Here is a 72,089-nt window from a genome sequence, read left to right on the forward strand (position 1 = left end):
TTGAAATAAAAGATGCAAAACATTATTATAAATAACATCAAGTAAATCCTAACAAAATAAATTGACGCTCCAAGCAAAACACATATCATGTGATGAATTAAAACATAGCTCCAAGTGAGGTTACCGATAATGTCGGAGACGAAAGAGGGGATGCCTTCCGGGGCATCCCCAAGCTTAGTTGCTTGGATATTCCTTGAATATTTCCTTGGGGATGCCTTGGTCATCCCCAATATTAGGTTCTTGTCACTTCTTATTCTCCTCATATCGATATCTCACCCAAAACTTGAAAACTTCAATCACTTGGTGAGATAGGTTAGTATGATAAAGAGCAAACCATTCCACTTTTGGTATTGTCAAAGAAAAGATTCATAATTGTTCTCACACAATGAATAATGTAGCATATCATTTCCACAATTTATATTGAGCAATATAACCCATAGAAACTAGGAAACAAGCAAACTATGCATTGAAAACAGAATCTGTCCAAAACAGAACAGTATGTAGTAATCTGTACTCAAACCATACTTCTGCTACTCCAAAAATTCTGAAACATTAGTAACACGTGAGAGATTTGTATGTTAATCTTCTGAAAAAAGAATCAACTCAATAGCACTCTTCTGTTAAAAACTAGAATTATTTTCGTGAGCGCAAAAGTTTCTGTTTTTTTAGCAAGATCAAAGCAACTATCACCCAACAAGATCCTAAAGGCTTTACTTGGCACTTTATTGAAACAAAAGCAATAAAACATTATTAATACAGTAGCATAATCATGTGAACACACAAAAACAGTAGGTAAAAGTGTTGGGTTGTCTCCCAACAAGCGCTTTTCTTTTATGCCTTTTAAGTTAGGCATGATGATTCCAATGATGCTCGCATAAAAGATAAGAATTGAAATGTAAAGAGAGCATCATGAAGCATATGACTAGAACATTTAAGCCTAACCCACTTCCTATGCATAGGGATTTTGTGAGCAATCAACTTATGGGAACAAGAATCAACTAGCATAGGAAGGCAAAACAAGCAAAACTTCAAAACTTTCAACACATAGAGAAGAAATTTGATATTATTGCAATTCCTACAAGCATAAGTTCCTCCCTCATAATAATTTTCAGTGGCATCATGAAGAAAATCAACAATATAACTATCACATAAATCATTCTTTTCATGACACAAAAGCATAGAAAACTTATTACTCTCCACATAAGCAAATTTCTTCTCATCAATAGTAGTGGGAGCAAACTCAACAAAATAACTATCATGTGATTGAAAATTAAAATCATGATGACAAGCTTCATGGTTATCATTATTCAATATTGCATACATGTCATCACCATAATCATCATAAATAGCAACTTTGTTCTCATAGTCAATTGAAGCCTCATCCAAAATGGTGGATTCATCACTAAATAAAGTCATGACCTCTCCAAATCCACTTTCATCATTATAATCATCATAAATAGGAGGCATGCAATATTTATAACAAATTTCCACATCAAATCTTGGGGGACTAAAAATATCATCTTCATCAAACATAGCATCCCCAAGCTTATGGCTTTGCATATCGTTAGCATCATGGATATTCAAAGAATTCATACTAACAACATTGCAATCATGCTCATCATTTATACCAAACATTCTATTGAATTCCTCTTCTATTAATTGAGCACAATTTTCCTTTCCATCTTTTTCATCAAATACATTATAAAGACGAATAATATGATGCAACCTCAATTCCATTTTTAGTTTTCTTTTGTAAACCAAACTAGTGATAAAACAAGAAACTAAAAGATTCGATTGCAAGATCTAAAGATATACCTTCAAGCACTCACCTCCCTGGCAACGACGCCAAAAAATAGCTTGATGTCTACTACGCAACTTTATTCCTGTAGACACATGTTGGGCCTCCAAGCGCAGAGTTTTGTAGGACACTACCAATTTTCCCTCAAGTGGATGACCTAAGGTTTATCAATCCATGAGGGGTGTAGGATGAAGATGGTCTATCTCAAATGACCTTACAATCAAATACAAGAAATCTCTTGTGTCCCCAACACACCCAATACAATGGGAAATTGTATAGGTGCAATAGTTCAGCGAAGAGATGGTGATAAAAGTGTAATACGGATGGTAGAAATATGTTTTTATAATCTGAATAAATAAAAAAGCAAGGTAGCAAATAGTAAACGGGCACAAAAAATGGTATTTCAACGCTTAAAAACAAGGCCTAGGGTCCGTACTTTCACTAGTGCAATCTCTCAATAGTGCTAACATAGTTGGATCATATGATTATCCCCCAAAGTGTAATAAAGAATCACTCCCGAGTTCCTATTAGCGGAGAACAAAAGATAGGAATTGTTTGTAGGGTACGAAGCCACCTCAAAGCTATTCTTTCTGATCGATCTATTCAAGAGTTCGTACTAAAATAACACAAAGCTATTGTTTTCGTTCGATCTATCCTAGAGTTCGTACTAGAATAACACCAAAGCATATTCATATTCATAATACTCAATCCACACAAAGAACTATAAAGAGACCCCGAAGTTTCCGTCGAAGAAAAACGTGCATCAACCCCTATGCATAGATTACCCCAATCACCACGGGAATCCATGAGTTGAATGCCATAACATATATCAAGTGAATCAATAAGATACCCCAATTGTCACCTCAAGTATTCATACCACAAGACATATATCATGTGTTCTCATATCTGAATATTCAATCTGACAAGACAAAACTTCAAAGGGTAAAGATTCAATTCATCACAACAAGAGTATAGAGGGGAGAAACATCATATGATTCGACTATATTAACAAAGCCCATGATACAGATCACGAGAGAGAAAGAGAGAGAGATAGAGAACACATAGCTACTGATACAAACCCTCAGCCCCGAGGGTGGACTACTCCCTCCTCATCGTGGTGGCCACCGGGATGATGAAGATGGCCACCAGAGATGATTCCCCTCCAGCAGGGTGTCGGAACGAGTCTAGATTGGTTTTCGGTGGCTACGGAGCCCTGCGGCGGCGGAACTTCTGATCTAGGTTAACCCCGAGGGGTTTCGGAATATTTGGGAATTTATAGTGCAAAGAAGGGGTACAGGAGGCCACCGAGGTGGGCACAACCCACCTGGGTGCGCCAGGGGGCCCTGGCGCGCCCTGGTGGGTTGTGCCCCCCTCGGGGCACCCCCCAGGTGCTGCTCTGGGCCATCGGGAGTCTTCTGGCCCATAAAAAATCCACAAAAGTTTCGCGGTGTTTGGACTCTGTTTGATATTGATTTCTACGATGTAAAAAACAAGCAAAAAACAACAACTGACACTAGGCACTGGGTCAATAGGTTAGTCCCAAAAAATGATATAAAGTTGCTATAAAATGATTGTAAAACACCCAAGAATGATAAAATAACAGCCTGAATACTTCATAAATTATAGATACGTTGGAGGCGTATCAAGGTGCCAGAGCTCAAAGCTTAAATCAGAGATAAATATAATTTTGGGAGGTGCACCCTTCGTGTCAATGTCACGACCAAGAGTTATTAATATCTTCCATGCTAAACACATTAGCGGTGGTTCCCAAGCGATAAAAATAAAAGTTTACTCCCCCACCAATAAACACAAGCCCTGGCTAACCGAATCCACGGGTGCCTTCCATACCAACAACCGTCTTGGGGGAGTTTTGTTTAATTATTTGCAATTTTTCGATTTAGGGACTGCGCATCCCTATTACCAGCCCCTCTCGTGCAAGGACGAGTGAATAAACACTCATCATGAGAATAACCTACTTAGCATGGAACATATTGACCACCCCCTGTCGCTCCATGAGCGGTCCAGGCACACAAACAAATGTTCATTTGAAATTTTAGAGGTGGCACATGCAAATTTACTTGGAACAGTAGGATAATACCGTATATAGGTAGATATAGTGGACTCATCTGGAATAACTTTGGTTTAAGGATTTTTACGCACAAGCATTATTCCCGCTTAATACATGCGAAGACTAGCAAATAGGCTGAGAAGTGGCCAGCTAGAGAGCGAACACAGTCATGAACATGCATTATGAATAATAAACATTGAATACTAGCATGAGTAGGATATAAACACCATGAACATAAATATCGTGGAGGCTATGTTGGTTTTGATTCAACTACATGTGAGAACATGTGGCAGGTCAAGCCACTTGAAATATTCAGAGGAGGATACCATATCATCATACTACATAACAATCATTTTAATGCATGTTGACACTCAAGATAAATCATTATATACTCCTAGCTACTTAAGCATGGCATGAGCAACTATTGTTGGGAGTCGTTGCACGGAAAACAAAAAAATTCTACGCATGCGTAATGTTCTATCCATGGAGATGCATAGCAGCGAGGGGGATACTGTGTCTGTCAGATTTCGGGTTTCGGAAAAACCCTAGAGGTTCGAACACTGGGGTGTGCACGAAGATCTCTCCCCCTCTAGCTCACGCCCTCACCGCAGTCTCAAGTCTTAGCGCGTCGAACCCGTAGAACAAGGGACACAAGATTTATACTGGTTCAGGCCACCAATGTGGTGTAATACCCTACTTCAATGTGGTGTGGTGGATTGCCTCTCGGGCTGAGGATGAACAGTTACAAGGGAAGAACAGCCTCCTGAGGAGAGGTGCTCTTGTGCTTGGTCCGCTGATGCCGTCAAGGATCGTCCCTCTTCTAAGGTGGTGGCTAGTCCTATTTATAGAGGCCTGGGTCCTCTCCCCAAATATTAGGCGGGAAGGGATCCCACAATGGCCAGTTTGAAGGGGGACATCTAGTGCAAGCTATCCTGGCAAAATATGGTCTTCGCCTGCCAAAGGCTCTAGTGGTGACGCCGTCTTGGGATCCACGGTGACCTCCATCCTGCCGTCCTGCTGGTCTTGGTCTTGTTGCACCGATATGGAAACCTTTGCTTGATGCCTCAGGATCCCGCGCCTGTGCTTGCTTCTTTAGCACCAAAGAGGAAACGAGACACAGCGCACACTGGCGCCCGCCTGGCCTTGGTCGTCATGGCTTGCGTCACAGGAACCTCGCAAGGCTCCCCTTGCCTTGATCTCTCCGCCCCTCGCGAGCCAGCCTGGTGAGGCCGCCCCCGAGGAGGTCTTGCATCGTCTGCCTCGTGAGGGTCTTGAGTGTTTGCTGGTGAAGTTGGGCCGTACAGGGCCGCTGGTGGAGCCACGCCACGGGCCGCAGGCAGACAAGTCTGGGGACCCCCGTTCCCAGGACGCCGACAGTAGCCCCCGGGCCCAAGGCGCACTCGGGCTTGGATTCGAGGTGAAGCCAAGGGACAAGTGCGGAGCGTTGCGGGCCCCAACAACCTGCGGCCTTGGTTGACGCGTGGCGGCTGATTGGATGTGGGCGTCTCCGCTTCCCCATGCAACCTTGATATCCGCCTGGCTAGGCGGCCACCCGGACTTACACAGTTATCCCCTCATTGTTGGTGATGCGCCCCTCCAACTCTCCTACCTTTCCGAAACAATAACCTCCTCTTCCAATCTGCCCCGAGCTCGGCCCTCCTCGCTTCCATGGCGCCCCGGCGAACGGAGAAGGGAAAGAAGAAGCCTTAGTCTTCAGCCGGGGCCGCCCCCGACCGTTGAACCCGCTGTTGGCTGGTCACTGGTTCTTAACCAGGAAGCCATGGACAAGGTCCATCCTGTGCTCACTACTGACTTCAACGAATGGGGGAGGATGGCGGCCTGGCCTACATCACGCGCCTCCGTCGACAGGACAACCATCGAGGTTCCGTTCCTCATCGACGCCCTGTGGGCTGGTCTGGTCCCTCCTTTTTCTGCCTTCTTCAACGCCGTGCTCTCCCACTACCAGATCCATATGTTGCACCTAGATCCCCAATCAGTCTTCCTTCTTGCCGTCTTCGCTTTTGTTTGTGAGGCCATGGTGGGCATTCCCCCTTCCTTGGCCCTACTGCGCCATTTCTTCTCGCTGCACCTGACTAGCTCTTGGTAGTGCTCGGGATGCTTGAGTTTCCAGGCCGTGGCTGCGACGGCTGGCTCGGGGATCGATTTTGAGCTTCCATCATCCTCAAGCGGATTTCGGGAAAGGTGGGTGTATGTGGACGTCGGTGTGCTCAGCCCCTTGCTCTCGCTCCCTTCGGCGCCCGCCGTTCCCAGCTCCGGCCGGGGCCACGAGAAGCTCACGGACCCCCGCCTTGCCTTTGTCTGGCTCCGGTTGAAGAGGCTGAAAGATCTCGGCGTGACTGCGCCCATGGTGATGAAGGAGTTCCTCTGACGCCACGTCGCCCCTCTCCAGCACCATTCCCGGCCGATGTGGGCCCTGTCCGGCGGCTAGGATCGCATGGGGCTTCAGGAAGCGGGGCTTCCACTCGAGGCACGAAGAACAGTGCTCAAGGTCTTGACGGGCGATCCCTTGCCAGCTGACATGCCGCAGGAGGGCTGCCTCTTGTACTGCTGCTCAAACAGGGTGGAGTTCGTGGAGCAGATGCCCCCCTTCGATGAATGGGGGCTGCGTCGAGCTGGCCTTGAAGGGCCCCGCGAGAACCCTGTCTCCGTGGCTCCCCTCCCCGCCGCCAGCGCCGAGCTTGCCCCAAGAGTGGATGCAGGGGGACGAGCTCCGCTAGGGGCCGGAGGCACGGGTGCTGAGGCGTCGGCACCGCTCGAGGCTCCCGAGGTACCATCCTCGGGAGCCTGTGACTCTTGCTTGGGGGTGACAGCTGAGGGGGCGACGCAATCCACTGCTCCTGAGGTTGAAGCTCCCGAGGTCTTCGCGGGCCATCATGAGGCGGTGCCCGGGGGCTCTCCTCACCCCAGCACTCCCGAGGCTGTCTCCTCAGGAGCCTCACCACGCGTGCCCCGCTCTGGTTGCCACGTCCAACGCTTCGGCCGGCTCTGTCTGGACTTCGATGCGCTCCGCAAGAGGAGAGGGTCCCCAAGCTGCAGCAGTGATGCCTTCCGATCGTTGAAGCAGAGGAAGTATATCGCCATAGACGAGTGAGTACCTTATCTTTGTAATTTATTGAGTACTACTTCTCCTCCTGACCGTGTCTCCTCAGGGTCTCTTCTGCTAAGGCGGCAAAGTCTCCCAGGAAGCAACCTTCTCCTGCCTCGGACTCCCCGCTGGCCTTGAGTGCCCCAAGCCAGCATGCCGCACCCAGCGCGAGGTTGACTGGAGAGGCAAACAAGTTAGCTTGGCGCTTTGAGCCCGTGCCTTTGCCATCTCTCCTTCTTGGCCTCTCCTGGAGCGCGACAAGTGTGCCAAAGGCTCCTCCTCTGGTTATGGACGGTGGCTAGATGACTTCGATCCTGGCTTATTCTTCGAGCAACGGGCCTCAAGCCATCCGGGCCCCTACTGAAGTCCGAATGGCGACTCGGGAGGCGCCAGCCCCCTGCTGGAGGGGGCGAGCCGCTTCGGATCCTGTCAGCCACCCCCGTTGCGGGGGACAGACCTGGTTGCATGCTTAAGTTTGCGCATGGGCGGGGCGTCGTCCGCCACGAGATCTTCCAAGAGGCTATGGGCGCGATGAACCGACTCGGCGGAGAGCTTGCAGATGTCGATGCTCGCCTTGAAGCCGAAGGCCTCTGGCTGGTGGAGGAGTGGCATCGCTTGAAGGTGGCTATCAACCTCGGGCGCCTCCAGCGCGAGCATGCTGATGTGAAGGCCGAGGAATCCCTGGCAACCTCACGAGAGGCTAGCGCCCGGGCCTTGGAGGAGGCCAGGGAGGCGGACAATTGCTGCACGACCGCCGAGGAGCACATGCGGGAGCTCCAGGCCTTGAATGCCTCCCTGGAGCAGCAGGTGGAGGCGCGTAGAGTTGCCCTGGCGTCGATGAAGGGCGCCTTGGCCGACAAGGAGGAGATCTTGAGGCGTGAGGAAGCACTATTGTTGGAGGCCATGAAGCGCAGCCTCGAGCTCGAGCGGTTGGAGACGAGGGAGCCCCAAGTCACCCGAGCAGAGGATGCTGTCGGCGCACGCGAGGCCAGTGCCCAGGAGGAGGCCGACCGCAGGGTGGACGAGGCTCGCACGGATCTCGCCGGCCGATACGACCTGAAGTTGAAGCTCGTGGAGGCCGAAGGTGTGGGCAGGACCGCTGCCCTTAGGTTAGGGCTGGCTGAGGCAGAACAGTGCGAGAAAGCCGCCGCAGCTGCCCTGGTCTCGGTGCAGGCCGAGCTGGCTTCCGCTCGTGCTGAGCTGCTCTCTCTTCAACAACGAGTTGTCAGGGCCGAGTACTTCATGCAGCAGAGCAGGGAGGAGGCACTTCGCCGGCAGACACTGCTGCGCGAACACGCTCCCATGCTTCGGGACCTCCGGACGAAGGCCAACCGGGCGCTTGGTACCATCTGTGATGAGCACACCCCTCATCCCCACGCCAAGGATTACGCCAGCCATCTTTGCTTCTTCGCTGATGTGGTGACGCGCCTGGAGAGCCGTGCTGAGAGGGCTCGCGAGCTCGTGGATGAAAAGAGCCGAGGCCTTCTCGAGCGCGCATTCTCCCGCGTCTTCAGTCATCTTCTGAACACCAATCCCGACTTTGACTTCGCGGCCGCAATTGCCCCAGTGCCCATGGTCGTCCAAGGCCACCTCACGCATTAGGTGGACGACAATGTGGACGCTCTGGTTAGGGACTTTGCTTCTGATGACGATGCGGTGGTGGTCGCAGCAGATGAGGGCGACGTGGTTGATTGTGGCGTGGCTGATGGTGGTGCGGCTGACGGCGATGGAGACAACGACAGCGACGGCGCCAGCAGCCTGTCCGGGGGTGATTCGGGGGACGAGGCGAGTGATATGTCCGGCTGAGCCCTTGCTCCTGTATTTTGAAACTGCACGCAAAAAGCTTGGGTACGGCCCCTCACGATGTAAGAGCATTTTGAAGAGTGGGAGCCCCTCATGTAAATAGACTACCACTTCATTCCTTAGGCTAGGCTTAAAGCGTGCCTTTGAGTGCTCATGGCTCCCCTTGCGGGCTTGAGGCCGTAACTTACTTTGCTTTAGCCGGGCTTCGAACTGGTTCGGCGGTTGTGGACGTGCATTCCTTCTGAGAGAAGCCCCTCACAAGCTCGCGAGGTTTTGGTTTCCTGAGAGGTTTGCCCATCCACCCGAGAGGGCCTCGCAGGAGCGAGCGCTAGTAATGGTGAGATGTGCGCATAGTGCGCGTGCGCCGCTGCCATCCCCTGCTGGTGAGGTTTTCAAAAGGGGGGAAGATAGCGGTCGTCAATCCCAAACAAAACACGAATCCAGAAACTCATGAAATCAATACGAACAAGAACGGATGTCCCCCGCGATTGCCAATTAAAATGCAACTTCAAATTCAAGATCAAAAGCTGCAAGTCTTAGCTACAGAAAAGAGGTCGAAAGCAAATGGCCACGTCTGACACTTAGCTAGTCTTCTTGCCTTCGAGTCTTCCCACCAGCGCAGAGCTAAGTGCTTTCACAGGCCGTGAGCATAGTCATTGGGGGACAGTGTCGACGGCCAGTGCAGAGCATGGTACTTCCACTAGGACGTGGGCGGGAGCCCCTGAGGCCCGAGGGCGGCACTCCGGAGACTCCGGGGTGTGTATAGCCCCACTCATTATTACGTGAGAGTGTCACGAGCGAAGATCTTCACAGGCGCGAGCCTTACTTCATATCGCCAGGCGAGGGCCCCGCCTTGCACCGCCCTGGACCACCGTTGGGGCGTCCGGAAACCAGGACGACACCAAGGGGCAAAGGGGACACTAGCGGCGCCCTCAGTGACCATGGTCCCTCTGCTGGGGGGAAGGCTCGCCAGCGCCTCCCCGACAGAGGACCTACCTCCGGGCGATGCCTTGATCCAGACGATGCAGGGAGGGGCCTTGCTCCCGGTCCTCCCCCACAGCCCCTAATGCGCTTCCCCTGGTGAGATGGGGGCTGCCGTGCTGGGGCCATCGTCCACCTCTGTGACCTGATTCACTCGCGACCCTTGGTTAGCGTAAGCCTGCTCCTGAGAAATTACTGGTACCCTATAGCTGCTTTCGCCGGCGTGGTCGGCGGGGCTCCTAGGCGGCTCCTAGAAGGCCTCAGCTTCCAGCGTCTCCTCTTCCCAGCCCGGCTCGAGGAACGAACTGGGGTCGTCTTCCGGTGCGTACTCCTGGTCCATCATGCGGGGCACATAGGCCTTCGGAGCCGTCGCCCCGGAAACCTTGCCGAGGTGCCCCACGCTCCATGCTGCCTGGCCCGGCGCGCTAGGGTAGTAGGCCGGCATCCTGCCGGAACCATGGGTGGCGATGCTTACGCCTGCGCCCATTGGGGGAGGCACATGTGTGGTTGGGTGTCCGGCGCCGCTGGTTGCACCGGTGCCGACGAAACCTCCTAGTGCGCCTAGGGGCGCGCGGGCGCGACGAGGACCACCATGCGATCCGACCGCAGCCTGAGGCGTAAGTAAGGAGCAGAAAGGCGGCGCACCCCCAGCTGCGGTGTCCAACAGCTCGACCACACGCTCCAGCAATGCATTTCGGACACTCTCCATCAGTCAGCATCGCAGCAGCTCCCGCACCACTGTGAGCGCGGCCCTCACGTTCGCTTGTGTCGGCGTTCTAGGAACGGGGGTCCCCAGACTTTCCTGCCTGCGGCCCATGGCGTGGATCCACCAGCGGCCCTGTGTGGCCCATCTTCACCAGAAAACATTCAAGACCTTCGCGAGGCGGACGATGCAAGACCTCCTCAGGGGCGGCCTCACCAGGCTGGCTCGCGAGGGGCGGAGAGATCAAGGCAAGGGACACCTCGCGAGGTTCTTGTGATGCAAGCCACGACGATTGGAACCAGGCGGGCGCCAGCACACGCAGTGTCCTCATTTCCTCTTTGGTGCCAAAGTGGCAAGCGCAGGAGAGGAGTCCGAGGCATCAGTCAAAGGTTTCCATATCGATGCAACAAGACCAAGACCAGCAGGGCGGCAAGACGGAGGTCATCGTGGAGTCCAGGACGACGTCACCACCAGAGCCTTTGGCAGGCGAAGACCACTTTTGTCAGGATAGCTTGTACTAGTTGTCTCCCTTCGAATTTGGCCGTTGTGGGATCCCTTCCCGCTCAATATTTGGGAAGAGGACCATGACCTATATAAATAGGACTAGCCACCACCATAGAATAGGGAGAAAGCGGATTCCGAGCTCATCTTGGACTAGATCCATTCCACCAAGGCCACCAGACAAGCTCACCGAGCTCAAGAACACCTCTCCTCACGAGGCTGTTCTTCCTATGTAACTGTTCATCCTCAGCCCCAGAGGCAATCCACCACACCACACTGGAGTAGGGTATTACACCACAATGGTGGCCCGAACCAGTATAAATTTTGTGTCTCATGTTCTTTGGGTTCGTCGAGCTAGGTCGTGAGATCATAGAGTGCGCGAGCTAGAGAGGGGGAGAGATCTTCGTGCGCACCCCAGTGTTCGAACCTCAAAGGTTTTGCCAGAACCCGAAATCCGACATTTGGTGTGCCAGGTAGGGGTGCGCCGAAGCTTTCCTCTTCGGCGATCCGCGCTTCACCGCTTCGCCAAGTTCATGGCCGATGCTCGCCGGGCCGCTCTCGCCACCCGTGTCGCTCAGATCGCCCCTGTCGGTGGACCTCCCCGTCGTTCTCCGTCACCCGCCGCCAACGCCGCCACCCGCTCGGTGGCAAACGAGCAGCAAGCCTCTTCACTGCACCACTCTGTGCGGCGCGATGGTCGCATTGCCACCCTGTCGCTGACTCCGGCCGTCTCATCGTCTCATGCTCGCCGCGCCCCCACGGACGTGCAGGCCGCGCTGCTCATGGCACGCGAGCTCCTGCGCTACCACCCGGTCGATGACCTCTACCAGGACTGGTTGGACCGCATCACCGAGCTCGTCAGCGCCGCGGGGGGCTCTCCAGCACCATCCCTCTCGCTGCCTCGCCCGCCCCTGGCTGCGGGTGACGTGGCTCACTGAGCGCCTCCGCCCCCTCAGCACCAAGATGGCGCCCTCGCGCCGAGGCGCGTGGCTCATGGAGCGCCTCAGCCTCCCCCGCGTCAAGACGACGTCCTCGCTCCAAGATGTGCGGCCCAGCGGCGTGATCCTCCGCGTCGTGTGCCCGCGCACGAAGAAAGAAGTTGCCAGGAGGTTCCTCATCCGCAAGAAGATGCTTCACCGCTTCCAGCACCACCACATCAGGATCACTTGCTGTGGAAGGGCCATGTGCCACTTGCCGTGGCAGCGCAGGGACGCCAAGGTCAAGCTCCACCTCCCCGACAGGCCCCGGTGGCCAAGGTAGGCTGCCGCGCCTTCACTCCCGAGCTGTGTAGCGTCTTCTGGCCAGGCAAGTTCAAGCCGGATCTGCCTCCTTGCTACGACGGCACCCCCGACCCTGTGGAATTTCTGCAGCTCTACGAGCTGAGCATCGAAGCGGCCAATGGCGACGAAAAGGTCATGGTGAACTAGTTTCCCATGGCTCTCAAAAACGGCGCCCGTTCATGGCTCCTGAACCTGCCCCCAGGCTCGATTTCCTCCCGGGATGAGATGCGCAGCCACTTCATCGCCAACTTCCAGGGCACTCGCGATCGCCCCCCAGTCGCGGGTGACCTGCACTGCATCAAGCAACAATCGGGAGAAACCCTGCAGAAATACATCCAGTGCTTCAACAGCACGCGTATCAAGATCCCCAAGGTGACAGACAAGGCCATCATCTCAGCGTTCTCCGACGGCATCCGCAACGTCAAGATAAAGGAGGAGCTCGCCATCCATGAGGAGCTGTGCACGATCTTGGAGCTGTTCAACATAGCAACCAAGTGTGCGAGGGCCGAGGAGGGGCGTCTCTCCCTCCTCGAGCTCCCTGCTGCAGATCCAGAGGAGAAGAAGGCCAAGGTCAAGGACGTGAAGCACAAAGGAGTGGACGTACTCGCGGCAGAACCGGACACCAAGCGTGGCCGAGATCTTCCCGAGTCGTCCAAGGGTGGCCGTACATTCCGCGCCTTCCACAACATGCACACACACAACACCAACGATTGTCAAGAGCTCAGGGCCATTCGAGATGGACGCTTCGGTCGACGCCCCGAGCGCAACTACCGGGGCTACGGCCGAGGAGGTGGACGAGGTGCAGGACGTTGGGATGACCGTGGGCCCCGCCAAGAGTGGCGCGACCAACCTCGCGAGGATCGTTGGCAAGACCAGCCCCGTGAGGGCGCCTGGAGGGACCAACCTTGTGAGGATCGCCCTTAGGGCAACCCTGGTCTCCCTCCGTTGCCGCCGCCAAGAAGGGACGACGACCACCAACAGAACAAAGGGGCGAGGGGCTTCCAGGAGCCGCGCGCCATCGCCTGCATCTTGGGTGGCGCTCAGGCCCCAGACTCCCAGCGAATCTTCAAGCAGTTCTCCCGCGAAGTGAATGCAACCCTCCCCAAGCTCGAAGCTATGCGGCCGCTCAGGTGGTCCAAGTACGCCATGACCTTTAGCTCGGCGGACCAGCTCAAATGCGCGGCAACCGCCGGCGTCCTCCCGATGCTCTGTTCACCTGTCATCAGCAATGCCCAAGTCACCAAGACCCTCATCGACGGTGGCGCAGGACTCAGTGTCCTGTCCGTCGAGACGTTCGACAGCCTCCAAGTGCCATACGATCAGCTCCAGCCCACCAGGCCTTTCCCAGGAGTGACAGACGGCTCCACCACCCCAATAGGGCAAGTCCGCCTCCCTGTCACCTTCGGTCAGCGCAACAACTACACACCGAGCTCATCGACTTCGATGTCGCCCACATCCGCCTGCCATACAATGCCATCCTCGGGTACCCAACACTTGCCAAATTCATGGCAGTCACCCACCATGGCTACAACGTCCTCAAGATGCTGGGAAGCGGCGGAATCATCATGATCCCTTGTGAAGAAAGAGACGTGGTGTGATCCCTCAAGCGCGCCTTCCAAGATGCATCGACCGAAGACCCTGATGGCGCGGGTGCGCAGTACCCTCCTGAGGCCAACCCCAAGAAGAAGAAGCAGCTACTCCGCACTGGGCCTCAAGGGAGCGCCACCTCCAGCGGCTCCACTTCAGGATCCGCGCTAGCGCCTAGGGTGCCTCCTTCCCTCGCATAGGGAGACGCGCCCGGCGCCCTCCTCGGGCAGGGCTCGGGCTCTCTCTTCTGGAGGGCCTCTGTAACACCCCAGATGTAACTTATCATATTTGTACTCCGACTCTTGCCTTTTTCGGCGTTAAGTTATGAGATTTGTGGTTGGGTTCTTTCCTTTTTTTTGCTTTTTTGTTCATGTCATGCATTTCATATCATGTTATCATGTGCATCGCATTTGCATACGTGTTCGTCTCATGCATCCGAGCATTTTCCCCGTTGTCCGTTTTGCAATCCGGCACTCCTACGTCCTCCGGCGCCCCCTTTTGTCTCTTTTCATGTGCGGGTGTTAAACTTTCTCAGAATGGACCGAGATTTGCCAAGCGGCCTTGGTAGACCACCGGTAGACCACCTGCCAAATTTCGTGCCATTTGGAGTCCGTTTGATACTCCAACGGTTAACCGAGGAACCGTAAAGGCCTCATGTGTGTTGCAGCCCAACACCCCTCCAAAGTGGCCCAATAACCAATCCAAAATCCCTCCATCCTCTCGGCCGTTCGATCACGATCGCGTGGCTGAAAACCGCTCTCCATTTGGACACTCCCACCTCCTTCTATGTATAAATAGGTGCTCCCCTCTTTTTTTCGAGTAGACGAAACCCTAGCCCCGCTCCCTCTCCGCCGCCGGACACGTCCGGTCCGCACCAGACAAAACCCGCCGCCGCGCACGCACCAACCAGGCGCCGACACGTGGCACCGCGCCACCCGCCGCCGCCGCGGCTCACGAGCCCACAGCGGGCCTGCCGAGCCCGCGCCGCCCGACCGCTCCCCCGCGCGTCCCCGCGCCCGAGGACAGCGAGCGCCGCCGCCGCATGCCTCCTCCGCCGCCCAGCTAATCACCGAGCCACCGCCGTCGCCCTCTCTGCCGCCTCACCGGTCACCACCGCCCACGCCTCGCCGACGTCGCGCTTCCCCGCCACCGCGCCGCATCGGATCCGGCCGGATCTCGTCGCCCCGAGCTCGCCGGCGTCTTCCTCCGCTACTCCGGTCGCCGTCCCCATCTTCTCCGGCGTCCTCCCCGACGAACCTCGAACCGCGCGTCTCAGATCCGGATCTAGAAAACCCTAGGGTTGACCTTGTTTCATCACTAAGTCATTTTATTTCTGTATTTTGAAGCCCTGTTCTACATGCCATAACTCCTCATCCATAGATCCGATTTGCATGCATGATATATCAAAATGTTCATCATGATGTGCTCTTCATTTTGTTCCATTGTTCCATGCTTGTCTGAGTCCATATTGATGCCCAAATCGTGGGTGCAAGAGTGCTATAAAATGTTAGATGCTAATTCTTAGCAGAGTATGAGCTTTTGTCATTTTTGCTACAATTGTTGTGTGCTGCATATGGACTTGAGCTCTACATGTGTTTTGGGATGCCATGCCATCTTTACAAGGGTGTATGCCATGTATTTTTTTGATCTTTGTGGTGACTAGCACATGCATGCAAAGTAGCTCTCGTAATATTGCTGATTTCAGGGACTTAGAATTTCACTACGTCATTTCCCTGCTGTTATTTTTATGCCATGTATTCATGCTGCTACAGTGAGATCCATGCTTCTTTTGAGTATGTCCAGTAAGGATGATTTGGACATATGGTTGTGCTCTATCCATCCATGCCCCTGTTTGCATTTATGGAGTGCCCTAGCATGACTTAATCTTGCTCTAGTTTTGATATAAAATGTTCCTGGCAGATTGTTTACGTGTTAATCAATTTTGCCAAGGATATTTTAGTTGAGCCAAGCATCCTATAAACTTGTTCTTGCCATGGTTAGCTTCTTGAACATGTCTTCTTGCTGATGCTATGCTTATCTTGTCATGCAATGCCTTGTGTTGAGTGAATCGAGCTCGCAAAGATGCCTTCATAATTCTGTTTTTGCCATGCCCAGTTTTCTGCTAAGTCTGAATCTGTTAATGAAACTTGCTATGTTTACATGGGTGCCATAATATCTTCTGATCCTTTTTGGCTTATGGTCAGTAAGGGACTTTTGTGATATGCTTTGCGTAGATTAATCCATGCATTGTATTGCTATGATCTGATCCTGTAGCATGTTGTTTGCTTGCTCTAAACATGGCTCCCTGATGTTAATTCCTGGCATGTTAGTATTTTCACCAAGTCTGTGATGCTGATATCTTTTGCACTTTTGCCATGCTTATTTGAACCTGCTCTTGTGTGATTTAGCCGTAGCTTAGTGTTCATATTTTGTCAAGCATCTTGAGTAGATCACTGCCATATGCTTTGTTGCTATGTTGGACTGCAGTAGCTTAGTTTCTTGTTGCATTCTAGATGGCATCATGCTGTTAATCGTAGAATTGTGCCATTCTTGTTTTGCTTGCCATTTGCAAACCGTGCATCCGATTCTGGTGATCTTTATATCGATTTCGACCAAAATCAACTCATCTTTCCAGCGGCGCACTTGGTTTGCCAAGTTGATGCCTGGTTCATTATTTCCCTTCCGACGCACGCATATGCATTGCATATCACATCCCGCATATCATGCAATGTTTTGCATCATGTTGCTTGCGCATTGCACCGTGATTGATTGTTGGTCTTTTTCTCGTGTGCTTGCCTTGGGTAGAGCCGGGAGACGAGTTCGTGATCGAGAAACCCGTTGAGTACGCTTACGAGGATCAAGCTTTCGTCAACTTGGAGAACTTTGCAGGCAAGATGACCATACCCTCGAAATCACTTCTATCTTTGCTTGCTAGTTGTTCGCTCTTTTGCTATGCTGCGATACCTACCACTTGCTTTATCATGCCTCCCATATTGCCATGTCAAGCCTCTAATCCACCTTTCCTAGCAAACCTTTGTTTGGCTATGTTACCGCTTTGCTCAGCCCCTCTTATAGCGTTGCTAGTTGCAGGTGAAGATGGAGTTTGTTCCATGTTGGAACATGTTTATTGTTGGGATATCATTATTATATCTTGTTTACTTTAATGCACCTATATACTTGGTAAAGGGTGGAAGGCTCGGCCTTATGCCTGGTGTTTTGTTCCACTCTTGCCGCCCTAGTTTCTGTCATACCGGTGTTATGTTCCTTGTTTTTGCGTTCCTTACGCGGTTGGGTTATAATGGGAACCCCTTGACAGTTCACCTTGAATAAAACTCCTCCAGCAAGGCCCAACCTTGGTTTTACCTTTTGCCACCTAAGCCTTTTTCCCTTGGGTTCCACGGACTCAAGGGTCATCTTTATTTTAAACCCCCCCGGGCCAGTGCTCCTCTGAGTGTTGGTCCGAACCGAGTAGACTACGGGGCCACCTCGTGGCAACTTGAGGTTTGGTTTTACTTGTAGGATGTCTCATCCAGTGTTGCCCTGAGAACGAGATACGTGCGACTCCTATCGGGATTTGTCGGCACATCAGGCGGCTTTGCTGGTCTTGTTTTACCATTGTTGAAATGTCTTGTAACCGGGATTCCAAGTCTGATCGGGTCTTCCTGGGAGAAGGAATATCCTTCGTTGACCATGAGAGCTTGTGATGGGCTAAGTTGGGACACCCCTGCAGGGTTTTGAACTTTCGAAAGCCGTGCCCGTGGTTATGGGCAGATGGGAATTTGTTAATATCCGGCTGTAGAAAACTTGACACTTAACTTAATTAAAATGAATCAACCGCGTGTGTAGCCGTGATGGTCTCTTTTTGGCGGAGTCAGGGAAGAGAACACGGTCTCGTGTTATGCTTGAACGTAAGTAGCTTCAGGATCACTTCTTGATCATTATAGCTTCTCGAACGTGCTTTGCTTCTCTTCTCGCTCTCATTTGCGTAAGTTAGCCACATATATGCTAGTGCTTGCTGCAGCTCCACCTCACTACCCCTTTCCTACCTTAAGCTTAAATAGTCTTGATCGCGAGGGTGTGAGATTGCTGAGTCCCCGTGACTCACAGATTACTTCCAAAACCAGATGCAGGTGCCGATGATGCCAGTGCAGGGGACGCGACCGAACTCAAGTGGGAGTTCGACGAGGATTCGAGACGTTACTATGTTTCCTTTCCGGACGATCAGTAGAGGAGCCCAGTTGGGGCGATCGGGGATCTATGCATTTGGGGTTGTCTTTCTTTATTTGGTTCCATAGTTGGACCTTGGTTGTATTCTGGATGATGTAATGCTATATTTATCTATTGAGTGAAGTGGCGATTGTAAGCCGACTCTTTATCCCTTCCTTATTCAGTACATGAGATGTGTAAAGATTACCCCACTTGCGACATGCCTACCATGCGGTTATGCCTCTAAGTCGTGCGCCGACACATGGGAGATATAGCCGCATCGTGGGTGTTACAGCCTCGGACCTGGCCAACATCATGAGGGAGGCGCTCGGTTACCATGTGGAGGCGTGCTTCGCGGCACTTTTCCCTCAGGAGGACACCGGGCGAGGAGCGCCCAGCACTCAGGAGTTCATCACCAAGGTGTCTCAGGAGCTTCAGGAAGCAAGAGCAATACGCGGCAACCACCGCCTACCTAGAGTTGCTCCCCACCCAGGTGAGGGTGGTGAGTTGCGCATCTGCATCGACATCCCAGGGCTCAACAGGTCCGCATCTCGGGAATGCTTCTGGCCTTCGCGTGCTGGTCGGTGTGAGGGTCCCCCTCACAGCTACATTCGCATGCCGTTCGGCCTGCCAAGCATGGCTTCCGCCTTCCAGCACAATCTGCGGAGCATCTTGGCGGGTTAGGAGGCGAGGCACCACATGGTCCTAGCGGAGATGGAGACGGTCATCCGGAGGCCACCTGAGCCTCTAGAGCCTCCCGAGGCTCAGGGTCTCGGCGGCTCGTGAGCAGCAACTTCTTTGCTACGTGTCTTCAGCTACCCCAACACTCCTTCCACAACCAAACCAGGTGACATTTTTCCAAGTTCATTCAGCTGGGAGCGCCCCTGGGCTGCATCATCCCCAAGCCACATGGGTCTGCCCCTGCGGCATGTATCCGCTTGCATATTTGGTTCACTCTGCTGGGAGCGCCCCTCGGGCTGCATCAACCCCAGGCCGCTTGGGTCCAACCCAGTGGCATGTATCATTCTCGCATTTACCTAAGCTAGTTGCTTTTTATGCATAATCTATCTATGGTTATCACTTGCTTGATTGTCACCCACTATGAGAGCCGTGCGCCAATTGTCTTTCTTCAGGATCCTTCGCATAAGAAGGCTAGGCACGGCTTCTGTGCCCGGGCCCGTCCCTGCAGCGTCGATAAATCCAACGGCTGAGCTCTATCTGGCGGGCCGGCCCTGTTCACATCACCTCTTGGGGTCGTTGGTGCTTGGCCTTCTCGCGCGATAGCCTCAGGAAATCTACTCAGCGCAGGTTGTCTAACCATCTCGCAGGAACGCCACAGCCATCAAGAACCAAGACCAGGCGCAACCCGCCTTGAGGTAGGGCCTCGTGAGTCCCGCGCTGGCTCACGAGTGCCCAGATACACCTCGTCTAGCCCTGCCGTGCAAGCCACGTGCCAGGGCGGGGCTGTACATGCCCCAGGGGCTCTTCGTAGTAGGGAGTCCCCTCCCACGCGCCAGTGACGGACCAGCAATCTCCATGGCGATTTGCGCCCCTCCTCGTGCTAACCTGTAGGAACTTCCTGAGGACTACAGCGGGCGGTACCGCAGACTCTCTCTCTCTTCTCCCATGCAATTCGCTTGTGCGTTAAAAGGGGGGCTCCTGAGCATCGCGACTCAGGAGCTCTTACTGGCTCTCCAGCCCTCACCCCTGGCCTTGACCACGGCATCGCGACCTAGCATACCATCGATGGCTGGGCTCGCTCGAGGGCTGGGACCTGAGGATGTAGAGCACCAGGAAGAGCATGGAGAAGAGGGGGAGGCCCGCATGGTCCTAACCTAGCTACCCAGCAGCGGCCGACGCCCAATTCTGGTGCGACACGAGAAACCGGCTCCGGAACTCCAAAGATAAGTCTTGTACCTGGACCGACCCAGAGCTACGGCATAAGATTCTCGCCTTTTCGCTGCCCCGCTGTGGCAAGGTCGCCTCCCTTTCCCATCCTCAGGTAGCTGCTTGCGCGCTAAAGGGGACCTCTTGAGCATCGCGCCTCAGGAGCTCTTACTGGACCTCGGGCCGCTCACCTCCTGGCCTTGACCACGGCATCGCGACCTGGCATACCAGCGACAGTTGCAGCCTGCCTGGGGACCGGGGCCTGTCAGCGTAGAGCACCAAGCTGCCGCAGGATTGGAAAGGGGAGACCAAGCCTCAGCAGGACATGCACTCGCAAATTTTCACAATACGGATAATATCAACAAAAGGCATTATAGGCTCTTTACACACCCCCGCAGGGTCCGTTTCGATTCCTTGCAGGGAGAAAAAGGAAGGGAATTCCTAGGAGTTCTATCTACACGCGCTGGATGTCGCTGACGCCATCATCAACAGTGGACCACGAGAGGTCGGCGCCAACCCCATCCGGATCAGCGACGGCGGCGGCCGGACACGGTGGCCTTGCTTCGGGCCCGACGGGAGCTTGGGGGCACGTAGCTGTCGTCACTCATCTCTGGAGACTCGGCGAGCTCGGGAGAGTCGCTGGACCACTAGGAGTCACCACTATCGCTGGAGGAGCTGCGGGTGAGGCCAGCGGCAGGCCCGGCGCTAGCCGCTGCACCATCCTGGCGACCCCCTTCGGGACATCACTCAAGCGGTGACCTTCCTCATCGAAGAACTTGAAGAACAGCGTGGAGGCGCCATCATACTCGAAGTGGATGGCGATGGCGCCTTCCACCTGGCAGGCTCGGGCGACCTCACCCCAGCCTCGGGTCATGAAGATCCTCCCGGAGGCAACGGCTTCAACCCCTGCTCCAGTTGTCGGGGCGCCGCAGTTGGCGTGCTGCAGCCAAAGCTCGAGAGGGCCCCTCGGCGGCATCTCGGCGGTGAAGAACTGCGGGAAGTGAATCCAAGTGCTCGGAGGCATTGCCGCCCACAGCACAAACTCGCGCGTGGAGTCCGCGGCATGGACCCCTGGGGCGACGGCGTGCGTCTCCACGGCACGACGTCCACGGCCCTGGCATGGGTGGCAGCGCTCATTGTTCCTCCCCCGGAACCCTCAGCGTGAGCGTACAAGGGAAGCGGGTACCCAGGAGGTGGCCTCTCGTACCACGGCCGCGACACTACCGGCCTCACGACCATCTCGCGACGATGGGACCTCCTCTTCTTCGGCGGGAGTAGCTCGGGCTTGTTGAGGGGAGTCTTGCCCTTCTCCACGGCCGAGAACCTCCTTATCGGCGCCATGACTACACCAGCGAACAGTGGAGCGAGGAAGAAGCAGGAGGATCAAGGAGGAGACGGGTGACTGGGGCTCCGCCCACACTTCCCATTTATAACCAAGGGGAGGCCAACCGCCGGCCTCCACGATCTAAGGTAATAATGATATTTTTTCTGCATTCAGCAAGGACCCGTCAAGTCGGGCAGTTGCCGAGGCTGCGTGGGGAAGCGGAGACACCCACGCCCAATCAGTCGCCACGCGCCAACTGTAGCCGTAGGATGATGGGGCCCGTGGCGCTCCGTCCTTACCCTTTGGCTACGCCTCGAAGCCAAGCCCGAGTGCGCCTTGGGCCCAGGGGCTACTGTCGGTGTTCTGGGAATGGGGGTCCCCAGACTTGCCTGCCTGCGGCCCACGGCGTGGCTCCACCAGCGGCCCTGTACGGCCCATCTTCACTAGCAAACATTCAAGACCCTCGCGAGGGGCCAAGCCTCGCGAGGCGGACGACGCAAAGACCTCCTCAGGGGTAGCCTCACCAGGCTGGCTCGCGAGGGGCAGAGAGATCAAGGCAAGGGACACCTTGCGAGGTTCCTATGACGCAAGCCATGACGACTGGAACCAGGCGGGCGCCAGGCAGGCGCCAGCGCGCGCAGTGTCCTCGTTTCCTCTTTGGTGCTAAAGGGGCAAGCGCAGGCGAGGAGTCACGAGGCACCATGCAAAGGTTTCCATATCGGTGCAACAAGACCAAGACCAGCAGGATGGCAAGATGGAGGTCATCGTGGAGCCTAGGACGATGTCACCACCAGAGCCTTTGGCAGGCGAAGACCACTTTTGTCAGGATAGCGTGTACTAGTTTTCTCCCTTCGAATTTGGCGATTGTGGGATCCCTTCCCGCTCAATATTTGGGAAGAGGACCAGGGCCTCTATAAATAGGACTAGCCACCACCATAGAAAAGGGAGAGAGCGGATTCCGATCTCATCTTGGACTAGATCCATTCCACCAAGGCCACCAGACAAGCTCACCGAGCTCAAGAACACCTCTCCTTGCGAGACTATTCTTCCTCTGTAACTGTTCATCCTCAGCCCAGAGGCAATCCACCACACCACACAGGAGTAGGGTATTACACCACAACGGTGGCCCGAACCAGTATAAATCTTGTGTCTCATGTTCTTTGGGTTCGTCAAGCTAGGCCATGAGATCGTAGAGTGCGCGAGCTAGAGAGGGGGAGAGATCTTCGTGCGCACCCTAGTGTTCGAACCTCAAGGGTTTTGCCGGAACCCGAAATCCGACAGCTTGTTCCCGTCAGGAGTGCGGCGCCGTCGCCGCGGCGTAGCTTGAGGCCCTTGCAGCGGCTCGCACGCGCCGCGTGGTAAGGGTGGAAGGTGTCGGACCACGCCGCCCGCGCCCCTTAGTGCTTGGCGATGCGCATGCCACTTGGAGCATAGAGTTGAGGTCTTCTTGGGCGGATGGTGCCGCCTGGGCTGGCCAGGCTGCCCAGCGATCGGTGTCGGCCCTCGGGTTGCCGGACATCGGCGCTGTAAAGCGCTGGCGGGGCTGCCGATGGAAGAGAGGCTTCGGCGCACCCCTACCTGACGCGCCAAATGTTGGATTTCGGGTTCCGGCAAAACCCTTGAGTTTCGAACACTGGGGTGCGCACGAAGATCTCTCCCCCTCTAGCTCACGCCTCACCACAATCTCAAGTCTTAGCGCGTCGAACCCACAAAACAAGGGACACAAGATTTATACTGGTTCGGGCCACCAATGTGGTGTAATACCATACTCTAGTGTGGTGTGGTGGATTGCCTCTTGGGCTGAGGATGAACAGTTACAAGGGAAGGACAGCCTCCTGAGGAGAGGTGCTCTTGTGCTTGGTCCGCTGATGCCGTCGAGGATCGTCCCTCTTCTAAGGTGGTGGCTAGTCCTATTTATAGATGCCCGGGTCCTCTCCCCAAATATTAGGCGGGAAGGGATCCCACAACGGCCAGTTTGAAGGGGGACAACTAGTACAAGCTATCCTGACAAAAGATGGTCTTCGCCTGCAAAAGGCTCTGGTGGTGACGCCGTCTTGGGCTCCACGATGGCCTCTGTCCCGCCGTCTTGCTAGTCTTGATCTTGTTTCACCGATATGGAAACCTTTGCTTGATGCCTCGGGACTCCGCGCCTGTGCTTGCTTCTTTAGCACCAAAGAGGAAACGAGGACACTGCGCGCTCACGCCCGCCTGGCCTTGGTCGTCATGGCTTGCATCACAGGAACCTTGCGAGGTTACCCTTGTCTTGATCTCTCCACCCCTCGCGAGCCAGCCAAGTGAGGCCGCCCCCGAGGAGGTCTTGCGTCGTCCGCCTCGCGAGGTTTGGCCCCTCGCGAGGGTCTTGAGTGTTTGCTGGTGAAGATGGCCATACAGGGCCGCTGGTGGAGCCACGCCGCGGGCCTCAGGCAGGCAAGTCTGGGGACCCCCGTTCCCTGGATGCCGACAGTGTCTACATACCCTCGTAGACCATAAGCGGAAGTGTTAAACAACGCGGTTGATGTAGTCAAACTTCTTCATGCTCCAACCGATCAAGTACCGAACGCACGTCACCTCCGTGTTCTACACACGTTCAGCTCGACGACGTCCTCCGCCTTCTTGATCCAGTAAGATGGCGAGGTAGTAGATGATTTCTGATAACATGATGGCATGGTGACGGTGATGATGAAGTGATCCCTGCAAGGCTTCGCCTAAGCACTACGAAAATATGACCGAGGGTGTAACCGGTGGATGGGGGGCCACACACGGCTAAGGGATTGATATGATTGTGCTAGGCGCCCCCTCCCACATATATATTGTCGGATCATGGGTTCCGGCACACCCTTGAGGTTCGGACTCTGGGGTGTGCATGAAGTTCTTTCCCTCCTACCGATCTACACCCTAGCTTGCTAAGGTCTCGCGGACGAACTTGACGTACTTGCAACACAAAGACACAAGGTTCATACTGGTTCGGGCCACCGATGTGGTGCAATACCCTACTCCAGTGCAGTGGTGGTGGATTGCCTCTTGGGCTGATGATGAACAGTACAAGGGGAAGAACAGCCTCCTGAGGTTGAGGTGTTCTTGTGCCCGGTGTGCTAAGGGTTGGCCTTCTATTAGATCGGATCTCTCCTCTCTCCTTTTGGTGGTGGCTAGCCCTACTTATATAGACCTTGGTCCTCTCCCCAAATATTGAGAGGGAAGGGAGCCAACAACGGTGGCCAATTTGAAAGGGGACAACTAGTACAAGCTATCCTGAGAAAAGGTGGTCTTCGCCTGCCAAAGGTTCTGGTGGTGACGCTGTCCTGGGCTCCATGGTGACCTCCGTCCTGTCGTCTTTCTGGTCTTAGTCTCGTCGCACCGATATGGAAACCTTTGCCTGATGCCTCGGTACTCTGTGCCTGCACTTGCCTCCTTAGCACCAAAGAGGAAACAAGGACGCTGCGCGCGCTGGCGCCCGCCTGACGCCCGCCTGGTGCCGATCGTCATGGCTCACGTCACGAGAGCCTCGCGAGGTTCGCCTCGCCTTTATATCTCCGCTCCTCGCGAGGCAGCCCGGTGAGGCCGCTCCTGAGGAGGTATTGCGTCGTCCACCTCGCCAGGCTTGGCCCCTCGCGAGGGTCTTGAATGCCTTGTTGATGATGATGGGCCGTACAGACCTGCCAGCACAGCCACGCATGGGCCGCATGCAGGCAAGTCTGGGGACCCCCGTTCCCAGAATGCCGACAGTAGTCCCTGGGCCCAAGGCACGCTCGGGCTTGGCTTCGAGGCGAAGCTAAAGGATCAAGCACGGATCACCGCGGGCCCCAAAATCCTGTGGCCTCGACTGACGCGTGGCAGTTGATTGGCCATGGGCGTCTCCGCTTCCCCACACCGCCTCGGCAACTGCTCGACTTGACAAGTCCCTGTGACATGTAAGGAAAATCATCATTACCTGTGATCGTGGGAGGCGCCGGTTGGCCTTCTTCCGCTATAAATGGGGAGGGGGCGGAGCCCCCATTGCCCATCTCTTCTTGATTCACTTGCTTCTTCCTCCTTGCTCCACCGCTTGCAGCAATGGCGTCGTCGAAGAGGTTCTCTGCCGCGGAGAAGGGCAAGGCCCCTCGGGAGGGACTCGGCTCCCCGATGCCCAAGTGAGGACGTGGCCGTCCCCGCAAGCACGCCGCGACCCCCGCCGTGGCCCCCAGCTCTCAGGGTGGTGCTCCGGTGCGTGGCAGGAGTCGCATTGGTCGTGGCAGTCCTGTCGACGAGAGGAGACACACCGTGGTTGCGCGACCTCCCCGACCGCGGTTCCATGCGTCAGAGGTGCTGCCGAAGTTCGTTGTCTGGTCGGAGGATCCGGCCGATAGCTGGCTCTAGCTCCCCCGCTTCTTTGCCGACGAGATGTCGGCCTCCGGTCCAGGCGGGCTCTGGCTACAAGCAGACGGTTGCTGCAGCCGAGCTTCTTGGGTCGCGGTCGAGGTCTCCGTCATGGGCAACATTGCTCTGGCCCGCGGTTGGCAGACGTTCGCCCGTGCGTGCGGCCTGGGCAGGCGGTGCACCCTCCACTTCAAGTTCGACGGTGACGCGACCCTCTTTGTGCGGGTGTTTGGGGAAGACGGCCGCCGCGCCAGATGCTGCCCCGAGGTGAACGTCGGCGAGGAGGTGCTCGGCCTCAGCGATGGTCGGGACGAGGAGGAGGACGAACCCGCTGGCCGTGACTCGTCTGGCTATGGTAGCTCCTCCCTTGGCGATAGTTCCAGCAGTGGCGGCCTTGATCAGCCGCCATGCCGCCGCGCTCGCTTCGAGGGTGGTAGCGGGTCGTCTCGTCGTCGCGCACTGGTGAAGCGCGAGGAGGGGTCCGACTAGACCTGGGACGTCACCAAGGCCCTGCCCCCGTTGGCTGCTGCAGGGGCGAGCGCCGCTTTTGTTATGTTCCCCTTTCCCTTCCTGTATCAGAATGAAGTTAACATTGGCCCGGAGGGGCATGTATTGAATCATAACTTATTATCCATTATGCTACGCTTGTTGTTTCAGTGCTGTGCGACTGTTTTGCGCAAAGATAACTTAGCCTGGTGCATTCGGGGCGCCCTCCTCCTCATGAGGCGTTTACTTCTTCGTGTCCATCTTGACCTTGTGGTCTGCGACTGCTCAGGAACTGCGAAAAAATTTGTTAGGGAATTTTGCCAGGAGATTGGCAGGAGATTTTCCGTTCACCCAAGCCTTGATCCGGCGCCTTGTATCGCGGTACCCGTGGGGCACGGATTAGGAGAGATGCGCCAGCTTTCGGGCTCGAACGAGGGTGGCTCGTGAGGAGGCAGAGAGAAGAATAACGACCGCGAGGGCATCTTCCTAGCCCCCCCTCGCGAGGTATGCGAGAGAGAGAACACGAGCGGACCAGAGCCGGAAAATGCGGTAAGAGGCGAGGGAATTGAATCAGCAAGGAACACCAAAGGAAAACTTCGATTAAGGAAAAGCGAGCCAACTACGGAAAGCAAATGAAAAGCCGCGTCCGGCACCTAATATAGTCTTCAAGTTTTCTCACCAGCTCGGAGCTAAGTGCTGCCACTAGGCGTGGGAGGGAGCCCCAAGGCCTGAGGCCGACGCTCCTGAGACTCCGGGGCGTGTACAACCCCACTCATTATTACGTGAGAGTTTCACGGGCGGCGATTCTTCACAGGCTCTGGGCCTTGCTTCATGGGTAGAACCTCCGGAGGTGCTGGATGTTCCAGGCGTTCTGGACAGGTATACCGTCCTGCGTCTCCAGGCGCGCGGCGCCAGGCCTGGAGACATGGACGACCCTGAATGGGCCTCCCACACAGGTGAAAGCTTGTGTAGCCCTTCCCTAGAGAGGACCCGCCTCAGGACGAGGTCGGCCACCTCGAGCGTCCCGGAGCGGATGTTGTGGCAGTGGTATCGCCGCAGCGCCTGCTGGTACCTGGTCGCCCTCAGTGCAGCTTCGCGATGACGCTCCTCCCCCAGCACGAGGTCCATCCCCCGCGTGGCATCCTGCTGCGTTTCATCGAACGCCAGGACCCGTGCGAAGCGATGCCTAACCTCGTGAGGAAGGAATGCTTCAGCTCCGTAGACAAGGAAGAATGGGGTCTCGCCCATTGGTTTGGTGGCGGTGGTGCAGATAGACCATAGCACAGACTGGAGCTCATCGTGCCAGCCCCTGCCACAAGCCCCGAGCTTCTTCTTGAAGGTCCTTGTCTTGAGGCCTCTTAGGATCTCCATGTTGGCGCGTTCGGCCTGACCATTGCTCCTGGGGTGCGCCACCGAAGTGTAGCGGATCTGCGTTCCAAGGTTAGCACCGTAGGTTTTGAAAAGGTTACTAGTGAACTGCGAGCCGTTATCAGTGATGATGTGGTTGGGGACCCCGAAGAGGCTCACGAGGCCCTTGATGAACTTGATAGCGGAGCCAGCTGGGATGGTACAGACAACTTCCACTTCCGCCCACTTGGTGAACTTGTCGATGGCGACGTAGAGGTAACGGTAGCTCCCAGGCGCTCGAGGGAACGGGCCCAAGATGTCCAGCCCCTAAACCGCGAATGGCCACGTGAGTGGAATGGTCTGGAGGCCCTGAGCCGGCTGATGAATTTGCTTGGCGTGGAACTGGTAGGCTTCGCAAGACTTCACCAGCTCAGTTGCGTCGTTGAGCGCAGTGGGCCAGTAAAATCCACTGCGGAATACCTTGCCGACGAGGGTCTGTGATGACGAGTGGTGCCCGCAGTCCCCACCATCTATGTCAGTTAGCAGCTCCTTCCCCTGGTCCCTGGAGATGCGGCGTAGGGAAACATCGTTTGGCCGCTTCTTGTACAACTCACAGTACGCCATGGCTTGCCGAACCACACGCTCTGCATCTTCCTCCTTCTCTGGCAGCGCCCCTTGCATCAGATATTCCTTGAATTCCTTGGTCCAGCATCCCTCCTGAGGTTCGAGCGCCAAGAGCAAGCGAGCTCCTGAGGTCGGGCCGCAGGCCGGGTCTCCTGCGGCAGGAGGCTGTGGGAGATCCTCCCGAGGCTAAGCAGTGCTTGAAGGCGGCGGTGTCGCCGATGGCTTGAAGAGCCATTCCTCAAAGACACCAGGCTCTTGTGGTTGCCACTTGGATGCTCTCTTGGCGATGTCGTCGGCTTCCTTGTTGGTGCTCCGGGGCACATGCTGCAGCTCCAGGCCCAAGAACTGCTTCTGCATCTTGCACACCTCCGCGAGGTATGCCTCCATATGCTCATCCTTCGGCTCGTATACTTTGTTGGAGAAGTTGATGAGGAGCTGCGAGTTGCCTCTAATGGTAAGGCGCTTCACCCCTAGAGCCGTCGCGGCCTTCAAACCAGCTATGAGGCCTTCGTATTCCGTGATGTTGTTGGAGACCTTCTCGCCCTGCTGAAAGCAGAGCTGCACGGCGTACTAGAGCTTATCCTTAGTGGGCGAGATGAGTACTGCTCTAGCCCCCGCGCCCTGGTGCACGAAGGCGCCATCGAAGTACATGACCCAACCATCTGGTGCCTCACTTCCTGGCAAGGTGGACCTCTCTTCGCCTACTTCAAGTGTCGGGACGTCCGTCCATTCCGCCACAAAATCAGCGAGCGCGGCTCCCTTGATGACCCTGGTAGTGCTGAACTCTAACTGGAATGCTTGCAGCTCGATGTTCCACTCGGCGACCCTTCCAGCAGAGTTGGGGCTCCTGAGCACCCTCTCTAATGGGTAGGCCGAGACAACCTTGATGGTGTGCCCCTGGAAGTAGTGTGGTAGCTTGCGCGAGGCAACCAAGAGTGCGAGTAGAAGCTTCTGAGGCATGGGATATCGCGCCCTCGCATCTTGCAACACGGTGCTGACGAAATACACCGGGTGTTCGACAAGGGATGGTGTGGTGTCTGGGCTCGCGTCTTGCGGAAGTTGAGATGCTTCGTGAGGTGACGGGGCTCCTGACGCCTGATTGTTTGCGGGAATTTTGGCGGTGGCATCCTGTTGAGCTTGGTCTTTTGTCGATGCTGCCACGGCTCTTGCGTTGCCTTCCTGATCTTGCATTGCCTCAGTTGTAGCCCGGCGCAACACGCCCTTGGTTTGCTGCTCCTCCCGAACCGCCACCAGTGCTGCGCTGATGGAGTACGGGGTAGCAGCGAGGTAGAGTACTAGGGGCTCGAGGGGCCGTGGCGCCACCATCATCGGAGGGCTGGTCAGGTATCTCTTGAGGTCTTGAAAAGCTTGGTCAGCCTCCTGGGTCCACTCGAATGGCCCCTTCTTCGTCATCAGCTTGAAGAAGGGTAGGGCGCGTTCCCCTAGCTTGGAGATGAAGCATCCCAACGCAGTTACCCAGCCAGCTAGCTTCTGCATCTCCCTAAGGGTCTGCGGCGGGCTCATGTCCTTGATGGCCTTGATCTTCTCTGGATTCGCCTCGATCCCTTTGTGGGACACGAGGAAGCCCAGCAGCTTGCCGAAAGGGACGATGAACATGCACTTCTCCGGGTTAAGCCGCAAGTTCACTTGGCGCAGGCTCACGAAGGTCTCCTCCAGGTCTTGAATCAAGGTCCTCGCCTCCCGAGACTTCACCACAATGTCGTCGACGTAGGCCTCTGTGTTTCTCCCGAGCTGCCGCCCTAAGGCGATGTGCATTAGTCGCTAAAAGGTTGTGCCCGCGTTTCGCAATCCAAAAGGCATGCAGGTGTAGCAGTACACCCCACACGGGGTCAGGAAGGCTGTCTTCTCCACATCTTCTACCGCCATCTTGATCTGGTGATATCCTGAGAACGCATCCAGGAAGCACAGCAGGTTACACTCGGCGGTGAAGTCAACGATCTGATCGATGCGCGGGAGTGGGAACGGATCTTGGGGGCAGGCCTTGTTAAGGTTGGTGAAGTCAACGCACATCCTTTCCTTCCCGCCTTTCTTCGGTACTACCACGGGGTTCGCCAGCCATTCGGGATACCGAACCTCGCGAATGGCGCCAGCCGCCTCCAGCTTGCGAGTCTCTTGGATGATGAAGGCCTGCTTCTCAGTGGACTGCCGTCTCGCCCGCTGCTCCATAGGGCGTACTTTGGGGCATACCCATAAGTGATGCTGAATCACTTCCCTCGGAACTCCAACCAGCTGATTGGGATCCCACGCGAATATATTCTTGTTTACGCGCAAGAACTTCACCAATGCTTCCTCTTGACCTTGATCGAGGCTGGCACCTATGGTAAAGGTGGATCCTGAGGGCCCATCCTCATTGATTGGCACCTGCTTGGTTTCCGCCTTGTCTTGTGTGAACAACTGCTTCTTCTTGGTCGGTACGGCTCCCTTGGGCTCGGAGGTGCCTGCGCCGGCAGGCTGCGCCGCCGTGACGGTTTTGAGGGCGAGCCTGAGCGGTGTCAGAGCCTCCTTGGCATCCCCTTTGACCGTGAGGACGCCCTTGCTCCCAAGCATCTTCATGAGGTTGTAGGCCGGATGAGTCGCTGCCGTGAACTGGGCCAGAGCCGGGTACTCGAGAATGGCGTTGTACGGGAGGCTGATGCGGGCGATATTAAAGTCGACCAGCTCGGTGTGGTAGTTGTCGCGCGTGCCGAAGGTGACGGGAAGGCAGATCTGTCCCAGAGAGCAGGCAGTGCCACCACCAACTCCTGAGAAAGGCTTGCTGAGGCTGAGCCACTCGAGTGGCACGTGAAGAAGGCTGAAGGCTTCCACGGAGAGCAAGTTGAGGCCGGCACCGCCGTCGACGTGGGTCTTAGTAACAGCCACGTTGCAGATGGTGGGCGTGCAGAGCATTGGGAGCATGCCCGAGCCGGCGATGGAGTCGGGGTGGTCCTCTAAGCCGAAGGTGAGGTCGGCCTCTGGCACAGCCCAGCCTGGCGGAGCCCTCGGGCGCTTGGAAGCGACACCAATCTGGCGGAGGAACAGCTTGACGTGGCGATCTGAAGGTGGTGCTTGAGATCCGCCTAGCAGGGCCGCAACTGCGTGGTGTGCCGGTACCGCGTAACGAGTAGTGAAGAGGTCGTGGAGTTCCCCCCATGATGCCACCGTGGATCTAGGGAGGTTGAGCAGCCAGGCGCATGGCTCACCGGCGAGGGCCATGGGGAGCCAGTTGGCCATGACCTTGTTGTCGCCCCCGGCCTCGAGGACGGCCTCCTCGTATGCCAACAGGAAAGCAGACGGGTCCGCCGCGCCGTCGTAGCGCGGCAGCATCTCCGGCCTGAACTTGAGTGGCCATCGCACCTGCCGCAGGGCGGGGGCCAGGGCTCGGAGCCCCTGGCCCCGTTGTCAGCACCGGCCGCTGGAGCCAGTGGCGGGGCATCTGCCATGAGGGCGAAGTGCGGTGGTGCGGAGCGCAGGCCGGTGGAGGGGAGCTACAGCACACCCCTACCTGGCGTACCACATGTCGGATCACAGGTTTCGGCAAACCCTTGAGGTTCGAACTCTGGGGTGCGCGTGAAGTTCTTTCCCTCCTACCGATCTACGCCCTAGCTTGCTAAGGTCTCGCGGACGAACTCGACGCACTCGCAACACAAAGACACAAGGTTTATACTGGTTCGGGCAACCGATGTGGTGTAATACCCTACTCCAGTGCGGTGGTGGTGGATTGCCTCTTGGGCTGATGATGAACAGTACAAGGGGAAGAACAACCTCCTGAGGTTGAGGTGTTCTTGTGCTCGGTGTGCTAAGGGTTGGCCTTCTATCAGATCGAATCTCTCCTCTCTCCTTTTGGTGGTGGCTAGTCCTACTTATATAGGCCCTGGTCCTCTCCCAAATATTGAGCGGGAAGGGAGCCAACAACGGTGGCCAATTTGAAAGGGGACAACTAGTACAAGCTATCCTGACAATAGGTGGTCTTCGCCTGCCAAAGGATCTGGTGGTGACGCCGTCCTGGGCTGCATGGTGACCTCCGTCCTGCCGTCCTTCTGGTCTTGGTCTCGTTGCACCCATACGAAAACCTTTGCCTGATGCCTCGGTACTCCGTGCCTGCACTTGCCTCCTTAGCACCTGATAACCCACAAGTATAGGGGATCACAACAGTTTTTGATAAGTAAGAGTGTCGAACCCAACGAGGAGCTAAAGGTAGAACAAATATTCCCTGAAGTTCTATCGACCACCGATACAACTCTACGCACGCTTGACGTTCGCTTTACCTAGAACAAGTATGAAACTAGAAGTACTTTGTAGGTGTTGTTGGATAGGTTTGCAAGATAATAAAGAGTACGTAAATAAAAACTAGGGGCTGTTTAGATAAAGAAACAATAAATTAAATATAGCGAGTGTGGAAAAGTGGTGGTAGGAGTTGCGAAATTGCCCCTAAGCAATTGACTACTTTACTAGACCGATAGCAAGTATTATGTGGGAGAGGCCACTGCTAGCATGTCATCCCTGACTTGGAATTCTATGCACTTATGATTGGAACTATTAGCAAGCATCCGCAACTACTAATGTTCATTAAGGTAAAACCCAACCATAGCATTAAGATATATTGGTCCCCCTTCAATCCCGTATGCATCAATTTCTATGCTAGGTTGAAGCTTCTGTCACTCTTGCCCTCCAATACATAGTCCTATCAACATACAACTAACCCTAGGGTGTGATCCACGTGCGCAATCATATGATGGGCACCAAAGGACAACAACATAACCACAAGCAAATTAAATCAATCATAGCAATTCATCAACCACCGATAGGACAACGAAAATCTACTCAGACATCATAGGATGGCAACACATCATTGGATAATAATATGAAGCATAAAGCACCATGTTCAAGTAGAGGGTACAGAGGGTTGCGGGAGAGTGGACCGCTGTAGATAGAGGGGGGAAGGTGATGGAGATGTTGGTGAAGATGGCGGAGGTATTGGTGTAGAACGCGGTGATGATGATGGCCCCCGGTGGCACTCCAGTGCCACCGGAAGCGAGGGGGAGAGAGCCCCCCTCCTTCTTCTTCTTCTTCCTTGACCTCCTCCCTAGATGGGAGAAGGGTTTCCCCTCTGGTGCATGGCCTCCATGGCACGGGAGGGGTGAGAGCCCCTCCGAGATTGGATCTGTCTCTCTGTCTCTCTCTGTTTCTGCGTTCCCAGATTCTTCCCTTTCACCGTTTCTTATATTCTCGAAGATCTATAACTCCGATTGGGCTGAAATTTTGACACGATCTCTATCCAGAAATTAGCTTTCTTGCGGCGAAAGAAGGGCACCAACCGCCTTACAGGTGGCCCACGAGGGTCAGGGGCGCACCCCCTGCCTCGTGGCCACCTCGTGCACCGTTTCGCGTGGATTTTTCTTCCCAAAAATCATATATATTCCAAAAAATCTCCATCAGTTTTTATTCCGTCTGGACTCCGTTTGATATGGACATTCTGCGAAACAAAAAACATGCAACAAACAGGAACTGGCACTGGGCACTGGATCAATATGTTAGTCCCAAAAATAGTATAAAAAGTTGCCAAAAGTATATGAAAGTTGAATAATATTGGCATGGAACAATCAAAAATTATAGATACGACGGAGACGTGTCAGCACCAAAGAGGAAACAAGGATGCTGCGTGCGTTGGCGCCCGCCTGGCGCCGATCGTCATGGCTCACGTCACGAGAGCCTCGCGAGGTTTGCCCCGCCTTGATATCTCAGCTCCTCGCGAGGCAGCCCGGTGAGGCCACTCCTGAGGAGGTCTTGCGTCGTCCGCCTCGCGAGGCTTGGCCCCTCGCGAGGGTCTTGAATGCCTTGTTGATAATGATGGGCCGTACAGACCTGCCAGCACAGCCACGCCATGGGCCGTAGGCAGGCAAGTCTAGGGACCCCCGTTCCCAGAACACCGACATATATAGGTGGGGGGAGGAGGGAGCAGCTAGGAGGGCGCCCCAAGTAGGCCGAATCCTATTTGGGCTCCTCCCCAAGTGGCGCCTCCTTTCCTTATTTGCCGGAGAAGAAAGGAAAGGGGGAAGAGAGAAGGAGGGGGAGGCTGAATCCTCCCCCTTTCCTTCCCCACTTGGCCGAGTGCCATGGGGGGGGGGGGGGCGAGCCCCTTGTGGGCTGGTGTGCTCCCCTCTTGTGGCCCAATAGGCCCAATACTCTCCCAGGGGTGACCGGTACCCCCTCCGGTACTCCGATGACTATCCGGTTTTCTCCGAAACACTTCTGGTGTCCCAATACCGTTGTCCTATATATCAATCTTTACCTCTCGACCATTTCGAGACTCCTCATGATCATGTCCATGATCTCATCCAGGACTCCGAACAACATCCGGTCACCAAAATCACATAACTCATATAATACTATATCGTCAACAAACGTTAAGCGTGCGGACCCTACGGGTTCGAGAACTATGTAGACATGACCGAGACACCTCTCCAGTCAATAACCAATAGCGGAACCTAGATGCCCATATTGGCTCCTACATATTCTACGAAGATCTTTATCGGTTGAACTGTTATGACAACATACGTAATTCCCTTTGTCCATCGGTATGTTACTTGCCTGAGATTCGATCGTCGGTATCTCTATACCTAGTTCAATCTCGTTACCGGAAAGTCCCTTTACTCGTTTCATAATACATCACCTCATTACTAACTCCTTAGTCATTTGCTTGCAATCTTATGATGTGTATTACCAAGAGGGCCCAGAGATACCTCTCCGATACTCGGTGTGACAAATCCTAATCTCGATCTATGCCAACTCAACAAACACCTTCGGAGATACCTATGGAGCATCTTTATGATCACCCAGTTACGTTGTGATGGTCGATAGAACACAAGGTATTCCTCTAGTATCCGGGACTTGCATAATGTCATAGTTGAAGAAATATGTATTTGACATGAAGAAAGCAATAGCAATAAAATTGAACAATCATTATGATAAGCTAACGGATGGGACTTGTCCATCACATCATTCTCCTAATGATGTGATCTCATTATCAAATGACAACACATGTCCATGGTCAGGAAACTTTAACCATCTTTGATCAACGAGCTAGTCAAGTAGAGCTGTAGAGGCATACTAGGGACACAATATTTGTTTATGTATTCACACATATATTTAAGTTTCCGATCAATACAATTCAAGCATGAATAATAAACCTTTATCATGAATAAGGAAATATAAAATAACAACTTTATTATTGCCTCTAGGGAATATTTCTTCAGTCTCCCACTTGCACTAAAGTCAATAATCTAGATTACATTGTAATGAATCTAACACCCATGGAGTCTTGTGTTGATCATGTATTGCTCACGGAAGAGGCTGTCGGCGTTCTAGGAACGGGGGTCCCCAGACTTGCCTGCCTGCAGCCCACGGCGTGGCTCTGCGAGCGGGCCCGTATGGCCCATCTTCACCAACAAGCATCCAAGACCCTCGCGAGGGGCCAAGCCTCGCGAGCCGGACGACACAAGGCCTCCTCGGGAGCGGCCTCACCAGGCTGGCTCACGAGGGGCGGAGAGACCAAGGCCAGGCAAACCTCGCGAGGTTCCAATGACATGAGCCATGACGATCGAGACCAGGCGGGCGCCAGCGTGCACAGTGTCCTTGTTTCCTCTTTGGTGCTAAGGAGGCAAGCGCATGCGAGGAGTACCGAGGCGTCAAGCAAAGGTTTCCATATCGGTGCAATGAGACCAAGACAAGGAGGACGGTAAGACGGAGGTCACCATGGAGCTCAAGGTGGCGTCACCACCAGAGCCTTTGCCAGGCGAAGACTGCTTTTGTCAGGATAACTTGTACTAGCTTTCCCCTTTCAAATTGGCCGTTGTTGGCTCCCTTCCCGCTCAATATTTGGGGAGAGGACCAGGGCCTCTATAAATAGGATTAGCCACCATAGTAGGAGGCGAACGAAATAGAGCCTCAACCATCTCAGCTTGGACTAGATCCAACCCATCCTCACACCCACCTAGCACAAGAACACCTCACCTCAGGAGGCTGTTCTTCCCCTTGTACTGTTCATCCTCATCTCGAGAGGCAATCCACCACACCACACTGGAGTAGGGTATTACACCACAACGGTGGCCCGAACCAGTATAAATCTTGTGTGTCTTGTGTTGCGAGTTCGTCGAGCTAAGCTTAAGATCGTGGCGAGGTTGACGGTGTGAGTTGGTAGGGGGAGATCTTCGTGCGCACCTAGTGTTCGAACCTTGAGGGTTTTGCCGGAACCCGAGATCCGACATTTGGCACGCCAGGTAGGGGTGCGCCGAAGCCTTCTTCTTCATCGACCCACGCTTCGTCACTCCACCACGCTCATGGCCGACGCTCACCGGGCTCGCGCGGAGCGCCGGGCCGCTCTCGCCGCCCGTGTCACTCAGACAACCCCAGTAGGCGGGCCTCCCCTTTGCTCTCCATCACCCGCCGCCAACACCATCACCGGTCAGGCGGCAAACGAGCAGCAAGCCTCTTCGTTGCATCCCTCCGTGCCCCGTGACGGCCACACCGCCACCCCGTCGCTGACTCCGGCCGGCTCGTCATCTCACGCTCGCCGCGCACCCATGGATGCGCAGGCCGCGCTGCTCATGGCACACGAGCTCCTGCGCTACCGTCCAATCGACGACCTCTACGAGGATTGGCTGGACCGCATCACTGAGCTCGTCAGCACCGTGGGAGGCTCTCCTGCACCGTCCCTCTCGCTGCCTCGCCCGCCCCCAGCTGCGGGCGGCGTGGCTCACGGAGCGCCTCCGCCTCCTCCGCAACAAGATGGCACCCTTGCACCGAGGCATGCGGCTCAGGGAGCACCTCAGCCTCCCCCGCGTCAAGACGGCGTCCTTGCTCCAAGAAGCGCGGCCCAGCGGCGCGACCCTGCGCGCCACGTGCCAGCGCATGAAGAAAGAAGCTGCCAACAGATTCCCCATCCACAAGCAAATGCTCCACCACTCCCAGCTCCGCTACGCAAGGATTGCTTGCTGCGATAGGGCCATGCGCCGCGTGCCACGACGATGCAGGGGCACCACGACCAAGCTCTGCCTCCACGACGACCCGCGGTGGCCATGGCGGGCTATCGCGCCTTCACCCTCGAGCTGCATAGTGTCGCCTGGCCAGGCAAGTTCAAGCCAGACTGCCTCTGCGCTACGACGGCACCCCTGAGCCCACAGAGTTCCTGCAGCTCTACGAGCTGAGTATCGAGGTGGCCAACGGCGATGAGAAAGTCATGGCGAACTGGTTCCCCATGGCCCTCAAGGATGGCGCATGCTCGTGGCTCCTGAACCTGCCTCTAGGCTCCATCTCTTCCTGGAACGAGATGCGCGACCGTTTCGTCGCCAACTTCCAGGGCACTTGCGACCGCCCCCCGGCCGCGGGTGATCTGCGCCACGTGAAGCAGCAGCCACGGGAGACCCTCTAGAAGTACATCCAGCACTTCAACAACGTTTGTCTCAAGATCCCCAAGGTGACGAACGAAGCCATCATCTCCGTGTTCTCTGATGGCGTCCACGACGTCAAGATGAAGGAGGAGCTCGCCATCCACGAGGAGCTGTGCACATCCCTAGAGCCGTTCAACCTGGCGACCAAGTGCGCGAGGGCTGAGGAAGGGCGCCTTTGTAACACCCACAATGCGGCTATATCTCCTACGTGTCGGGGCACGACTTAGAGGCATAGCCGCATGGTAGGCTTGTCGCAAGAGGGGTAATCTTCACACAATCCCATGTACTGAATAAGAAAGGGATGAAGAGTTGGCTTACAATCGCCACGTCACACAAATACAAGTTAAACATACATCATCCAGAATACAATCAAGGTCCGACTATGGAACCAAAATAAAAGAAGAAAACACCAAATGCTAGATCCCCGATCGTCCCAACTGGGCTCCACTACTGATCAACAGGAAATGAAACAACACAACGAACAAGATCTTCATCGAGCTCCCACTTGAGCTGAGTTGCATCACCTGCACTGGTATCATCGGCACCTGCAACTATTTGGAAGTATCTGTGAGCCACAAGGACTCAGCAATCTCACACCCGCGAGATCAAGACTATTTAAGCTTATTGGTAGGAAAGGGGTAATGAGGTGGAGCTGCAGCAAGAACTAAGCATATATGGTGGCTAACATACGCATATAAGAGCGAGAAGAGAAGCAATGCACGGTCGTGAACTAGAAGTGATCAAGAAGTGATCCTGAAACTACTTACGTTCAAGCTAACACAAGAACCGTGTTCACTTCCCGGACTCCGCCGGAAAGAGACCATCACGGCTACACACGCGGTTGATGCATTTTAATTAAGTAAGTGTCAAGTTCTCTACAACCGGACATTAACAAATTCCCATCTGCCCATAACCGCGGGCACGTCTTTCGAAAGTTCAAAACCCTGCAGGGGTGTCCCAAATTAGCCCATCACAAGCTCTCATGATCAACGAAGGATATTCCTTCTCCCTGGAAGACCCAATCAGTCTCAGAATCCTGGTTACAAGACATTTCGACAATGGTAAAACAAGACCAGCAAGACGACCTGATGTGCTGACATCCCGATAGGAGCTGCACATATCTCGTTCTCAGGGCAACACCGGATGAGCGCTGTGTACAACTAAAACCACCCCTCAAGTTTCCCTGAGGTGGCGCTACAAAGGACTCTGGTTCGGACCAACACTTAGAGAAGCACTGGCCCAGGGGGGGGGTTAAAATAAAGATGACCCTCGAGAGAGCGACTCCCAAGGGAAAAGTAGGTGGTGGTGAGGCAAATGGTAAAACCAAGGTTGGGCCTTGCTGGAGGAGTTTTATTCAAAGCGAACTATCAAGGGGTCCCCATAACACCCAACCGTGTAAGGAACGCAAAATCAAGGAACATAACACCGGTATGATGGAAACTAGGGCGGCAAGAGTGGAACAAAACACCAGGCATAAGGCCGAGCCTTCCACCCTTTACCAATATATAGATGCATTAATTAAATAAGAGATATTGTGATATCCCAACATATCCATGTTCCAACATGCAACAAACTTCAGCTTCACCTGCAACTAGCAACACTATAAGAGGGGCTGAGCAAAAGCGGTAACATAGCCAAACAACGGTTTGCTAGGAAAGGTGGGTTAGAGGCTTGACATGGCAATATGGGAGGCATGATAAAGCAAGTGGTAGGTATCACGGCACAACAATAGAGCGAACAACTAGCAAGCAAAGATAGAAGTGATTTCGAGGGTATGGTCATCTTGCCCGAGATCCCGCAAGGAAGAAGAATGAGTCCACGAAGAAGACAAATGGACGTAGTCGAACGGATCCTCACAAATGCGACGTTATCGGAACTAACCCGAAGAAGCAACACCGGAAAGAAGCAAACAACATAGTAAACAACCACCACATAAACATGGCATGATGCACAACCAAGTATGATGCATGTCCGGTTTAATGAGGGCATGCCATGGCAAAGTGCACAAGCAAAACTACAAGTTAAGTGGAGCTCAATATGCAACGAGTTGCATATTGACGGAACACCACATGACTTATTTAGTTCTCTCTCGTTTAGGTACCCAACAATATTAAATGTTGTTAAATATGGCAAGAGGTGGAGCATAGTAAAACTACCTATCTAGGCAAGTTTAAATGAGGCCGGAACAACAAGCAACAAGTCCGGAAAATCCTCATGAGCATATATTAGATTTGGTACTGTTCTACCCTAAACACAATTTTAGAGTTGTTAAACATGCAAAGCAAGTACACCATGTTAAACTAGGCAATTTTCTACCCCACTTACATATAAAGATTATATAAATCCGAGCTACTGTTAATTAGTTATGAATTAAATCATTTTAGCATATTATTTAAGCAAATTAAAGCAAAAAACATTTTAAACATTTCAAACATGGATGAAAGTGGCATATTATGAAACTAGATGAAATTCTAGTCATTTTTCATATATAAAACATTTTAATCTGATGCACCATTTGTGAGTTATTAAATGAATGAAGTATGAGGGCTTTTCTACAAAACTGCTGTCTCTGGAAAAATAGTTAAATTCGCCGAACTGGAAAAAACAAGAGCTGGACAGCAACAGGGGCGGCTGGGCGCTGGGGTTGGCCTCACCTAGTGGGCTGAGGCCCGCTCGGTGCAGAGGCTGGTGCGCTGGGCCTGCTACGCAGTGGGCTGGGGAGGCGCTGGGCTGTGGTTGGGCCAACGAGGCCGGCTGGCCCAGGAGAGCGAGGCGTGCTCGTCGTCCTCGTGCTCCCACACGAGCAGGGAGGTCGACGGTGGCGCTGACGATGACAGGGAGGAGCGGAGGCGGCGTGATACGAATGGGGCTCGCCGGATCCGCGAGTGGAGGCGTCGGGGCGGCCAGATCCGAGCACGGGAGGTCACCGGGGTTCCGTTCTTGGTCGCGAGGAGGCTCGGCAGTGACCTAGTCGTGGGTCCGGCGGACCTTCGATGGTGCGGGCAGCAGCAAGATGGCGAGTTGCGGGCGCGGAGCGGGAGGCATGCAAACGCCGAGGTGGTGGAGTGGATCCGGGCGGCAAGGTGGTGACGGGGTTGGGCCTGGGTGGCGTTGGCGCTCGAGGTCGTCGGCGGGGCGGGCTTGCCGGTGCGGAGGACGGCGCTCAGGACTCGGCAGTCCTGATCGAGTGGGGGCTCGGGGGAGGAGCAGCGCATGGGACGGCGGATGGGCCTGGCAGGCCTGCAGATGGGCCTGGAGGGCCGCGGTGGTGGTGGAGGCTGAGGGGGCGATGTGGCCTCCTCCGATTGGCCACGGGCGGTGCGGGGTGGCCGCGCAGCCAATGGCTACACGCCAAGTGGCAGGGACGAGGTGGCCTGCACGAAAACGGAGGTGGGGGGCGGCAGCTGCGAGGTGGGGGAAGGGCTAGGGATAGGGTAGGCTTGGGTTAGTCCATATTTGGAAGGTGGGATGTCTATATATAGACATAAGCTAGGGTTAGGGGGTGAGGAGGGGTTTTCGGAGCCTCCGACCGCGATCCGACGGATCCGATCGAGAGGGGGGATAGGTAGGCCTAGCTGGGCTGTGCAGAAGGCCTCAGACTGAGAGGAGAGAAGAGAGAGAGAGAGGTCCGACAACAGTCTCCCGAGACCAAAAACGTCCGATGAAAAGACCGGCTATATCGCCGCTATAGTTAACCGTTGGGGCATCAAATGAACTCCGAATGCGATGAAATTTGACATGTGGTCTATCTACACTATAATAAGACCACACGCCAACTTTCAACCCATTCCGAGAACAGTTTTAGGCCACTTATAAAATAATATTTCAGACATGTCGCGGGCGTGTGCAAGTGTGTCTGGGCTCAGAACGGACAACGGAAAGAACAGGGAGGCTGGGACGGATGCAAGTTTTGAAAACATGCGGATGCAATGCGGATGATGACATGGCAAGATGCAACACGCAAGCGAATGACAAGGCAACAATAATGAATAACTGGAAGACACCTGGCGCATCGGACTCGGTGCATTACAACACTCCACCATTACAAGAGGATCTCGTCCCGAGATCTAGGATGGCATCGGAGAAAAAACGAAAGAGGAAGAGACGAGGTAAAACTAAGTTGCTTCTTTGACGAATAAGTGAAACCAAAGAACCTTGCGAGGTTGAACAAATTGAAAGAAAGAATACAGTGAAGATGAACGAAGTTGAAAACACTCCGTTAGGAAAGAGGAACAAGGAACATTACTAGAACCTTGTAGGTTAAAGACATAAGAAAAGGGTTGCGATGGACAAGAAGTACATGCAAGCACTCCGGTAGAACGAGATGTACAAGGAATGATAAGGGTCAATTACGACAACACTCCGGTTGGAAATGGAAGGTAGAGAATATGAACTTGCAAAATTATAGCACTTGGATGAGACTTCGGTTAGAAGAGGAATGATAGACACCACACTCCGGTTAAAACAAGATAGAGAAGGAATAAGAATGATATAATTTGGACAGCACTCTGACTGTAAATGGAAGGAATTCAACATGAACTTGACAAGATGAGAGGATACTTGATGAGATCAACAACACACTACCTCTGGAACTATTGAAAGAAGGGCACAAGGGGTAAGAAAGATTTCAGACGGCACTCCGGTTGAGAAGGGAGGCAAAACTTGATAAGATGAGAGAACTTGAATGAAGGACACGACACTCCGGTTGAATGGATAAACAAAAGGAAAGAACATGATCTTCACAAAAATGGGATGATGATCTGAATAGAACAACATCACAAAGCCTCTGGAAGAAATAAAAGAATGGAATTAAAAGAATGGAGAAGAAAACAACATCTTCTACCTCAAATGAGCTTGAAAAATCATGTTTAGGAGAAGGGTCGAACGGAGTTGTTGGAAAACCAACAAAGAAAAGAGTAAGCTTGCAGTGGGCTTATGGAAAACTTCTCAAAACTATGAGGTGAAATTCTACCACTATCGGAAACAATAAATTGGATTGATATGAACAAGGAGACGAGAAACTTATTTCACCAGGATGATAAATGAAGAACTTGGGTCATTATGAGCACCATAAATAGCAACAAACCTTAGAAAAAGATTTAGGTGAAATATAACCCAAGATAACTCCAAGGAAGAGATTGATGGTTTGAAAAGATGTCTTGAGCGAAGAGAAAATGATGGATTTAGATATGTCACTCTTGAAACTTGTGAATCATGAAACACGAAGGGAAATTATCAACAATGAAATAACACCACCTCAAATGATAAGGTAGAAAGAATTGCACTTTGGAATGCAAGATGAAGAATGCTTGAACTCCTCAAAACAAGACATGTGTTGAACACCATGTTTAATTTTGAGTATAGCTTGGCAGATCTTAACTCTGAGAGAAATCTTGAAAAACAATTGAAGAGTGAAAAGAATCCTTGATGAACCACCATGTAGCCTCCATGAAGAACTTCAGTAATAAAAGAATGATCGAAAGGAAGACAAGTTGAGAAGTACTCCGGGAGAAGCCTTGCAATGATTAGATCGAGCTTTGCAATGACATAACCGAGAAAACTTGGCACTCCAGGAGGAAAAGATGAACAAATGAAATCAAGAATTTTGATGAACCTCTGGAATAAGGAATTGAATCATTTCGATGAAACAAGAATAAGAATTACATTATGCTTATCCTTCACCAATTTAAATTGATGACAAGCAACGGATTTGGCATACTACTTATTCTTGTAAAAAGGATTAAGATAGAAATTGCGCAAACTTGGGAAAGTCTTCAACGAACCACCGGTAGGATTTGGAAAAAAATGAATGAATTGATATGATAGCGAAGGAAGAGAAATCTTGAACGAACCACCGTAAGAATTGAAAATGAAAGTAGCAAAGGCACAATTCAGTGGGAAGAATTGGAAAACGAATGAAGATACTTGCTAGGATTTAGATATATTAGAACGAAGAGACCATGAACTGATTAGAGGATATTTGAAAGATGCACCGGTAAGATTTGAAGAACGAGAGCTGAAAGCTGAGAATGAATAAACCCGAAATGATGGCCTTCGGAGAATCAAACTGAAAAGACTCCTGAAATGCTCCGGATGGATGAAAAAAATTCTCACAATCGCAAACAATTATGAGAAGATGGCATGAAGCTAGAACCATGAGTCTTCAAGAGAACTGAGAAATATTTAAGAGAACTCTTCTTCGGTCTTCAAAATCCGAGAATTACAACGACAAACACCACCACAAATTGTTGAGACACTCCAGAATAAAAATTAGAAAGGATGAACCAATGATGAAAAGAATTTGAAAGATCTTGGAGAAAGACATTTGACTGATGACAAATCATTCTTACGTCAAACTCTGAAATGAATTTGAGAATAACCCCAGAAAAATTAGAAGAGTCAGGTAAGATCCTGGAAAAAGACCTGTGGGTTAGGCCCACTCAAAAGATCCACTGTTGAACAACTTGAGAAAGATTGCGCCGGTTGAATTAAATGGCTAGAATGAGATAACAACCTCGAGATATCTTGAACGGATTGATAATGGAGACACAAATCTTCTGAGATATCTTCAGCACTCCGGATACAAAAATAGCAAGAGGTGGATGGTTAAGAGGTGCACCGGCATGAGAATACATTTGAAACAAGGAAAGGAATACAATCAACACTGAAAGCTTGAGTTGGATCCACCGGAGAAGAAAAAGAACGAAGAATGATGAACTTGTAGAGCATCTTCATGAGAACCACCGGGTAAGAACATTGACAGAAAAAATGGAGAGACTTCCCATTAATAAAAGGATACTTGATTTTAATATCTCTGAGTCCTTGAAGAAAAAGGGGTGGGTGGGCGGGAAAACAAATGCAACTTAGGGACAGATGAAACGAACAACATTGGGAAAAACCGAGAGGTGATGTTGCGGATGTTGAAATGATCGGATCCACTTGAAGAGAAACACGCCGGTTGAAAAGGATTGACATGACAATCTCGATTATCATGAAGGATTGGTATTCACATCGGAGTATGAGAACACTGTTTAGGAAAGGTATGGAATCAACACTTGACTTTGAAGCAACTCGAATACCACAACTGAAAACAAAAACAAAGGATTGGCTTGCAAAATAAGCCAGAACAAACATATGATAGAGATTTCGTCCAAAGTTTTCGTGGTGGGTCCCACACGGGCTCAATCGTACAGCACCATCATGTACAAGGTAGTGCACATGACATACGAAGCGTCCCCGAGTCAGCATAGCCAAGGACTCTTTAAGACACAACAAGACCACTATAAAACCAACCGTGGATAGGCGGACCACTAGACGTCGAACCCCAATTTCATATCATACATCTATCGGAAAGATATCCTAGGAGCTACTTGAATTCCCACTTATAAACTCCCGAAACTTTCTGGCTATGCAATCGGGTGTTAGGGATACAGGGGAAGCATAATATCTCACCCGAAACTAGCAAATCCTACATCCAGCTGTATCCATCCTTCAACACATAACCAAGAAACCTTCGGAAATTGTTTACCTCAACCTTCGAAAAGCATCCGTTATACGAGTTACGGCAATACTCCCGAACTCCCGCCCCAGTACTGGGTGGCGTCGAGGTTATCTCACCAACAACTGCATAAAAGAGATTTTCGATGTCGGCGAACTCGGGTATTCCAGAACTGCAATGATAAAATTGTGACGACAACACCTCGGAGCACAACTCCCCGGGACACTGCCACAACCCCTAAACGTCACGAGGCACCAAGAACAATGTTCTCGTCACAAAACCATCGGAACGATTCCAAGATACCCACGTGATCCTAATTTTTTCCATGAAATTTGAGGAGAGAAGAGTCAAAACTTCTACGTCAGGAGGCCTCACCAGAGGATGAAGGGACTGGGGAGTAAAAAGAATCCTACTCTCCAATATATATAATCCTAAGACTCAAAACATTTTGTTCTAGACTCAACAACGTCAGCGATTCGATCAAGCAGGGGGCTCCTAAGTCGGGGAATGCTCTGATTACCAACTTGTAACACCCACAATGCGGCTATATCTCCCACGTGTCGGGGCATGACTTAGAGGCATAGCCGCATGATAGGTTTGTCACAAGAGGGGTAATCTTCACACAATCCCATGTACTGAATAAGAAAGGGATAAAGAGTTGGCTTACAATCGCCACGTCACACAAATACAAGTTAAACATACATCATCTAGAATACAATCATGGTCTGACTATGGAACCAAAATAAAAGAAGAAAACCCCAAATGCTAGATCCCCGATCGTCCCAACTGGGCTCCACTACTTATCAACAGGAAATGAAACAACACAACGAACAAGATCTTCATCGAGCTCCCACTTGAGCTGAGTTACATCACCTGCACTGGTATCATCGGCACCTGCAACTATTTGGAAGTATCTGTGAGCCACAAGGACTCAGCAATCTCACACCCGCGAGTCAAGACTATTTAAGCTTATTGGTAGGAAAGGGGTAATGAGGTGGAGCTGCAGCAAGAACTAAGCATATATGGTGGCTAACATACGCATATAAGAGCGAGAAGAGAAGCAATGCACGGTCGTGAACTAGAAGTGATCAAGAAGTGATCCTGAAACTACTTACGTTCAAGCTAACACAAGAACCGTGTTCACTTCCCGGACTCCGCCGGAAAGAGACCATCACGGCTACACACGCGGTTGATGCATTTTAATTAAGTAAGTGTCAAGTTCTCTACAACCGGACATTAACAAATTCCCATCTGCCCATAACCGCGGGCACGTCTTTCGAAAGTTCAAAACCCTGCAGGGGTGTCCCAAATTAGCCCATCACAAGCTCTCACGGTCAATGAAGGATATTCCTTCTCCCTGGAAGACCCAATCAGTCTCGGAATCCCGGTTACAAGACATTTCGACAATGGTAAAACAAGACCATCAAGACCGCCCGATGTGTTGACATCCCGATAGGAGCTGCACATATCTCGTTCTTAGGGCAACACCGGATGAGCGCTGTGTACAACTAAAACCACCCCTCAAGTTTCCCTGAGGTGGCGCTGCAAAGGACTCTGGTTCGGACCAACACTTAGAGAAGCACTGGCCTGGGGGGGGGGGGGTTAAAATAAAGATGACCCTCGAGAGCGCGACTCCCAAGGGAAAAGTAGGTGGTGGTGAGGCAAATGGTTAAACTAAGGTTGGGCCTTGTTGGAGGAGTTTTATTCAAAGCGAACTATCAAGGGGTCCCCATAACACCCAACCGTGTAAGGAACGCAAAATCAAGGAACATAACACCGGTATGACGGAAACTAGGGCGGCAAGAGTGGAACAAAACACCAGGCATAAGGTCGAGCCTTCCACCCTTTACCAAGTATATAGATGCATTAATTAAATAAGAGATATTGTGATATCCCAACATATCCATGTTCCAACATGCAACAAACTTCAGCTTCACCTGCAACTAGCAATGCTATAAGAGGGGCTGAGCAAAAGCGGTAACATAGCCAAACAACGGTTTGCTAGGAAAGGTGGCTTAGAGCCTTGACATGGCAATATGGGAGGCATGATAAAGCAAGTGGTAGGTATCGTGGCACAGCAATAGAGCAAACAACTAGCAAGCAAAGATAGAAGTGATTTCGAGGGTATGGTCATCTTGCCTGAGATCCCGCAAGGAAGAAGAACGAGTCCATGAAGAAGACAAACGGACGTAGTCGAACAGATCCTCACAAACGCGACATTATCGGAACTAACCCGAAGAAGCAACACTGGAAAGAAGCAAACACCATAGTAAACAACCACCACATAAACATGGCATGATGCACAACCAAGTATGATGCATGTCCGGTTTAATGAGGGCATGGCATGGCAAAGTGCACAAGCAAAACTACAAGTTAAGTGGAGCTCAATATGCAACGAGTTGCATATTGACGGAACACCACATGACTTATTTAGTTCTCTCTTGTTTAGGTACCCAACAATATTAAATGTTGTTAAACATGGCAAGAGGTGGAGCATAGTAAAACTACCTATCTAGGCAAGTTTTAATGAGGCCGGAACAACAAGCAACAAGTCCAGAAAATCCTTAGGAGCATATATTAGATTTGGTACTGTTCTGCCCTAAACACAATTTTAGAGTTGTTAAACATGCAAAGCAAGTACACCATGTTAAACTAGGAAATTTTCTACCCCATTTACATATAAAGATTATTTAAATCCGAGCTACGGTTAATTAGTTATGAATTAAATCATTTTAGCATGTTATTTAAGAAAATTAAAGCAAACAACATTTTAAACATTTCAAACATGGTTGAAAGTGGCATATTATGAAACTAGATGAAATTCTAGTCATTTTTCATATATAAAACATTTTAATCCGATGCACCATTTGTGAGTTATTAAATGAATGAAGTATGAGGGCTTTTCTGCAAAACTGTTGTCTCTGGAAAAATAGATAAATTCGCTGAACTGAAAAAACAAGAGCTGGGCCGCAACAGGGGTGGCTGGGCGCTGGGGTTGGCCTCACCTAGTGGGCTGAGGCCCGCTCGGTGCAGAGGCTGGTGCGCTGGGCCTGCTGCGGAGTGGGCTAGGGAGGCGCTGGGCTGTGGTTGGGCCAACGAGGCCGGCTGGCCCAGGTGAACGGGCGAGCGAGGCGTGCTCGTCGTCCTTGTGCTCCCGCACGAGCAGGGAGGTCGATGGCAGCACTGACGACGGCAGGGAGGAGCGGTGGCGGCGCGATACGCGAGCCGAGGCGTCGGGGCGGCCAGACCCGAGCATGGGAGGTCACCGGGGTTCCGTTCTTGGTCGCGAGGAGGCTCGGCAGTGACATGGTCTTGGGTCCGACGGACCTCCGATGGTGCGGGCAGCAGCAAGATGGTGAGGTGCGGGCGCGGAGCGGGAGGCGTGCAAACGCCGAGGTGGTGGAGTGGATCCGGTGGCGAGGTGGTGACGGGGTCGGGCCTGGGTGGCGTTGGCGCTCGAGGTCGCCGGCGGGGCGGGCTCGCCGGCACGGAGGACAGCGCTCGGGACTCGGCGGTCCAGATCGAGCGGGGGCTCGGGGGAGGAGCAGCGCATGGGACGGCGGATTGGCCTGGCGGGCCTGCGGATGGGCCTGGAGGGCCGCGGAGGTGGTGGAGGCTGAGGGGGCGACGTGGCCTCCTCCGATTGGCCACGGGCGGTGAGGGGTGGCCGCGCAGTCAATGGCTACGCACCAAGTGGTATGGACGAGGTGTCCTGCATGGAAATGGAGGTTGGGGGGGGTGGGCGGGGGCGGCGGCTGCGAGGTGGGAGAAGGGCTAGGGGTAGGGTAGGCTAGGGTTAGTCCATATTTGGAAGGTGGGATGTCTATATATAGACATAAGCTAGGGTTAGGGGGTGAGGAGGGGTTTTCGGAGCCTTTGATCGCGATCCGACAGATCCGATCGAGAGGGGGGATAGGTAGGCCTAGGTGGGATGTGCAGAAGGTCGAGAAGAGAGAGATGTCCGACAGCAGTCTCCCGAGAACAAAAACGTCTGACGAAAAGACCGGCTATATTGCCGCTATAGCTAACCGTTGGGGCATCAAACGAACTCCGAATGCGATGAAATTTGACAGGCGGTCTATCTACACTATAATAAGACCGCATGCCAACTTTCAACCCATTCCGACAACAGTTTTCGGCCACTTATAAAATAATATTTCGGACATGCCGCGGGCGCGTGCAAGTGTGTCTGGGCTCAGAACGGACAACGGAAAGAACGAGGAGGTCGGGACGGATGCAAGTTTTGAAAACATCCGGATGCAGTGCGGATGATGACATGGCAAGATGCAACACACAAGCGAATGACAAGGCAACAACAACGAATAACTGGAAGACACCTGAGGCATCAGACTCGGGGCGTTACAACCTTTCCCTTCTCGAGCTCCCGGCTACCGACCTGGAGGACAAGAAAGCCAAGGCCAAGGACGTGAAGCGCAAGGGAGTGTCCGTACTCGCGGCAGAGCTGGACACGAAGCGCAGCAGGGACCAGCCCAAGTCATCCAAGAGAAGCCGACCGTTCTGCGCCTTCCACAATGTACACAGCCACAACACCAACGATTGCCAAGAGCTCAGAGCCGTGCACGACGGACGCTTCGGTCGATGCCCCGAGTGCAATGACCGAGGCTACGGCTGAGGAGGAGCACGTGGCGGAGGACGCTGGGACGACCAGGGTCCACGCCAGGAGTGGCACGACCGGCCTCGTGAGGACCGCCGGCAGGATCAGCCTCGCGAGGGTGCCTGGAGGGATCAGCCTTGCGAGGACCGTCCTCAGGGCAACACTGGGCTTCCTCCACTGCCGCCACCACCAAGAAGGAACAAGGACCACCATCAAGACAAGGGGGCTGGGGGCTTCCAGGAGCCGCGTGCTATCACCTACATCTTGGGCGGAGCTCAAGCCCCAGCCTCACAGCGTATCTTCAAGCAGTTTGCTCGCGAGGTGAACGCATTCCTCCCCAAGCTCAAGGCTACTCACCCGCTCAGGTGGTCCAAGTGCGCTATTATCTTCAGCTCGGCAAACCAGCTCAAGTGTGCGGCCACCGCTGGCGCTCTCCTGATGCTCTGTTCACCCGTCATCAGCAACGTGCAAGTCACCAAGACTCTCATCGACGGCGGCATAGGGCTTAATGTCCTGTCCGTCGAGATGTTTGACAACCTTCAAGTGCCCTACGATCAGCTTCAGCCTACCAAGCCTTTCTCAGGAGTGACCGACGGCTCCACCACCCCGATAGGTCAGGTCCGCCTCCCAGTCACCTTTGGATAGCGCGACAACTACCGCACCGAGCTCATCGACTTTGACGTCGCCCACATCCGTCTACCATACAATGCCATCCTCGAGTATCCAGCCATGGCTAAGTTCATGGCAGTGACCCACCACGGCTACAATGTCCTCAAGATGCCAGGAAGCTGCGGAATCATCACGGTCCCCTGGAAAGAAAGAGACGTGGTGTGCTCCCTCGAGCATGCCTTCCAAGCTGCAGCAATCAATGACCCCGACAGCAAGGGCGAGTACCCTCCTGAGGCCATCCCCAATAAGAAGAAGCAGTTACTCCGTGCTGGGCGTCAGGAGAACGGCGCCGCAAGTGGCTCCACGTTAGGATCAGTGCCCGCACCTGGGGCGCCTCCCTCTATTGCGTAGGAAGGCGCGCCCGGCGCCCTCCTCGGGTAGGGCTCGGAGGCTCTCTTCTGGAGGACCTCAGACCTTGCCAACATTACGAGGGAGGCGCCCGGGCACCATTTGGAGGCGTGCTTCGTGGCACGTTTCCCTCAGGAGGACACAGGGCGAGGAGCGCCCAGTGCTCAGGAGTTCATTACCAAGACCACTCAGGAACTGCAGGATGTGAGGGCCATGCGTGCCGATCGCCGCTCACCTGGCGCTGCTCCCAACCCGGGCAAGGGTGGTGAGCTACGCGTCTGCATGGACATCCCAGGGCTCAACCGGGCCGCATCTCAGGAGCACTTCTGGCCTTCGTGTGCTGGACGCTGCGAAGGTCCACCTCACAGCTACGTTCGCATGCCGTTGGGCCTACCGAGTGTGGCTGCTGCCTTCCAGCGCCACCTATGGAGCGTCATGACAGGTCTGGAGGCCAGGCATCACACAGTCTTGGCGGAGATGGCGACGGCCCTCAAGGAACCGCCTGGGCCCACAAAGCCCCACGAGGCTCGGGGCCCGGCGGCTCGTGGGGAGCAACCCCTTCACCGTGTACCTTCAGCCGCCCCAACATTCTTTCATCAACAGAATCAGGTGACATTTTCCAAGTTCATTTAGCCGGGAGCGCCCTCAGGGCTGCATCATTCCCAGGCCGCGTGGGTCCGTCCCTGTGGCATGTATCCCTTCTTGTTTATTTCTTTAGCTTACCTTGCCGGGGGCGCCCCTCGGGCTACATCATCCCCAAGCCGCTCGGGCCTGACCCAGTGGCATGTTTGCTTTCCATGCTTAACCTATCTATGACTATTACCTGCTTGATTGTCACCTACCACGGGAGCCGCGCACCGACCGTCTTTCTTCAGGACCCTTCGCGTGAGAGGGTTAGGCACGTCGTCTGTGCTCGGGCCTGTCCCTGCAGCATCGATAAATCCAACGGCTGAGCTCTGTCTGGCGGGCCGGTCTTGTTCACGTCACCTCCTGGGGCCGTTGGTGCTTGGCCTTCTCATGCGATAACCTCAGGAGATTCATCTGGCGCAGGTTGCCTAACCACCTTGCAGGACCACCACAACGAACAAGAATCAAGACCAGGCGCAACCTGCCTTGAGGTAGGGCCTCGTGAGTCCTGCGCTGGCTCACGAGTGCCCAGACACACCTCGTCTAGCCCTGCCGTGCAAGCCACGTGTCAGGGCGGGGCTGTACACACCCCGGGGGCTCTCCACAATAGGGATTCCCCTCCCACGTACCAGTGGAAGCACCATGCTCCGCGCTGGCAGTCGACATTGCCGAGGAGCGGCTATGCCCATGCAAGTGCGGAAGCGCCATGGTCCGTCTTGGTGATAAACAACTGAGGGCGGCCTCACGGCTGTATCAACCTCAGGGAGCCTCTGGGCTCGGTGTTTGGCCTCATCGCAATGCCTCCCCTCGGGAGAGCTGCGCGAGGGGGCTGGGCACGGGGGCTGCGCTCGGGTCACGCCCAAGCGTACGCCACCCTGCCAGGTCCCGCGGACCCGGTCATCGCGCGCCCTCCCAAGCGGAGCTAAGGTATGAAGGTCATTTGAACGTCAAGGGGACTCCTGAGCATCACAAGTCAGGAGCCTAACTGACCATGTAGCCCCTCACTCCTTGGTCCTTCCTGGTGATCCGGTCGACCCAATGGCGGCTCAGGTATGCGCGGGGTCGGGCTCTGCCGACGTAGAACACTAGACCTGCCCTTGCATTTCCTTTCCACAAGCTGTTTGCGCGTCAAGGGGGACTCCTGAGCATCGCGACTCAGGAGCCTAACTGACCACGTAGCCCCTCACTTCTTGGTCCGTCCTGGTGATCTGGTCAGCCCAACGGCGGCTGAGGTATGTGCGGGGTCAGGCTCTGCCAACGTAGAACATAAAGCAAACGGGAAGGAAATCACAAAATCTCAAAGCAAATATTACAAGACATTGTTCTCCAAATATCAAACACAAGTTTAAATGCCTCCACGAGGCATGCTACATGCTGCAGGAGTTTCAACAGGAAGGGAGCTGCAAGCCAGTCATCCCTGGATACCGCCGGCACCCGCAAGAGGCGCCCCCTCCTGGGTGGCGTCGCCTTCACCTGCATCACCGGTCAAAGGCGCGGGGGTTAAGGCGTCGAACCTCTGCATCAGGGCCTCCACCTGACCCTCACGGCTGTGGCGGCTGCTGTGTAGCGCTCGTCGTCCACAGGCTCGAGCATCTCGTCAAGGCGGGCGGCGGGATCGCGAAGATGGAGGTGGTTGAAGACGCGCGTCAGCGCGGCTGAAGAAAGGACGCGAGCCTCTTCCTCTGCCATGGGGCCAATGCCGCTCACGACTTCCTCAAGCGCCTCAATGAAGTAGGGAAGCAACTAGGCGGGGCCGTCCTCATCGGTGGTCAGCGGCTTCTCCAAGCCCTTCTCATAGAGTGTCTTCAGAGCCTCGCGAGACCTCCTCTCGAGAAGCGCAAAGGCCGTGCGGTCCTTGGCCAGAACCTTCGCCTTGGCGTCAAGTTTGGCTTTCTCCGTCTGCACCTTTCGCTCCAGCTCCTCTAGCCGTCCGCGCTCAGCGGCCTACGCCTACGCCAGCTGCTCCAGCTCGGCGTGGTGACCCTTGACGGCGTCCTCCTGGGCCTTCATCCTCTCTTCCTCCGCTTTACGGCCACAGGCATATTCGGCACGCTGTTCACGCAGGATCTTCAGCTCGGCCTCCAACACCTGGCAACGACCTTGGGCGGCCTCGGCGTCCTTCAGCACCGCCTCGCGAGTAACTGCTGCCTGAGCTGCGGCTCGCTTCTCCCCCTCGGAGGTTGCCGCGACCTGGCTCAGCGCCGCCCGAACAGACACGTCAGAATGAAGCCAACCAGAGACCAGCTCCAGGCTCCCGCCCGCCAGGAGGGGTTCGGCGCTCTGGAGATCTTCTCGCAGTTGGGCCATCTCAGAAAGGGCCCGCTCCAGGATGTTAGGAGAAGCAGAGTAACCTGGGGTTAGCAACACGGCAGAAGGAGGAGGAAGAGGCGTTGTCATCACCATGGCCTGGGAGGCTGGAGGCTCCTGAGCCTCTTGGACCTCAGCACCCGAGCCGGACTCTGGCACCTCCCGAGTCAGCGGGGCCTCGGGGACTGACTTCTCCCGAGGATGCTCCACCCAGCATCGCAAGGATGATCGGGCTGGAGAAGCACGAGCACCGTCCCCACCTTTGCTCATGGAGAGGGGCGCAGCCGCACGAGGCGACCTGGGCTCAAGCAGCACCACCTCGCCCTCCCTTCTCCTCTTCGCCGTAGGCGTCGGCCTAGTTCCACAACAAGGAAGAAGAGTCCGAAACAAGCATCAGCAGCAAGAACAAGGCAGGACAAGAACACTTACTCATCCATCGCGGCGTAGTCCCTCCACTTCGGGAGCTTGAAGCCAGAGAGCTTCGCGACCCGAGGCGCGGGCGCGCCATCTCCAGAAGCAGAAGTAGGAGCAGCAGCTGAGCCGGAAGCGGCTCCAGGTGATGGCAAGGAAGGAGCGTTGTCCCGGGGGAGCAGCGCTGACCTGCCCTTCATCGGAACCACGGGCGCATCCCACTTCTCTAGAAGGATATCGCCCTCGCCATCGCTGTCAGGCAAGGTGCGGAGGATGTCAGCTTTGCTCAAGTCTTCCCCATCCCTTCAGGGGTCACCTCCGAGTCTTCTTCTTCCTCCTCCTCCTCTTCCTCCCCGCGAGACTCACCAGAAGACAGCTCCACCGGCGTCGGCACTGCAGGGGCCCCGGTGGGCGCCGACGGCACCAGCCCGCGCCTGTCAAAGGTCGGCCTGGCGGCCATGACCTGCGCCCCGTCCTTGCGGCGGAACAAGGGAGTGAAGACACTCGGCGGGTACTCTTGGTCGTCCCTGACCTGGAGGCGGAGAACCACATCTAGCTCACCGTCAGACAAGGCTTTCGGGCTCAGGCGAACCTTATCCTCTTCGTCCCCAAGCTCCCACAAGGGGCGCGTACGCGCCTGAAGCGGGGCTACGCGCAACATCAGGAACTCCCTCACAAGCATGGCCCCTATCACCTTTGCCGCCTTCGCGTTGCCCGGCTTCAGGTCGGCGTTCATCTGCTCCAGCACCAACGTCGCCCGCTCATCAGTGATCTTCACGCAAGACCACCCCTTGTCAGACTGGGGCATCTCCGTTGGCAGCATCAAGCGTGGGTGGACGCACTTGGCATCCATCATGGCCCACTTGCTCCTGAAGCCGCCGACCTTCTTCCCAGTCTTCGAGATTGAGTTGGCCTTGCCAGCTGTGATGAAATTGGCACACCTAGAGGTATGACCCTCGTTGATGCGGAGGAAGAAGAAGTGGCGCAGCAGAGCCACGAACGGCATCACGCCGAGGTACGCCTCGCAGTAGTAGGCGAAGATCGACAAGAGAAGGATAGAGTTGGGATGAAGATGCAGCGCCTGCAGCCCATAGTGGCCAAGGACCTCATAGGAGAAGTCAGAGAAGGGGGGAACCCGCTCTGCGATGATGCTGCTCGTGAAGAAGGGGAAGAAGGTGCTTCCCTTGAGCTCCGGCATGTCGGAGCCGGCCCAGAGCTCAGTCTTCCCCCTCTCGTTGCTTTCCCCCACCGTCAGCAAGCATGTGGCGGCGAGGTTCTTCTTCGAGATGTTGGGCGCGTCGAGAGCTGGCTCGTACCAAGCCGGCGACGAGGCATGCTTGATCTTCCGGGGCGCCATTGGTCGCTAATGCGGAAGGGGATGGGAGTAGATCTGGAGATTTCGGAAGCAGGGAGCAAGAAAGGGAATCGGGAACAAGGCGAAAGGAAGCAATGAAGGCAAGTGCTGTCTACGCCAGCCTTTTGACAGTCGAGCAGTTGCCGAGTGAAAGTGCGTTATATCGACTAGAGGGGGGGGGTGAATAGGCAATTTTTATGAAAGTCTTCAAAACGTGGAAGTTATGAAGACAAACGATAGAAATAAACCTATTACCCTGCAGCGGAAGGTAGACTACACTAGGCAAGCCATAGTCAAGTATTCAATAAAGTGAAAGCACAATGACTAATAGCAGCAATGTAGTAAGGATCAGGTAGGAAGATATTGTGAAGCCACACAGAACACGCAGTCACTCAGTGAAGACAAAAGATAGTGCGAACATACAATGACTTCACAAGGAGTAACAGTAAGTAAGGGGAAGGGAAGATGAAACCAGTGACTCGCTGAAGACAATGATTTGTTGGACCAGTTCCAGTTGCTGTGACAACTGTACGCCTGGTTAGGGCGGCTAGGTGTTTAAACCTTAGGACACACAGTCCCGGACACCTAGTCCTGAACACGCAGCTCAGGACACCCAGTCCTCATCGTATTCCCCTTGAGCTAAGGTCACACAGACCTCGCCCAATCACTCTGGTAAGTCTTCAAGGTAGACTCCCAAACCATCACAGACTTCGTTCACCGGCAATCCACAATGTCTCTTGGATGCTCAGAACGCGACGCCTAACCGGCTGGAGGATGCACAGTCCTCAAGTGTAATAAGTCTTCAGATCACACAGACAAGAAGACTTAAGTGATGCCTAATTCTCTTTGGCTCTGGGTGGTTAGGGCTTTATCCTCGCAAGGAATTCTCTCTCAAAGGCTTCGAGCTGGGTTGCTCTCAAACGACAAAAGCCGTACTCTGAATCTGAGCAGCCAACCGTTTATGGTTGTAGGGGGTGGGCTATTTATAGCCACTTGGCAACCCGACCTGATTTGTCCTAAATGACCCTGGGTCACTAAGGAACTGACATGTGTTCCAATGGTCAGATTTCAAACTCACACGGCAACTTTACTTGGGCTACAAGCAAAGCTGACTTGTCCGACTCTGGACAAGATTCGCTCTCATAGTCTTCACTCGAAGACATAGGTTTTGTTTAAGCATCACTTCAGTCATTCTGACTGGTTCTCTTGGACCCCACTTAACAGTACGGTGGTTCCTATGACTCAACACAGAAGAAAGAGAACTACGAAAGATCTAAGTCTTCAAGCTCCATAGGCTTCATGTGGTGTCTTCTCTTGTCATAGTCTTCAACGTGAATATCTTCATATACCACCTTTGACTTCAATGTCTTCATACATTTTTAGGGGTCATCTCTGGTAGGAAAACCGAATCAATGAGGGACTTCTACCTGTGTTATCCTGCAATTCTCATAAACCCATTAGTCCCTCAGCTAGGTTTGTCGTCAATACTCCAAAACCAACTAGGGGTGGCACTAGATGCACTTACACCGAGGCAACATGGGGAAGTGGAGACGCCCACGTCCAATCAACCGCCATGCGGCGACCAAGGCCGCAGGCTATTGGGGCCCGCAGTGCTCTGCACTTGCCCTTTGGCTTCGCCTCGAAGCCAAGCCCAAGCGTGCCTTGGGCCTGAGGGCTACTGTCGGCATTCTAGGAACGAGGGTCCCCAGACTTGCCTGCCTGCGGCCCAGGGCGTGGCTCTGCGAGCGGGCCCGTACGACCCATCTTCAGCAACAAGCATCCAAGACCCTCGCGAGGGGCCAAGCCTCGCGAGGCGGACGACAAAAGGCCTCCTCGGGAGCGGCCTCACCAGGCGGGCTCACAAGGGGTGGAGAGACCAAGGCTAGGCAAACCTCGCGAGGTTCCAACGACATGAGCCATGACGATCGAGACCAGGCGGGCGCCAGCGCGTACAGTGTCCTTGTTTCCTCTTTGGTGCTAAGGAGGCAAGCGCAGGCGAGGATTACCGATGCATTAAGCAAAGGTTTCCATATCGGTGCAACGATACCAAGACCAGCAGGACGACAAGACGAAGGTCACCATGGAGCCCAAGGCGGAGTCACCACCAGAGCCTTTGGCAGGCGAAGACTGCTTTTGTCAGGATAACTTGTACTAGCTGTCCCCTTTCAAATTGGCTGTTGTTGGCTCCCTTCCCGCTCAATATTTGGGGACAGGACCAGGGCCTCTATAAATAGGATTATCCACCACAGTAGGAGGCGAACTAAACAGAGCCTCATCCATCTCAACTTGGACTAGATCCAACCCATCCTCACACTCACCTAGCACAAGAACACCTCACCTCAGGAGGCTGTTCTTCCCCTTGTACTATTCATCCTCATCTCGAGAGGCAATCCACCACACCACACTGGAGTAGGGTATTACACCACAACGGTGGCCCGAACCAGTATAAATCTTGTGTCCCTTGTGTTGCGAGTTCGCGAGCTAAGCTTAGAGATTGTGGCGAGGTTGAGGGCATGATGGTTGAGGGCGTTGGTGGTGTTTGGCGGTGCTGAAGAGCCTGGAGCAGAGTCGAAGTGTGCTGAAGGAGGTGGCGGTGAAGTAGCATCGTCTTCATCCTCGATCACTCTGGCATTCACAGTTGTAGCAGAGGAAGAGAACTTAGAGTCTTCAAGGGATGGAGTTCGTCGCAGCACTGCCCTCCGAGGAGGTGCGGAGTCAAACTTGAAGCGCTTAGTGAAGCCATCCTCTTGAAGATCATCTTCAGAACACATCAGCGTTAGCCCTTTCCATGTGCGGCGAGAGGTTTCATGGGCAACAAAAGCATTCTTGGTGGCAAGATTGCAAATGCAATTAACATCCACCAAGAGGCTTTGCATCTGATGCTTCAGCCAGTCATGATGCCTATCCTGTTTCTGATGAAGAGCCACAAGAAGCTCTCGGTCGTTGAGAACACGAGTGCGCTTCTTGGGTCGTGGAGCAGTTGTACTGTCAGTGGCTTCAGTGAGAGCAGGATGCGGTGCACGTGTAGTGCCAGCCAAAGGATACACACGAGCGACTTCTTCAACTCCTTCAATGTTCTGAGAAAAACTCTGATGCTCTGCATTCTGAAGACTTAGGGGTTCCTTGGCAGGCTCAGGATAGATGGCTTCAATCGACATATCCACATCAGGCAGAAAAATCCGATGATTGCGAGTAGATGGCTGATATGAGATAGTGGAGTGAAGTTTGATCAGCCGCATGACCCATGGGGCGTAGAACTTCAAGCCAAACAGATCAGAGCCTGATGCAACAAGTTGGCGAATGAAGAAATTCTGTGTATTGAAGCATTTTCCATGAAGAATGTAGAAGACCAAAGTCTTCATTGCACCTTCCAGCTTGGCATGGGGAGAATGTCCTTTGATTGGCCAGAGAGTTCGCCTTATGATGTGATAAATGGTTCTTGGCAGATACTCAAGGTCTTCAATGAAGAACTCCGTGGGATAAGCAGCATCTTGGGGAAATGGCTTCATCATACTGAGCATCTGACTCATATTAGGTTCAGTCTTCTGAAAGATGCTCTCAATAGCTTCACTATGAAGTTGACAGCCATGCTCGTAGAGATCGCCAGGAGTGGGCAAACCAGTGAGCTCAATGATGTCAAAGGCTTTGGCTTCGTGATGAACGTTTCCTGTCATCCACTCCAGGACCCAAGTCTTAGGATCTCTGCTATACCCGCGGATGTGAAGTGTGGCATAGAATTGGAGCAGCAACTCTTCATTCCAATGCTCTTGGTCAGTGACGAACGGCAGCAATCCAACTTCTTTGAAGCAATCCAGAGCTTCTTCCAGACAGGGCAGACCAGCTATAGCTTCAATGTCAAGACGCTTGTGGGGGAAGATGCGACCTTGATTGTATAGAATGCAGGAGTAATAGCTTTGCTGCGGATAGCTCCAGAACCGATCAGATGATATCCTTTCCCTTGAGTAGGGGTTCCTGGAGCTATTGAAGAATGTGTTGTCTGCTCTGAAGCCATTGATATTGAAGGAGCCAGGTGCTGATGCAGGACCTGGGAACCTTGTCATTCTTGGGATTGGGTTCTGTACCTGAGGCCTGTGCTCAACATGATAGTCGAACTGGGGACCGGCAGCAGACTCAGGAACAGAAGTGGCGGGATCAGTGGCTTCGCTGACTTCTGGTGCTTTTGTTGGTGATGGCTCCACATTAGCTTCAGCCATGACAGCGTCAGTGGCTTCAGTGGTGTTGGTGGTGGCAGCCTCAAGATTTTCAATCACGTTCTCCTCGAGAACTTCTTCTTGGTGGGACGGGGGAGTAGCAGCTTGTGGGACTTCTTCTTCATCGGCTGATGCAGCCGGAATGTCTTCAGCAGATTCAGCTTCATACGCAAAGACTGGAGGCCTTGGTCCTTTGCGAAGCCTGCGCAACGCAAGCGACGCCTGTGTAGTTGGAGTTGGCTGGGCCTCAAAGTCTTCTTCCTCTTGTGGGTGATCAGCCCATGAAGCATCCTGAGTGATTGGCGTTAGAGGATGACCAATGCAGATGAGTTCGCTGTGCTCGAGCTGAGGAAGGACTGCACCATCTTCTACATGGTCATGGTGACCAATGTCTTCAGCAGCAATGGGATCAGCTGCTGGAAAGTCTTCAGCTTCATGAGCCTCTGTGAAAGCAGGCTCATGGATTGTTAGTTGTCATTCAGCGTCAGGACGAACCATAGTAATGGGTTCAATTATCAAAGGCTCTGTGGGAGCAGCCCGATCTTTCTTGGTCTTCCTATTCTTCTTGGAGGGGGCAATAGGAGAGGCTTCAGGATGTTTCCTCTTCCTGGCTTCAGCCTCAGCAGTCCTCGTCTTCTTGAGCTCTGAAGCGGTTGACCGGCTTTTTGGCTTCGAGCCAATCATTCTAGTTGGGAAGACAATGGGATCTGCTTCCTGCCTTGGTGCGTCAGGTTCAGCCGTAGCGGGCTTCTTCATCTTCTTTGCTGCCATCCTGGGGTCGATGCCAGGACGCCCAAGGGCCTTGCGCTTCTCAGCCTCATTGTAGGCTTGCACACATCTGTCAGCCAGAACCTTCATGCGCTCACGCGAACCCTGAGCTTCTGCACGTTTCTTTAGAAAGGCTTCCTTGAGCTCGTGCAGCATAATCTTGAAGTTCTTCACCTCTTGCATGCTAAGCTTGGCCATATGCTTCTTGAACTGAGCCTTTTCATAGTCAATCTTTTGCTTCAGTTCAACAATACGCTGGGCGATAGCTAGTTCTGAAGAAATGGCGCCATGGAAGGCGACACTGAGGCCAATGGGTAGCTGCAGATCTTCGAAGCTGATGTTTGGCGAGTCAAACCACTCATCAATGAAGTTGTGGATGATTGTCACATCAAAGAGAGGCAGATCATTGAAGATTTCTACTTCTTCTTTGCTCTTGATGAGTTGCTCAAGAGCGTCATCTGCAAGATCTTCATCACTTGACAGATCAATGGCATCATTGCGTAGAATGGCAGCAGCTGTTAGCTCTTGGCCGGTGTGTGGCAGAGGCATCTTGACCTTCTGGGGCTTGGAGATGCGTGATAAATCTTCGGATTGCACACTGTCTTCAGGAGGTGCAGTAGCGAGTGGCTTCGCCCATGAGATTTTTGGTGAAGGGGCAGGCTTTGAAGCTTTAGGCTTCTTCAAATTCTTTGGCTTCGGCGCTGCAGGCGCTTCATCTGATTCAGCGTCAGCTGCAGGCTCATTCACTGCAGTCCCTTGAACCAAGATATGGGTGATGAGGCCTTCAAGGTTGTAGAAAGGACCGACGACATTGGGTTCTGCATCACGTGTGCCGTCAGCCCTTGGAGCTGAGGGACCAGGGTTGAAGTCTAGTCCCAATGTCTTCTTGTTTTGCTTCGCTGAGTTCTGGGCAAACTGGAAGTTGCGCTTGAACAGAATGTCGTCACGACACCATAGTAGTGACAATGGGTGTGCATCAACAGGCTGTGGCCCACGGACCATGCAGGGATAGAAGCCTTGTTCAATGGCTTCATCTCTGGACCTGGGTTGAAGATTCTTGTATAGGATATCTCCCCATGGTCTCTTGATGGCATTTTTCCCAGCATATTCCTGGGTTACAAATCGCTATTTGAACCATTGTTCTGCCCAATATCTTCGAATCCATTGGATCTGGGTCTTGCGCTGATTGTAATCCTCTTCAGGATCTGTCTTGTACAGTTCTGAGAGGTCATCTGGCAGATCTCTAGATGTTTCTCCACGACGCTTTCTGCCACCCTTCCTTGCTGATTTCTCTGAAGCCATGAACTTTAAACTGAAAGGCTTCAACACGTTCAAAGGCTTCAAAGATTTTCGCTTGCTGGACAAACAGGAACTTGCTTCGGGAGAATTTATATGATGCTGTAAGAATTCTGCAAATGAATGCAGACTATGAGAACCAAGGGATTCTCCCATGGACATGTACCTGTGACAGCATTAAGGTGCGAGGGAAGGGGAAGAGGTCATATGCATTCTCAGAAGATTTTGAATATAAAACAGTTTAGAAGACATTGACCTCATCGTGCGAAGACATTCACTCATAGATAAGGAGTTGGTTCCAGATTTGTACGAATCCAGAGATCAGTACAAGTGAGGAATCTAACTACTTTGTGAAGCATAAGTGAATATACTAGGCATGTTATGAGATGCAGTATGAGAGAGATCTAACTTGTGTGAATAGAAACTGCTTGTGGTAGAAAGTGACAAGGCCATAGGATCAACGGTGCCGTAAAAAGGAAGTTTTATTTACCACACTAAGAACTGCTAGACGGAGTGGAAGATGAGGCCGAGCAGTTTGATCTTCCGTGCCCTAACTTGGTGACGGAGGACACCTACGGCAACGACGGAGAGGACGATGTCCGCATTCGGAGTGAAGACGGCGTTAGAGAGGTTGCGGCAGCGAAGCGCTTCATCGCCGGCGTCGTCGAGGGCTAGCGGTGGCGCTAGGGTTCGTGCGAGAGTGGAAGAAGAGATAATGACCGTGGTGAGGCATGTATTTATAGGTACAGGGCGGCACTGCGTTATTACACAGGTGCCCTTGGCGATTCACATCTGAGGGGTACGTGGCCGTCATGTAGCATATCGGGGGTTGTTCCACGTCCCATGCACGCCTGGATTGTCGGGTGGTCGTTCCCACTTCTCCGGGTTTCAGGTGAAGGAATGAGCATTGAAAACGGACTTAATGTTTGTCTCTGTATCTTCTGCTGACAAGGACGCAGAGAAGACATTCGACAGTTTCAATAGAATGCATATGATTTGGAGATGATAGAGTTTGAGATAGAAAGCATAGAGAGGTCAGGGTCCGATCACATTCACTTAGTTCAAAAGATTCAACAAGAAGACATAGCTATAAGTGAATGCTGTAGAGGACAGAACACTAGTATATATATATATGTATAATCAACATAGTGAAGATAATCATGAAGACATGTTGAGATTGAAGCCAAACCAAATGTGAAGACATAGCAAGGTAACGCCATGAGTGAAACACTTCAAAATAGAACATTTGGTGGTGGCGTTACCCACCGTATAGGAAGTATTAGACCCAGACACGACGCACAATTATCGTGGCGCTCCGAAGTCAAATTCCACATTAATGTATTCACACTTAGAATGTATGTCTTCATTGATTGAAGATATACTTTACTTCGTGTGTTGCACATCTAAGTCATCAATATGCATAAGGGTTAGGATGTGTGCGTGATCACAGGACATTTGAGGATTACAGGATATTTAGCTCACACCGTAACTTGCAAAATCTCTTCTCATCCAAAGGCTTGGTGAAGATATCTGCCAATTGCTCTTCAGTGTTGACGTGTATGATATCAATATCTTCCTTCACAACATGATCTCTGAGAAAGTGATGACGAATTTCAATGTGCTTTGTCTTCGAGTGCTGAACTGGGTTGTTGGCAATCTTGATGGCGCTTTCGTTATCGCAGTAGAATGGCACTTGCTTCAGATGAATGCCATAGTCTTTGAGCGTTTGCTTCATCCACAGAAGCTGAGCGCAGCAAGATCCAGCAGCAATGTATTCAGATTCAGCAGTGGAGAGAGATACACAGTTCTGCTTCTTTGAAGACCAACATACAAGTGATCGTCCCAGAAAGTGAAATGTGCCTGATGTAGACTTGCGATCAACTTTGTCACCAGCATAATCAGCATCCGAGAATCCAACCAGATCAAACTCTGAGCCCTTTGGATACCATAATCCTAGAGTTGGGGTGTGAGCCAAATATCGAAGAATTCGCTTCACAGCTAAGTGATGCGACTCCTTTGGTGCCGCTTGAAATCGAGCACACATGCAAACACTAAGCATAATATCTGGCCTAGATGCACATAGATAAAGTAAAGAACCAATCATGGAGCGGTATACCTTTTGATCGAACTCTTTACCATTGTCGTCAGGGCCCAGATGATGCTTGGCTGGCATTGGCGTCGTGAAGCCTTTGCAGTCTTGCATACCGAACTTCTTCAGGCAATCTTTGAGATACTTCTCTTGAGATATGAAGATGCTGTTGCATTGCTGTCGTATTTGAAGACCAAGAAAGAACTTCAGCTCTCCCATCATAGACATTTGATATTGCTCTTGCATCATATATCCAAACTCTTCACTGTACTTCTGATTGGTGCAGCCGAAGATAATCTCATCCACATATATTTGGCACACAAACAGTTCACCATCATATGTCTTTGTGAAGAGAGTGGGGTCGAGAGAACCAGGTATGAAGCCTTTGCTCTTCAGGAAGTATTTGAGTCTGTCATACCAGGCCCGAGGGGCTTGTTTGAGGCCATACAGTGCCTTGTTGAGCTTGTATACCATGCCAGGATGTTTTGGATCTTCAAAGCCAGGAGGTTGTGCAACATACACTTCTTCTTCAATCTTGCCATTGAGGAAGGCGCTCTTCACATCCATTTGATAAAGAAGTATGTTGTGATGATTTGCATAGGCCAGCAGTATGCGTATGGCTTCAAGTCTAGCCACAGGAGCAAATGTTTCATCGAAGTCAATGCCTTCCACTTGAGTATATCCTTGAGCAATGAGACGAGCTTTGTTTCTGACAACTTGACCATGCTCATATTGCTTGTTGCGGTATATCCATTTGGTGCCTATTATGTTGTGCTTCCGAGGATCGGGACGCTTGACCAGTTCCCATACATTATTCAGCTCAAACTTTTGAAGCTCGTCTTGCATAGCTTGAATCCATTCAGGTTCCATGAAGGCTTCTTCAACTTTCTTGGGTTCTGTTATTGAGATGAATGTGAAGTGCCCACAGAAATTTGCTAGCTGAGTTGCCCTTGAACGAGTGAGTGGACCGGGTGCATTGATGCTATCAATTATTCTTTCAATCTGCACTTCATTGGCAACACGAGGATGTATAGGGCGAAGATTTTGCTCTTGCTGATCATTGTCGTTGTTAGAAGGAATGTCTTCAGGCTGAGCATTGTCTTCATGTTGATCAGGTGCTGAGATGATAAGTTCTTCTTCAGGATGAGCTTCAGAAGGTATAATTTCTCCAGTTCCCATTAGCTTGACTGATTCACTGGATGGAACTTCATCTAGCACATTTGGCAGTTGCTCTCTTTGTGAACCGTTGGTCTCATCGAACCGCACATCCACTGTTTCAACCACTTTGTAATGAAAGAGATTGAAGACTCTGTAGGAGTGCGAATCCTTTCCATATCCAAGCATAAAACCCTCATGTGCTTTTGGTGCAAACTTTGAGGTGTGATGTGGGTCCTTGATCCAGCACCTGGCGCCAAATACTCTGAAGTAACTGACATTTGGCTTCTTGCCAGTAAGGAGCTCATAAGATGTCTTGTTCAGAAGCTTGTGAAGATAAACACGATTGATTGTATGGCATGCAGTATCAATGGCTTCAGGCTAGAATTTTCTTGGAGTCTTGTATTCATCTAGCATCGTTCTGGCCATCTCAATGAGTGTTCTGTTCTTGCGTTCGACGACCCCATTCTGCTGTGGCATGTACGGGGCTGAGAATTCATGTGTGATGCCCAAGGTATCAAGATATGTATGAAGGCTAGTGTTCTTGAATTCAGTGCCATTGTCACTTCTGATATGCTTTATCTTGGCGCCATAGTTGTTCATTGCTCGATTGGCGAAGCATCTGAAGACATCCTGCACTTCAGTCTTGTAAAGGATTATGTGCACCCAAGTATATCTAGAATAATCATCAACAATGACAAAGCCATAGAGACAAGTAGTAGTAGTAAGAGTTGAGTAATGAGTGGGACCGAAAAGATCCATGTGAAGCAGTTCGAAGGGTCGAGTAGTGGTCATGATTGTCTTCGAGGGATGTTTGGCCCTCGTCATCTTTCCTGCCTCACAGGCACCGCATAAGTGATCTTTCTTGAACTTGACGCCCTCGATGCCTATGACATGCTTCTTGTTTGCCAGGGTGTGGAGGTTCCTCATGCCAGCATGCCCAAGCCTCCGATGCCAGAGCCAGCATTCTGAAGATTTTGCTAGAAGACATACGGCAAGCTGTGGTCCTGCTGAGAAATCTACCATGTACAAATCATCTTTTTGATACCCTTCAAATACTAGAGACTTGTCAGATTCCATTAGAACAAGGCAACAATATTTTCCAAATATTACGATCATGTTTAAATCGCAAAGCATTGAGACAGACATTAAGTTGAAGCCAAGGGATTCAACAAGCATGACTTTTTCCATGTGTTGATCCCTTGAGATTGCAACTCTACCTAGACCCAATACCTTACTTTTACCAGTGTCAGCAAATGTGATGTGGCTCTTGTCAGATGGACATAAGGTTGAGTCCATAAGAAGGCTTCTTTTGCCAGTCATGTGATTTGTACACCCACTATCAATAATCCATTCTGAAGACGCTGGTGTCGTACCCTACAGTGCAGTTAGGGGGATAGGCTTCACGAAGAGCACTGTGAAGCAAAAACATTTGACGAACCAGTGGGTTATGAAAGCTTAGATCCAAATTAGGACTAATAGGGAGAGTGGCAAGCGATTCAGGAACGAAGTACATAGTAAGACCATTCGGGCATTTGATCTTGCGCCCTACAAGATGTTTAAGGTCCCCAGCAATAGCGTCAGACGATTTTGGTTTTCTGCTGGAGACCTTTCCCTGCAAAAGAGAGTTAAGCTTTCTTAGCCACCCACATCTTCAAGGGTGGCTTAGTAGTAATAAGTCTAAGTGCAGCATCTGAGAACTTTGGCTTTGGAGCCCTAGCAAACAGTCTTGCAGGCGGACAATAGTACTCATAAGAATAAGCAGAATAGTTCTTGGTCTTATGAACATGGCGGTTTGATGAACTGCTCTCATATTCATATGCCTGAGTATGGTTTCCCTGCAAAACATTTGGTTAGTGCGACTCAGGTGAGTCCTCTGTTTGTATGAAGCCTTTGGACCGTATGAAGCCTTTGGTCTGAGGTTTGTCTTCTTCACGTGAGGTGTCATGATGACATTCACAGGAAGATTCTCCAGACACCTTTTCGGAACCCAGATCCTCTTCATAGGCGGTCCATTCCTACAGTTAGTACCAATGTACCTGGCAAACACTTCACCATTCTGATTCTTAAACAGTTTATAGTTTGCATCAAGGGATTCATCAATGATAATGGGGTTAGCACAAGTGAAGCCAGATAGATTGGATGGATCTGCTGAAGGTTCCTTTGCAGCAACCCACGTGGTTTTGGGGTACTGCTCTGGTTTCCAGTAAGAGCCATCAGCATTAATTTTCCTTACGAACCCAATACCCTCTTTCCTCGGGTTTCGGTTCAGAATTTGCTTTTTGAGGACATCACATAGTGTCTGATGCCCTTTAAGACTTTTGTACATCCCTGTTTCAAGCAATGTCTTCAACCTAGCATTCTCATCAGCAATGGCAGTGGTATCCTCAGCAGAGGGGTTAGTTACCACATCAACAGTTGAAGATATTGCAACAGTAGTAGCAGTAGAACATTCAGCAAAATAAGTAGCATTATCACGCTCAATGCATTTAAGACATGGTGGTTCAAATCCTTCCTGAGCGGAACTGATCTGTTTGGCGCGAAGTGACTCGTTTTCCTTTTGAAGATCTTCATGAGCCGCTCTCAATTTCTCAAGATCTTGCTTCCTTTGAAGATAATCATAGGAAAGCTTTTCATGAGTTGTTGAGAGAGTTTCATGACGACTTTCAAGTTCCTGATACTTAACGTGAAGATTTTTTATGTCTTCAATTAAGGATTCAGATCGAGTCATTTCAGCACCTAATAGATCATCGCTTCTGTCTAACAGTTTTTGAATATGTTCCATAGCTTTCTGTTGTTCAGTTGCAATTTTAGCAAGTGTTTTGTAGCTGGGTTTTGAACCACAATCAGAGTCATCGTCACTAGATGTTTGATAGTGAGTAGTGCGTGTGTTTACCTTGGCACCGCGTGCCATGAAGCAGTAGGTAGAAGCGGAGTAGTCCTTGTCATTTGCATCGGTGTCGGTGATGAAGTCATTGTCTTCAGTGTTGAAGATGGACTTGGCAACGTATGCAGTAGCCAGACTTGCGACGCCTGAATCGGACTCCTCCTCAGACTCCACCTCCGCCTCCTCAGAAGCGGACTCCTCCTTTGAATCCATTTCCTTGCCAACAAACGCACGTGCCTTGCCAGATGAGCTCTTCTTGTGTGATGAAGACTTTGAGGAAGACTTGGAAGAAGACTTTGAGTATTTCTTCTTCTTCTTCTTGTCGTCAGAGTCATATTCCTTGCTCTTCTTCTTCTTTTTGTTATCATTGTCCCACTCTGGACACTCAGAGATGAAGTGGCCAGGTTTCTTGCACCTGTGACATGTTTTCTTCTTGTAGTCGTGAGCAGAAGCTTCATCTTTCCTTGAGCTTGATCGGGAAGACTTTCTGAAACCTTTCTTCTTGGAGAATTTTTGGAACTTCTTCACAAGCATAGCAAGTTCCCTTCCAATGTCTTCAGGATCATCCGAACTGCTGTCAGATTCTTCTTCAGATGAGGAGACAACTTTTGCCTTCAAGGCACGAGTTCGCCCATAGTTTGGACCGTAGATATCTCTTTTCTCAAAAAGATGAAACTCATGTGTGTTGAGCCTCTCAAGTATGTCAGACAGCTCGAGTGTCTTGAAATCAGGACGTTCTTGAATCATCAGGGCTAGGGTGTCAAACGAACTATCAAGTGATCTCAGTAGTGTCTTGACGACTTCATGTTTGGTGATCTCAGTAGCGCTGAGGGCTTGAAGCTCATTTGTGTTGTCAGTGAGTCGGTCAAATGTGAGCTGGACATTCTCATTGTCATTTCGCTTGAAGCGGTTGAAGAGGTTGCGAAGGACACTGATTCTTTGATCTCTCTGGGTTGAGACGCCTTCATTGACCTTGGAGAGCCAGTCCCAGACCAGCTTAGATGTTTCCAAAGCACTCACACGGCCATACTGTCCTTTGGTCAGATGACCACAGATGATATTCTTGGCAGTAGAGTCCAGTTGAACGAACTTCTTGACATCAGCAGCAGTGACACCTTCTCCAGCCTTGGGAACACTGTTCTTGACGACATACCATAGGTCGACGTCAATGGCTTCAAGATGCATGCACATCTTATTCTTCCAGTAGGGATATTCAGTTCCATCGAAGATGGGGCACGCAGCGGAGACTTTAATTATCCCTGCAGTCGACATAGCTAAAACTGCAGGTGGTTAAACCGAATTACACAGAACAAGGGAGCACCTTGCTCTGATACCAATTGAAAGTGCGTTATATCGACTAGAGGGGGGGGGGTTTGAATAGGCAATTTTTATGAAAGTCTTCAAAACATGGAAGTTATGAAGACAAACGATAGAAATAAACCTATTACCCTACAGTGGAAGGTAGACTACACTAGGCAAGCCATAGTCAAGTATTCAATAGAGTGAAAGCACAATGACTAATAGCAGCAATGTAGTAAGGATCAGGTAGGAAGATATTGTGAAGCCACACAGAACACGCAGTCACTCAGTGAAGACAAAAGATAGTGCGAACATACAATGACTTCACAAGGAGTAACAGTAAGTAAGGGGAAGGGAAGATGAAACCAGTGGCTCGCTGAAGACAATGATTTGTTGGACCAGTTCCAGTTGCTGTGACAACTGTACGTCTGGTTAGGGTGGCTAGGTGTTTAAACCTTAGGACACACAGTCCCGGACACCCAGTCCTGAACACGCAGCTTAGGACACCCAGTCCTCATCGTATTCCCCTTGAGCTAAGGTCACACAGACCTCGCCCAATCACTCTGGTAAGTCTTCAAGGTAGACTCCCAAACCATCACAGACTTCGTTCACCGGCAATCCACAATGTCTATTGGATGCTCAGAACGCGACGCCTAACCGGCTGGAGGATGCACAGTCCTCAAGTGTAATAAGTCTTCAGATGACACAGACAAGAAGACTTAAGGGATGCCTAATTCTCTTTGGCTCTGGGTGGTTAGGGCTTTATCCTCGCAAGGAATTCTCTCTCAAAGGCTTCGAGGTGGGTTGCTCTCAAACGACAAAAGCCATACTCTGAATCTGAGCAGCCAACCGTTTATGGTTGTAGGGGGTGGGCTATTTATAGCCACTTGGCAACCCGACCTGATTTGTCCGAAATGACCCTGGGTCACTAAGGAACTGACACGTGTTCTAACGGTCAGATTTCAAACTCACACGGCAACTTTACTTGGGCTACAAGAAAAGCTGACTTGTCCGACTCTGGACAAGATTCGCTCTCATAGTCTTCACTCGAAGACATAGGTTTTGTTTAAGCATCACTTCAGTCATTCTGACTGGTTCTCTTGGACCCCACTTAACAGTACGGTGGTTCCTATGACTCAACACAGAAGAAAGAGAACTATGAAAGATCTAAGTCTTCGAGCTCCATAGGCTTCATGTGGTGTCTTCTCTTGTCATAGTCTTCAATGTGAATATCTTCATATACCACCTTTGACTTCAATGTCTTCATACATTTTTAGGGGTCATGTCTGGTAGGAAAACCGAATCAATGAGGGACTTCTACCTGTGTTATCCTGCAATTCTCACAAACACATTAGTCCCTCAGCTAGGTTTGTCGTCAATACTCCAAAACCAACTAGGGGTGGCACTAGATGCACTTACACCGAGGCAACATGGGGAAGCGGAGACGCCCACGTCCAATCAACCGCCACGCGGTGACCAAGGCCGCAGGCTATTGGGGCCCACAGTGCTCTGCACTTGCCCTTTGGCTTCGCCTTGAAGCCAAGCCCAAGCGTGCCTTGGGCCTGAGGGCTACTGTCAGCGTTCTGGGAACGAGGGTCCCCAGACTTGCCTGCCTGCGGCCCAGGGCATGGCTCTGCGAGCGGGCCCGTACGACCCATCCTCAGCAACAAGCATCCAAGACCCTTGCGAGGGGCCAAGCCTCACGAGGTGGACGACACAAGGCCTCCTCGGGAGCGGCCTCACCAGGCTGGCTCACGAGGGGCGGAGAGACCAAGGCTAGGCAAACCTCGCGAGGTTCCAACGACATGAGCCATGACGATCGAGACCAGGCGGGCGCCAGCGCGTACAGTGTCCTTGTTTCCTCTTTGGTGCTAAGGAGGCAAGCGCAGGCGAGGATTACCGATGCATTAAGCAAAGGTTTCCATATCGGTGCAACGATACCAAGACCAGCAGGACGGCAAGACGAAGGTCACCATGGAGCCCAAGGCGGAGTCACCACCAGAGCCTTTGGCAGGCGAAGATTGCTTTTGTCAGGATAACTTGTACTGGCTGTCCCCTTTCAAATTGGCTATTGTTGGCTCCCTTCCCGCTCAATATTTGGGGACAGGACCAGGGCCTCTATAAATAGGATTATCCATCACAGTAGGAGGCGAACGAAACAGAGCCTCATCCATCTCAACTTGGACTAGATCCAACCCATCCTCACACTCACCTAGCACAAGAACACCTCACCTCAGGAGGCTGTTCTTCCCCTTGTACTATTCATCCTCATCTCGAGAGGCAATCCACCACACCACACTGGAGTAGGGTATTACACCACAACGGTGGCCCGAACCAGTATAAATCTTGTGTCTCTTGTATTGCGAGTTCGTCGAGCTAAGCTTAGAGATTGTGGCGAGGTTGAGGGCGTGATGGTAGGGGGAGATCTTCGTGCGCACCCCAGTGTTCGAACCTTGAGGGTTTTCCCGGAACCCGAGATTCGACGGAGGCTTAGTCAACGGGTCTACTACATTCATACTCGTATGTATCTTGCAAATTTCTATGTCTCCATCCTTGACTTGTTCATGAATGGAGTTGAAGCGTCTCTTGATGTGTTTGGTTCTCTTGTGAAATCTGGATTCCTTTGCCAAGGAAATTGCTCCAGTATTGTCACAAAAGATTTTTATTGGACCCGATGCACTAGATATTACACCTAGATCGGATATTAACTCCTTCATCCAGACTCCTTCATTTGCTTCTTTCGAAGCAGCTACGTATTCTGCTTCACACGTAGAACCCGCCACGACGCTCTGCTTGGAACTACATGATACGCCCATTTTGCATCATGCTTTTATACCGATATTTATTGCATTATGGGCTGTTATTACACACTATGTCACAAAACTTATGCCTTTTCTCTCTTAATTTACAAGGTTTACATGAAGAGGGAGAATGCCGGCAGCTGGAATTCTGGGCTAGAAAAGGAGCAAATATTAGAGACCTATTCTGCACAACTCCAAAGGTCCTGAAACTCCATGAAATTCGGTTTTGGAATATATATATAAATTGGGCGAAG

This window comes from Triticum urartu, chromosome 4 (assembly GCF_003073215.2).
Source record: "Triticum urartu cultivar G1812 chromosome 4, Tu2.1, whole genome shotgun sequence".
Lineage (NCBI taxonomy): Eukaryota > Viridiplantae > Streptophyta > Magnoliopsida > Poales > Poaceae > Triticum > Triticum urartu.